Below are 71,547 nucleotides of genomic sequence, written 5' to 3' on the forward strand. Positions count from 1 at the left end.
TAATCGGTGATTGAGGAACATCGCTCAGATCACATTCAAAAATGCTGAGAATGGAGATTTCTTCGTCTATATCAGGTTAATTTGTTCTGGTACCATTTATGCGCGCGGCTAATCTGAGATTTCTTCGTCAGAGAAGGCTTATGCTCGATTTATATCTGAAATTAGGCTTTCTTCGCTAATATCAGGAGTAGTAGATACACTTAGTAGTCCTACACTTATAGTAGGATTTAAATATGCATTATAGCATTTGTGAACTTTCTGCCATTCGTAGGAAGGCATATTCAAGCTATAGTTTTGCTGACTTACCCAGAAACTTGTACGTGCATGTATGAGATGTTAATAAAAACTTATTGGACAACATATGATTGTTTACTGTCTGCTTGCATACAATGTTTAATACGATGCCTTAAAATTCTCCACTATATATTGAAGGAACTCAGCTTTTTGGAAATATTAATAATCAATAATATCTTGTTATTATTAATTATAAATATTTGGGTCAGTTAATTGGATTAACTTGATGTGGCTGAATTAATATTACAATCAATTAATCAGTTCTTCCAACGAACTCTTTTGATTATTAATTTATTCTAAGAAAAGGGTATCTTCCATGGCCACAGAAGAATAATTTTTTCTTCGCCTGTACAGTACTTTGAGCCAGTAGCAAAAACGGTGATCGTAAAGTGACTTGTATTGCAAACAAAACAGAACCAAATACATATTATGTACAAGTTTTATTAACTAAATATAGATATTTATATGAATATAAATAAACTAAACAACATACACACATGAATACATAAATAGGTTAGTGATAGGATGAAATTGGAAACCGGAAGAGGGTCTATGAGAAGAACCATAAGAATTTCATTTTCACATTTTATTGAATTGAATACTTGCATTTGTAATGGGAACAATTCTTGAAGTTGTTGAAAATTGAAGTCGTTGATGGTTCCGGCAGTGTCAAGTGGAAGTTGGTTGAGCGTTCTCTTTCTCCAGGAACGCATCGCTGGTTTGGTCAAGGCCTGGGACTCTGTTGAGGCCACGCCGAGCACCCAGGAGAAGTGAGGAAGTCGGAAGGATGGGTGATTGGAGTCGTTGTTGGTTGGAGTCTTTGTTCCAAAACTCTTGAGATTGTCCTTGGTTCTTTGTGAGAGAGTCATCTCTCTCCTGCCTGAGCCCTTATCTGGTTGGAATCGAGGCCTGCTGGGCCCTGGGGCCCCCGTGGAGGGGGAGGGGGTTCCCCAGAATCACCAGAACAGTGTTGCGGCTGGATGAAAGAACTAAGAGAGGGAGGTCACATGTGGACTGTCTCTAATAAGGCCTGGAGAAGATCCTCCCCTAAGGGTTGAACTCGACCAATCAGAAAGGTGACATGTCTGAGAGGGAAAGTGGCTCTTACTTGATTTACGGATCTTTGTCCCTAGCATGATTATACCTTCATTAATGTTCAGATAGCTATAACACATCCACACTGCATTCTAGAAGAAGGTGATGTACATCAAAGTGTGAGTCATTAAATGAGGATTAATTAGGTAGGAGGCATGATACAGGTGAGGTTACATTGATCGTTAGTTGGTTGTATACCAGGATACATACCATAATATATACCTAATAGTACACGAGACAGTTGACCATTTACACTGCTTCTTTCACATTTTTATGCATGTTCATTTATAGATCAGTTAGTCTATGATTAATGCAGCAAAGTCTGTTTTAAAGAGGGTTTCTGTTTCATAGTCTCTCTCTTGAGTATGTGGCCACATTCCTCGGAGGTCGTAAAATCTCCTTATCATGCCCTGTAACATGACACTGTTTCTGCCATTGTGTTTGTTGATTTGGGCTGTGTGAGGAGTTTCATAAACCTTTGTATATAATGAATAATTAGTATGTGTCTGATTGGTCCATACCCTACACCAGGGATATAAATTCCCCGCCGGCATAGCACTCAGGTTCATTGGAGTACACAAGCCTCTCCACCACGGCAAGGTTCAGTCCACAGAGAGGAAGGGCCACTATAAGAAAAAGGAAGTGGCCAGTAAAAAATCAGGAAGGAAAACATCTTTGAAGATGGCTGCCCTCCTTTCATATGTTCATTGCCACTGTTTCCAAAAATTGGTGTAAGGTTTCAAGAGTAATGTTGAATTTTTCGGTGGCCAACGCCTTTTTTCCAAAAAGTGACCCTTAGACAGTATCTGTGCCAAATTTCATGCTTCTATACCAATTTGAACGATTCTCTTGGAATATGCCATTAATCTGCTGCACTATACCTGTATCCCACCTCAAAAACAAGATAAAACATGAACACAATGAGGACATTGGACCAAAATAAAAGTATACGTTAATGGTTATACCTTATCTGTATCCCATCTCAATAACAATATATAACATGAACACAATGAGGACATTGGACCAAATATTTTCTTATGTAAGTAGTTAAAGACATGTGGACATGAAATAAAAGGAAATTGAAATCCATATTTTTTCCTAAAGCAAGTCTTTTTAAAAGACTGTTTGCATATTATGTTATATTATAATATCAAAAGTTTACTAAACTGTAAAAAATGATGTGATCAAAAAGTATATGCTATTAAACCCGGATTTAAACCCGGAACATTAGTTTATGGTTAAGTTCAGTTACGGTTCGTACCTCTTCAGGTTGGGATTTGCACAGCAGATGGTGTGAGAGAAGTAAACAAGCAGAGCTGTGTTAAAACACAACATGAGGGAGCCAGAAACCCCACAACATAGGCCGCTTCGGATCAAACGTTGTCCAGAGACGCCAACCAACAGCTAAGAAAAAGATAATATAAGGTAAAACTTTATTTATCCCCAAGGGGACATTTAGTCGTTATATAAAAATAATATTAACTAGAAAAAGTTCGTCGAGACAAACTTTAAGTTGGCTTGTGAAAGTTTTGACCAGAAAGTTTGAAGAAGTTTAAAGTAGTTTGAAGTCTAAATTAGTTTAAAGTTTGAATAAGTTTAAATTAGTTTGAATTTTAAAAGTAGTTTGAAGTTTAAATTAGCTTAAAGTTAAAATTATTTTGAATTTTATAGTAGTTTGAAGTTTAAATTAGTTTAAAGTTTAAATTATTTTGAATTTTATAGTAGTTTGAAGTTTAAATTAGTTTAAAGTAGTTAAAAATTTAAAGTATAGTTTGAAGTAATTTAAAGTTGCTAGGGTGTTTCTAGTGGGTTGTTCATGTGTTCTGGGTGGTTGCTAAGCAGTTGCTAATGTAATTTGGGTGGTTGCTAGGGTGTTCTGGGTAGTTGCTAGGCAGTTGCTAGGGTGTTCTGGTTGGTTGCTATGGTGTTGCTAGGGTGTTCTGGTTGGTTGTTATGGTGTTGCTAGGGTGTTCTAGGGTATTTTGGGTGGTTGCTATGGTGTTGCTAGGGTGTTTTGGTTTATTTTTGGGTGGTTGCAAGGGTGTTCTGGGGGGTTGCTAGGGTGGTCTGGGTGGTTGCTATGGTGTTGCTAGGGTGGTCAAGGCTATATTGGGTGGTTGCCAGGGTGTTATGGGTGGTTGCTATGGTGTTGCTAGGGTGTTCTAGGCTATATTTTTGTGGTTGCTATGGTGTTGCTAGGGTGTTTTAATGTATTTTGGTTGGTTGCCAGGGTGTTCTGGGTGGTTGCTAGGAAGTTGCTAGGGTGTTATGGGTGGTTGCTATGGTGTTGCTAGGGTGTTCTGGTTGGTTGCTATGGTGTTGCTAGGTATTTTGGGTTGTTAATATGGTGTTGCTAGGGTGTTTCAATGTATTTTGGGTGGTTGCTATGGTGTTCAGGGTGGTTGCTAGGTGGTTGCTAGGTTATTCTGGGTGGTTGCTATGGTGTTGCTAGGGTGTTTTAAGGTATTTTTATGGTTGATATGGTATTCAGGGTGGTTGGTATGGTGTTGCTAGGGTGTTTCAATGTATTTTGGGTGGTTGTTAGGGTGTTATGGGTGGTTGCTATGGTGTTGCTAGAGTGTTTTAAGGTATTTTGGGTGGTTGCTAGGTAGATTCTAGGGTGTTCTGTGTGGTTGCTATGGTGTTTTAAGGTATTTTGGGTGGTTACTAGGGTGTTCTGGGTGGTTGCTAGGCAGTTGCTAGGGTGTTCTGGGTGGTTGCTAGGGTGTTCTAGGATATTTTTGGTGGTTGCTATGGTGTTGCTAGGGTGTTTTAAGGTATTTTGGATGGTTGCTAGGGTGTTCTGGGTGGTTGCTAGGGTGTTCTGTGTGGTTGCTATGGTGTTGTAGGGTATTTTGGGTGGTTGCTATGGTGTTGCTAGGGTGTTCTAAGGTATGTTTGGTGGTTGCTATGGTGTTGCTAGGGTGTTCTAAGGTATTTTGGATGGTTGCTAGGGTGTTCTGGGTGGTTGCTATGGTGTTGCTAGGGTGTTCAAGGGTATTTTGGGTGGTTGATATGGTGTTGCTAGGGTGTTCCGAGGTATTTTGGTGGTTGCTATGGTGTTGCTAGGGTGTTTTAAGGTATTTTGGGTGGTTGCTAGGGTGTTCTGGGTGGTTGCTAGGCAGTTGCTAGGGTCTTCTGGGTGGTTGCTATGGTGTTGCTAGGGTATTCTAGGTATTTTGGGTGGTTGCTATGGTGTTGCTAGGGTGTTTTAAAGGTATTTTGTGTGGTTGCTAAGGTGTTCTACGGGGTTGTTAGGCAGTTGCTAGGGTGTTCTGGGTGGTTGCTATGGTGTTGCTAGGCTGTTCTATAGTATTTTGGGCGGTTGCTATAGTGTTGCTAGGGCGTTGTAAGGTATTTTGGGTGGTTGCTAGGGTCTTCTGGGTGGTTGCTAGGCAGTTGCTAGGGTCTTCTGGGTGGTTGATATGGTGTTGCTAGGGTATTCTAGGTGTTCTATGGGGTTGTTAGGCAGTTGCTAGGGTGTTATGGGTGGTTGCTATGTTGTTGCTAGGTTGTTCTGGATGGTTGCTAGGTGGTTTCTAAGGTATTTTGGTTGGTTACTAGGGGTTTCTGGGTGGTTGTTAGGTGGTTGCTAGGGTGTTCTGGGTGGTTGCTATGGTGTTGCTAGGGTTTTCTGAGGTATTTTGTGTGGTTGCTGGGGTGTTTTAATGTATTTTGGGTAGTTGCAAGGGTGTTCTGGGTGGCCGCTATGGTGTTGCTAGGGTGTTCTAGGGTATTTTGGGTGGTTGCTAGGGTATTCCGGGTGGTTGTTAGGTGGTGGCTAGGGTGTTCTGGGTGGTTGCTATGGTGCTCTATGGTATTTTAGGTGGTTGCTAGGGTGTTCTGTGTGGTTGCTATGGTGTTGCTAGGGTGTTCTAGGGTATTTTGGGTGGTTGCTAGAGTGTTCTGGGTGGTTGCTATGGTGTTGCTAGGGTGTTCTAGGGTATTTTAGGTGGTTGCTATGGTGTTGCTAGGGTGTTTTAAGGTATTTTGGGTGGTTGCTATGGAGTTCTGGGTGGTTGCTATGGTGTTGCTAGGGTGTTTAAGGTATTTTGGCAGGTTGTTAGGGTGTTATGGGTGGTTGCTATGGTGTTGCTTTGGTGTTTTAAGGGATTTTGGGTGGTTGCTAGGGTGTTCTGGGTGGTTGCTATGGTGTTGCTAGGGTGTTCTAGGGTATATTGGGTGGTTGCTATGGTGTTGCTAGTGTGTTTTAAGGTATTTTGGGTGGTTGCTATGGTGTTCTGGGTGGTTGCTATCGTGTTGCTAGGATATTCTAGGCTATTTAGGGTGGTTGCTATGGTGTTGTTAGGGTGTTGTAAGGTATTTTGGGTGGCTGCTAGGGTCTTCTGGGTGGTTGCTATGGTGAACTATTTATGAATTTAAAAGTTCATAAGTGTATGAATTTATGAAAATGTATAAGTGTAAATTCATGAGTTTATAAGTTTATGAGTTTATAAGTATATGAATTCATGAGTTCATAAGTGTATGAATTCATGAGTTTATAAGTGTACGAGTTTATGAGTTTAGACTTTATACGTTTAAATGAGTAAGAGTTCAGAGTTTATTAATTTATGAGTTTGAGTTCATAAGAGTTTGAATCCACGAGTTTATAAGTGTATGAGTTTATAAGTGTATGAGTTTATGAGTTTAGAGTTTATAAGTTTAAATTAGTCTAAGAGTTCAAGTTTAGAGTTTATTAATTTATTATGAGTTTAAGAGTTTAAGTGTAGATAGATAAGTGACATAGATATATAAGTTTATTAGCTTAAATGAGTCTCAATGGCTAATATAGTATATAGAATGGCAGTTTGATTCAGTCTAGGGCTTCAAGGAGTTCAGATTTGAATTTTTGACAGTTGGGGAGTTTGAAAATCTGAATATTACGCAATGTTAAGTCAATGGGAGTTTTTTCCGAGTTTGATCCTCATTTTTAGGAAAAACCTAAGTCCGATCAGTTAGAAAAGATATAGCAACGCGAGTCAGAACAGTTTGAGTGTCTGTGCCGAGTTTGGAGTATGTGGTGTTAAAGCTCTAGGAGGAGAAAGAGTTGGAAATTTTAGTCTCTGAAAAAGAATAATAACTTGAAAAAGTTCGTCGAGACAAACTTTAAGTTGGGTTAGCCTAACCCTAACCCTAACCCTAACCCTAACCCTAACCCTTGGACCAGAAAGTTTAAAGAAGTTTGAAGTTCACATTAGTTTAATATGTAAATTAGTTTAAAATGTAAATTAGTTTGAAGTTTAAAGTAGTTTGAAGTTTAAATTATTTTATAGTTTAAATTAGTTTAAAGCTCAAATAAGTTTTAATTAGTTTAAAGTTAAAAGTAGTTAGATTAGTTAAAGTTAAATTAGTTTAAAGTTGAAAGTAGTTTGAAGTTTGAAGTAGTTTGAAGTTTAAATTAGTTTATAGTTTAAATTAGTTTAAAGTTTAAATTTAGTTTGAATTTTAAAGTAGTTTGAAGTTTATATTAGTTGCTAGGGTATTTTGGGTGGTTGCTATGGTGTTGCTAGGGTTAGGGTATTTTGGGTGGTTGTTAGGGTGTTATGGGTGGTTTCTATGGTGTTGCTAGGGTGTTTTAATGTATTTTGGCAGGTTGTTAGGGAGTTAAGGGTGGTTGCTATGGTGTTGCTTTGGTGTTTTAAGGGATTTTGGGTGGTTGCTAAGGTGTTCTGGGTGGTTGCTATGGTGTTGCTAGGGTGTTCAAGGCTTTTATGGGTGGTTGCTATGGTGTTGCTAGGGTGTTCAAGGCTTTTATGGGTGGTTGCTATGGTGTTGCTAGGATGTTTTAAGGTATTTTGGGTGGTTGCTGGGGTGTTCTGGGTGGTTGCTATGGTGTTGCTAGGGTGTTCTAGGGTATTTTGGGTGGTTGCTATGATGTTGCTAGGGTGATTTAAGGTATTTTGGGTGGTTGCTAGGGTGTTCTGGGTGGTTGCTCGGCAGTTGCTAGGGTGTTCTGGTGGTTGCTATGGTGTTGCTAGGGTGTTCTAGGGTATTTTGGATGGTTGCTATGGTGTTGCTAGGGTGTTTTAAGGTATTTTGGGTGGTTGCTAGGGTGTTCTGGGTGGTTGCTAGGCAGTTCCCAGCCAACATGTATATGTGGGCCCCACATGGTTTATTCTTGGGCTACTTGGGTACCAAGTGGGGATTGTCCCAAAATGGGCATCTTATCTGGGGCCCACTTGGGTCAGCTAAGAAGGTCCCACATGGGCAAAAACAGGTGGGCTCCCTATATGGGTCCTAGTTGGGTCACTAATGGGAAATGAGTGCATGGGCTCAAAATGGGCAACACAAGTGGGGCCCATTTGGGTTCATCAAATGGGTTAGACATTGGCAAACACAATCAGTCCCATATAGGCTACCTACATGGGCCCAAGCTAGTACCCAGATAGGTAATCTCTATATGGGTTATGAATGGGGAAAACATACGTGGCCCTCTTGACCAAACCATATGGGTCAGACATTGGCAAACACTATCAGTCCCATATAGGCTGCCTACATGGGCCCAAGGTAGAACACACATATGTAATCTCTATATGGGTTATGAATGTGAATAATATATGGGGCACACTTGTCACGGTGAGATGTGGAGATAAACCCAAACGCAGACAGTATAAAATAAGACACGGTTTAATGACAAAAACAGGAAAACAAAACCCACGAGGGGGCAAAACAGATGGAACACAGAATACCAGACTGACTAGACTAAACTGGGAAACAAATGAACAAGAAAACAAACAAGACTTCAAGAGATGCTAACAATGACTAGATGTACACAGGGTACTCACGATCAACGTATAACAATGAACCGACACAAGACAGCAAACACAAGGGGATTAAATTGGAAGACTAATCAAACATAACAGGTGACACGGGTGAAACACTAATGACAGAATCAGGATAACAAGGGGGCGGGGTAACGAGACGAGACAACACAAGCACATGACCAAAACACAAGGCCATGTGCTTGCACACAGAACATGGGTCTGTCATGATCCTGCCAAAATACTAGAACTCACAGACCTGATGGCAGAATCATGACAGTACCCCCTCCTTAAAGAGCGGCTACCAGACGCTCCCCAAGGAGACATTAAACGCGGGACAAGACTGACAGAGACATAGACCAGACCCAACAAAACATGACAAATAGTAACAGGGGCATACAAGCGTGAACAATGACCGGGTTGGGGTGAAACATCAGAAAAAATAAACAAGGAAGGGGAGGCGGAGGGACAACAGAGTCTTTGAGCGAGAATCCAGGGTGGGTGGGTGGGACGGTGATCTTGGAACTATAGGGTGTGGGCTTAGGACGGGGGACCCGAACGGACTTGGGTGGAGTGGTGTGAGTAGACGGAGAAACAGTCCTAGGTTGAACCATGACGGGGGAAACAAACGGGAGTCCGGGGGCAGTAGAGACGGGGAACATGGTTGGTGATGGGACAGGACTGGGTGCCGCGCTCACGGCGACCGACTCTGGAACAGCGCTTGCCGTAGCGGGCTCTGGAACAGCGCTTGCCGTAGCGGGCTCTGGAACAGCGCTTGCCGTAGCGGGCTCTGGAACAGCGCTTGCCGTAGCGGGCTCTGGAACAGCGCTTGCCGTAGCGGGCTCTGGAACAGCGCTTGCCGTAGCGGGCTCTGGAACAGCGCTTGCCGTAGCGGGCTCTGGAACAGCGCTTGCCGTAGCGGGCTCTGGAACAGCGCTTGCCGTAGCGGGCTCTGGAACAGCGCTTGCCGTAGCGGGCTCTGGAACGGGCACTGGGTTCAGCTCCGAAACACCGAACACCGGCCTCTCTAAGATCCGAGCCAGACGCTCCAGATAGTCCCAGCTCAGGAAGGCAGACAGGGCGTGAACAGTCTCTAGCTGGACAGACGGGGCGTGAACAGTCTCTAGCTGGACAGACGGGACGTGAACTGGCTCTGGCTGGGCAGACGCAGGTCTTCTCCTCTTCTTCCTCCTGATTCGCGGAGCCGATGATGCCTCGGGAGTTGAACTGGGACGAGTCTGTTCTCCAAGCCTCACGAAGCCTAACCTCAGATCCTCCGGGATCACCGGCAGACAGGCAGGAGGTGACGACACCATGGGACCCTGTGACTCCCGACGAACCAAGCATTCCACCATGTCCTGGAACGGGCGGTGGGCCAGCCTCTCCCGTTCCGCCAGAGGTGGAGGAACTTTGAGACCCGCGATGAGGTAACGGTTAACCAGGCTCTCCGGTAAAAAATTTCTCTTTGCCTCCACGGCCTGAGCATATCCTCTCAGGGACCTCTCTCCCTGGGGAGGGAAAGGAAGCTTGCCCAACTTGCTGTCATTGATAGCTGACTGCCACCATAGTTCCTGGTCAGCTGATTGTTGTTTTAGTGGGGATGACATACTGTCCGCTGGGTTCAGAATGGGTCGGTTCATTCTGTCACGGTGAGATGTGGAGATAAACCCAAACACAGACAGTATAAAATAAGACACGGTTTAATGACAAAAACAGGAAAACAAAACCCACGAGGGGGCAAAACAGATGGAACACAGAATACCAGACTGACTAGACTAAACTGGGAAACAAATGAACAAGAAAACAAACAAGACTTCAAGAGATGCTAACAAAGACTAGATGTACACAGGGTACTCACGATCAACGTATAACAATGAACCGACACAAGACAGCAAACACAAGGGGATTAAATAGGAAGACTAATCAAACATAACAGGTGACACGGGTGAAACACTAATGACAGAATCAGGATAACAAGGGGGCGGGGTAACGAGACGAGACAACACAAGCACATGACCAAAACACAAGGCCATGTGCTTGCACACAGAACATGGGTCTGTCATGATCCTGCCAAAATACTAGAACTCACAGACCTGATGGCAGAATCATGACAACACTTTGATAAACCGTATGGGTCAGACATGGGCAAACACATTCCGTCCTATAGGCTGCCTACATGAGCCCAAGGTGGTAGCCACATAGGTAATCTATATATAGGTTCTGAATGGGGAAATACATATGGGGCCCGCTTGGCCAAACCATATGGGTCAAACATGGGCAAACACATTCAGTTCCATATAGGCTGCCTACGTGGGCCCAAGGTAGTACCCACATAGGTAATCTATATATGGGTTATGAATGGGGGAAACATATTGTGCCCACTTTGATAAACCATATGGGTCAGACATGGGCAAACACAATCACTCCCATATAGGCTGCATACATGGGCCCAAGGTAGTACCCACAGGTAATGTCCATATGGATTATGACTTGGAAAAACATATGGGGCCCACTTTGATAAACAATATGGGTCAGACATGGGCAAACACAATCAGTCCCATATAGGCTGCCTACATGAGCCCAAGGTGGTACCCACATAGGTAATCTCTATATGGGTTATAGCTTGGAAAAAAATATGGGGCCCACTTTGATAAACTATATGGGTCAAACAAGGGCAAACACAATTAGTCCCATATAGGCTACCTACATGGGCCCAAGATAGCAACCACACATGTAATCTCTATATGGCTTATGAATGGGAATAACGTATGGGTCCCACTTTGATAAACCGTATGGCTCAGACATGGGCAAACACAATCAGTCCTATATAGGCTGTCTACTAGGGCTGGTCCGAATACCATTTTTTGAGCTTCGAAGCTTCGGTAGTAATGAACATCGAATATTCGAAGCTTCGGCGAGAGGGGGCTGAACATATTCTTTTCACTAATAAAGGCAGGAATCTCTGTGTTGGTCTGTCTTTTTGCATTTTGATTATTTCGAGAACCGTTCATCCAACCGACTTCACAAGGGAGTGCAGTGTTGCATTTGGTGCAATATAGATGGACACGCGAGACGCGACACATTCAGAATTAATAAACTTTTAGTCAGCTACAGAACAGCGCGAGCGGGAAGCAGCGCACCTCACGCGGGCAGGGTTTATATGCTCCGAGAACGGACACTCCACTATGATATAAAACGCACACACACAGGTCTGTTAAATTAAGCAATACTTTTTAGGTAGTCTAATATTTTTCTGACTAACAAATTACTGACACAGTAAAGGGTAGATTTAAATAAAGAAAAACGAAATTTAAATAAAGAAAAAAATAAATTTAAATAAGGAAAAACGAAATTTAAATAAAGAAAAAAATAAATTTAAATAAAGAAAAACGAAACCTAAATAAAGAAAAACGAAACTTAAATAAAGAAAAACGAAATTTAAATAAAGAAAAATGAAACTTAAATAAAGAAAAAACGAAATTTAAATAAAGAAAAATGAAACTTAAATAAAGAAAAAACAAAATTTAAATAAAGAAAAACGAAATTAAGTTAAATTAAAAACGAGATTAATTTAGATTGATAATAACGGGTAAAAGGCTAATACATATTGTTTCTATTATTCTATTTTCCACAATGTCAAAGCAACGCAGCTTAACCCAAAACACAAGCTCAGGCATGCACTTCGGTCCATACAAACTCCGCTGTTCTGCGCTCTAGCCAGAGAACACTCCCGTTGCAGTTAGGCGTCGGTTCTATTTCTAGCATGCACGCATTTTCCGCGTGGCTCGAGCCGCGCCTGAGACGCGTGTTTCACACAGGCAGTGTGCAAACTCCAACCTGTTAACATGGGAGCTGAAATAAAAACGTACATGCCACACAGCTGAGACGCTCACGCCATGCAGCCAGTGTGTCGCCGGCCTTATTCAAGCGCGAGTGAGAACCGTTTCGCGGGGGATCCCAGGTGTGCAAAAAAAAAAAAAAAAAACGAATATTCGAATGTCAAATTTTCAAATCGAATACCAACCCACCGAACGAATATTCGAATATTCGAATATTCTGGTCCAGCCCTACTGTCTACATGAGCCCAAGGTGGTAGCCACATAGGTAATCTATATATGGGATCTGAATGGGGAAATACATATGGGGCCCGATTGGCCAAACCATATGGGTCATACATGGGCAAACACAATCAGTCCCATATAGGCTGTCTACATGGGCCCAAGGTAGTACCCACATAGGTAATCTCTACATGGGTTATAAATGGGGAAAACATATGGGGCCCACTTTGATAAACAATATGGTTCAGACATGGGCAAACACAATCAGTCCCATAATAGGCTGCCTTCAAGCTAGTACCCACATAGGTAATCTTTATATGGGTTATGAATGGGAAAAATATATGGGGCCCGCTTGAACAAACCATATGGGTCAGACATGGGCAAACACAATCAGTCCCATATAGGCTGTCTACATGGGCCCAAGGTATTAACCACATAGGTAATCTCTATATGGGTTATGAGTGGGAAAACATATGGGGCCCACTTTGATAAACCATATGGGTCAGACATGGGCAAACACAATCAGTCCCATATAGGCTGTCTACATTGGCCCAAGGTAGTACCCACATAGGTAATCTCTATATGGGTTATAAAAGGGAAAAACAAATGGGCCCCACTTTGATAAACCATATGGGTCAGACAAGGACAAACACAATCAGTCCCATATAGGCTGCCTACATTGGCCCAAGGTAGTACCCACATAGGTAATCTCTATATGGGTCCTGAATGGGGAAACACATACAAGTATAATTGTGAATATAATAATGAATTATGTAATAAATATAAATTGTGCATCTGTAAATTACATCATAAACTATACACTTGTAAATAACATATCTGTACAATCATTAAAACAAGTAGTGAGGAAATTTCACAAATGGACTTATTACACAGGTGGAAACCTGGTACTATGCTTGAATTCACTGAGCTCCTGAAAGCAACCTATTGTTTCACAAATGTTTGTAGAAGCGTCTGCATGCCGAGGTGCTTGATTTTATACAACTGTGGCCATGGAAGTGATTGAAACACCAGAATTCACTGTTTTGGACGGGTGTCCCAATACTTTTGGCAATATAGTGTATGTGGGTACAGTATAGGCCATGGCTCTTCAAATCCAGTCCTGGAGTGTTGGTGTTCAGCAGACATTAGTTCCAACCCTAGTCATTGACATTAAATATTCAGTGTCAACTTTTAGTGGTCTGATTTTGTCAGTTACTGCAAAATGCTTATCTCCATATAGTTATTTTAAAATCTATACAAATGGTTCAAAATATCCAGAAAATGGTCACTGTACAATATGAAGAACGGGTTACAGAAGCTAATTATCTATCAAAATAATGGAAATATAATGGCTTAGAGATGGGTAGAAGAAATCAAACCCCACAACAGCCATATGCCCTTATTCAATGGAGATACTCCAGAGTTTTCTGGTCAGTCGGTTAGTGACAATGTAATTCTAGAGATTTTGAATATTGGAGTTAGGGTTAGGGTTAGGGTTTGATTATTAAAAGGGACACATCAGTTCAGATGATGAAATAGCACAAGTAATCATATTTGCAGCATATAGCCTACAGGAATACAGAATAAAGTTTTGTGTTCAGTTTTCTTTTGAGGTCAACAGTACAGACTTTTCTTTTCAGTCGTAGTTGGCACATGACTGACCCTCAAAGTTAAAATATGGTTGAAATAATGTCAGTTGGGTTTTTTTAACGTTGACACGGTGTAACGTTTAATATAACGTTTAATGCTTAATATTTTTTTCAATGTCATGTCTTCAAGAAATAAATAACCTTTGAATTATTATTATTTCTAATTATTATTTTGTTATTATTTTAGCATTGTATGATATTTTGCTCAAAACACCACTTCAAAAATCTAAATTTATGTGAAAATATAATCATATTATTAACAATAATAATAATAATGGATATAATTTCAATCTCAAGAGAGAAGTGCAGCAGAAACTTTTTTGCTCTGTGTGATTTTGTTTGGATATACAATTTTGTGTGTGCCTAAAGTGCAGGATTGCATTTTTATTCACACACTGTCATCAAAACACTATTTGACCAACTAATCAAATAACATAGTCTGCATACAAAACTAAACACACATTTCTTAAAAAATAAAAAATAAAAATAGAAAGAAAAGAAAAAAAGTAAACTTTTCCATTACCACGCTGAAACAATTGATATTGGTTGTTTCACCTTCTTTGGTCATGATTGGTTAATCTGACTGTCATCTACGTAACTGGCCAATGACAACTGTGCGCGCCTTTTTACTGGTTATTTTGAAAATACGTTTGAGTTGATGACGACGTGTGTGAGCTACTGCTCGGCAAGATTACCCAGTCTTTCCTTAATCCTTATGCTGTAAAATTCTTATTTTGAACTAATTTGCATTGTGAAATGTAAACGGAGGAGAACAGAAGCTGAAATGTGAACACAGAGGAAGGTCGGACTCGGACTGGATGTGTGAGGTCCTGCAAACATATTGGCATATCAGGTAAGATAAACATTTTTCACTATAATTTTAGACAAACATAGATCAATTCCTATTTAAACGATTAGGTATTACAATAAGTGGATGAGAGTGTTAATATAGTTCAAGGTAGAATATATAATACAGATAAACAAATTTTGTGTTAATGGAGTTCATTAATTTCCCAGAAATGTTCTGTGTAGCAGCTACACACTAGAGTTTTATAACGGACATAACTTACTACAACATGCAGCTGTGTGTGTGTGTACCATTGACAGTAACGTTAAAGGTGTGCTTCATCAAAGCACACCTTTGATTATAGTAAGATGCTAATCGCGATTAGCCTATTAGCACATATTTAGTGTTGTAGCATCTGATGTCAATGTTGTCAGCTAGTTTAAAATTCAAACACATGAAAACCCTGGTGAAGAAAAATACTAAAATATATTTGAAACATTTATTTTATGCTAAGTTTACTACAAAGACATTTACATATTTATGTACTTAATATAAATACCCTGCAATTGTACTTTGGTATCCTAAATTAAATACTTAAAGTCAATAAGAACAACAAATGTACTTAATGCACTCTAGTTATCTGGAAGTAGTGCTGAGATTAAGTGTATTTGATTACTAAAGTGAAACTATTGCAAGTATACTTTAGGTACACTTTATTAATAGTGATAGGCCTATTTAAAAAAATATTTGTCTTAATATAAAAAAAATGTGCATTGTGTACTAAAGAAATGCTCCAAATAAAGTTTAATTATAAATTCAATATAAGTCTTAGGTGATGTGTCAATAAACATGTTAATGTATTTGAAGTATAATAAGTATAAAATCAATGTGTTTTAAATATATTTTTGCATAGGTTTGTTATTTACTTTATTTTTTACTAGGGAAGAAGCATCCGAATGAGTAAAGTGACTGATAAAACAGTCATTTGCACTCTGAAACACTGGAATCTACAGAAGAGTTAAGAAATATTATTGGTCTAAATCTCTTATGTTTTTGTAGATACCAGTTTCTGAGTATATATATATATATAATCAAGCACTGGAAGAAGATTTTTTGGCGAAAACAGGCACCCAACAGAGAGACAAATCCACCATTATTATCAACTTCAGTAAGATGTTAGTCGTGATTTCCATTACACGAGAGTAGATGTTAAAACTTCATGCTGATTTGTACTCGGCTTTCGCCAAGATAAGCACCAACTAAGACGTAGCTTTACAGTAACCTATGCTTCTCCATCCATTTATGCTTCTTTCCATCTGGTGACGTGAATCTCCTTCTGTCTGGTGTTAATAGTGTATTAGCACACACAACGGCTGCAACCACAGTGAGGTCCCCCCATAACAACCCTCTGGATTGAGCGGAGTAGGGAACATCTCTAGGGTCTTCAAGTGGGCACCTTCCGTCCTCAGTGTTTCGTCGACTAGCCCACGACACCTCAAGAGGGCTCGACAGTGACTCTGGCGTCCCAGAGTCACCGCCCTCCGTCCCCCACTCAACTCAGCCCAGCTTACTGACCTCTACTTCCCTCTTGCTGCTGAGACCTAACCACAATCTCTCCGCAACCCAACCATACGCGCCAACCCGTTTGACTAAGGCTGTCGAGCCCCACTGGTGCGTTAATATGCAGTTTCAGTGGCAACGGTTCCGTATGCCATACCACCTACCGCAAAACACAATATCTGCCCAACCACCCGTCATTCACGCAATATACACAGGAACGTAATGACTGTAAATACTATACAACCTCTACAAATAAACCAACAGTGCTGCTGAGACCTAACCACAATCTCACAATCTCTCCGCAACCCAACCATACGCGCCAACCCGTTTGACTAAGGCTGTCGAGCCCCTCTGGTGCGTTAATATGCAGTTTCAGTGGCAACGGTTCCGTATGGCATACCACCTACCGCAAATCACAATATCTGCCCAACCACCCGTCATTCACGCAATATACAGAGGAACGTAATGACTGTAAATACTATACAACCTCTACAAATAAACCAACAGTGCTGCTGAGACCTAACCACAATCTCTCCGCAACCCAACCATACGCGCCAACCCGTTTGACTAAGGCTGTCGAGCCCCACTGGTGCGTTAATATGCAGTTTCAGTGGCAACGGTTCCGTATGGCATACCACCTACCGCAAAACACAATATCTGCCCAACATCCCGTCATTCACGCACTATACACAGGAACGTAATGACTGTAAATACTATACAACCTATACAAATAAACCAACACCCTTCAAGTTTTCAAGAATTCTACGAAACCGTAACATGGCGGCCTGTACTCAGCCAGCTAGAATCTTTCCGTCTCAACAACAGCCAGTTGCTGCTCCTTTCTGCTGCTTCAGATAAGTTCTTTACTGTGCGACGCAACTCTTGACCACTGAATCCGACGTCTCTGAGGAACCGGGTTGTAGAGTGTGCCACAAAACCTCGACAACCCACTTCCACTGGATAAACCTGGACTCTCCATCCTCGCTGTTCTGCTTCAGTGGCCAGATGAGCATACCGCAATTTCTTCCTCTCATATGCCTCATCTACCGCATCCTCCCATGGCACTGTTAACTCTATCAGTTGAACAATGCGTGCTGATCCAGACCACAAAACAATATCTGGTCGTAGGTTAGTGGTGGCAATCTCAGGTGGAAAAATAAGCCGTTGATCAAGATCAGCCAGCATCTTCCAGTCCCTAGCAGCTTCCAGTTGTCCTGGGCGAGAATTGGTGTTAGCACCTTTTCTTGGTGGTTGCTCGCCTGGGCGGAGGAATATTGTCTTCTGCGTGTAATGTTTTGCTAGAACAGGCGGCAACTTATTGGTCATACTACGCTTGCCTTCCAATGCTAAAGCCAAACATCGCAATACTTGGTCATGGCGCCAAGTAAACCGACCTTGGCTAAGAGCCACCTTACATCCTGTCAAAATGTGCCTTAATGTGGCAGGTGATGAACACAAAGGACAAGAGGGATCCTCTCCTACCCAGAGGTTTAGGTTCTGCGGTGATGGCAGAACATCATATGTTGACCTAATAAGGAAACTGATCCTACTCTCTTCCATTGACCAAAGGTCTTGCCAGCCCATTTTTCGTTGTTCCACACTCTCCCATCTCATCCACTCTCCCTGCTTGGCCTGGGAAATGGCCTTTATACATCTCATCCTCTCCTCCTGCTTTCGCACCTCGTTGACTACCAGCTTCCTCCTTTGAGCTGGGCCTGCCTTGTGCCATTTAGGAGGAGCTAAACTGAGCCCAAAACCCCCTCTTCCATGCTGTACCTGTCCCACGATATCCCCAATTTGAAGGTCAGCCTTTGCCTCTACTACAGATTTCTTTGCTGACCACTTTCTACCAGTTTTTACCACAGGGGCTGCCTCCCTTACACATTTGTCGCGTGACTCTGCTAGTCATTTCCAGTCTGACCTTGGCACACTTAAACTCCTCGGTTAAAGCAGAGACTGGCAGCTGCAATACTCCTTTACTATAAAGTCCCACTCTGCTGAGGCAGCGTGGAACTCCCAACCATTTCCTGATGTATGAACTTATTAACGCTTCCAGCTTATCCACTGTTGTCAAAGAAACCTCGTACACAGTCAGTGGCCACAGCAAACTTGGCAGTAGACCAAACTGAAAGCACCAGAGTTTTAGTTTGCCTGGTAGAGCACAGCTGTTTATGCTCTTCAACCCTTCCACTGCTTGTCGTCTAACTTCTCCCACTCGAACTGTGTCCTTTAGATCCCCATCGTACCATCTCCCTAGACTCTTCACTGGCTTCTGAGAAACTGTTGGTATTGCCTCACAATTAATGAAGAATATTTTATCTACTACCTTGCCTTAACTATTGAGATGCTCCTTGATTTAGAGGGCTTAAATTGCATTCGTGCCCATTCAATATTATCTGTTAACTTCCCCAATAACCGATTAGTGCAGGCTACCGTTGTAGTCATGGTTGTCATGTCATCCATGTATGCTCTGATTGGTGGTAGTCGCATCCCAGAAGCCAAGCGCTCTCCTCCTACTACCCATTTTGATGCCCTAATGATTACTTCCATTGCCATGGTAAAAGCCAGTGGAGAAATGGTGCATCCTGCCATTATTCCAACCTCTAAGCATTGCCATGTAGTGCTGAATTCTGGAGTTGAGAAACTAAATTGCAAATCTCCTAAATAGGCTTTCACTAAATTTGTTATCGACATCGGTACCCTGAAAAAATCAAATGATGCCCAAAGAAGCTCATGTGGCACTGAACCATATGCATTAGCCAAATCCAGGAATGTCACGTGGAGCTCCTTCCTCTCCTTTTTAGCTGATTGTATTCGTTGCCAGATAACACTGATATGTTCTAAGCATCCTGAGAATCCTGGAATGCCCGCTTTTTGAACTGAAGTGTCAATGAAGCCATTTTTTAATAGGTAGGTTGACAATCTCTGAGCAATAATGCTGAAGAAAATTTTGCCTTCGACGTTTAATAGTGAAATAGGGCAAAACTGACTGATGCTTGTAGCATCTTTTTCTTTGGGTATAAAGACTCCCCCTGCTCGGCGCCATGATCTAGGTACAACCTGCTTTTCCCAAGCCACTTTTATCAATTTCCACAGATCCTTCGAACTCCTGAAGCACTCTTGTACACTCTGTACGGAACTCCATTAGATGTTAGCCCTGGAGATGATGAAGCCCTTGCCTTTCTCAAAACCTGCTCTATCTCTTTCCACTTAGGTGCACAGACCTCCATTTGGTATTCTGGTGGATTGACAGGTGGGTTGTCTGACGGAATTGACATAGGCTCATGCCTTTTTGCATCTGTATGCGTTTCCTCCAAATATCTCTCTAGCTCAACCCTAGATGCTTTAAAGTGCCATTCTTCTCACTGGTGAATAACTTCTTTATGAATTTGAATGGATCTTTATAGAAATTTGCCCTCGCACGTTCCTTCTTTTTGTAGCGTTTCCGTAGGCGCTCAGCTCTGCGTAATGTTGCAAGCTTATCTTTTTATGGCCCTTTGTAAGAGATTGAGTCCCTCCTTCTGACTTTGTTCCGCTCTTTTCCATTGCTTCCTCAGCTGTCTCCTTTCTCTAACTAACCCTTCAATTTTCTGCTGCCGTCTAGACAATCCAGGAGTAGTTTGTACTTTTTCCTTCCTTTTTTCCACACCAAACCTCTCACTTCCATATGCGTAAATGATGTCCCCAAATTTATCCAGCTTCTTTTCAACTGTACCAGTTAATCTTTCCAATGCAAAGCATAGATCTGTGTTTACCGTGTCCCATGCAGTTTTCTCACTAGCTCTTGGCCATCTAACTCCAGGCCTATGCCCGTTGAGGTTCTTTTCTCTCTTATGCTGGTTAGTCTGACCGGGTTCACAAGAATCAATGTGTTCATCACTAACTGTGCAAACCCTCATCTCCTCTATGACAGGGGTGCTGATATCCTGCGAACTGTGGTTTGCTTCCTGTCGCTGGATTTCATTCGACTGACTTGACTGACTCCGTAAGAAGTACTGATCAATGCGAGGCCCTTGTCCCTTCTCCCTCAAGCATTTCATTTTCCCTTGATGAATCTTCAAACCCCTGACCGTTGTCGCCTTGCTCCAGCCACAGACACAGGCTTGGAGTTCAATGGCTTTGCTAACTGCTGAACCTGAACTAGTCTTTTGTGAAGTACTCTCCATACTCATATCCGTTTCCATTCCAAAGTCGTTAACCATGTTGTCCACCATTGAGTCATCTTCCGCCCCTGCTCTCGCAGACTCTAGGGGTATTTTCCTCTTTAATTTTTCAGAAGCCTTGGGCGGGTGTCTCCAGCATCCTGTAAACACAGAGCTGGATACTGCCGACAAGGGTAGCTAACCCTTACCAGCCCCATTGGGGTCTCTTTCCTCCTGTCAGCTGTCTCTCCAGGCTGTCACAAGGTCTTTCCCTTGTGGCCAGCAGCACTATTCACCGCAGTCACTGGACGTATCCAGATCTTCATGATTTCCATTACACGAGAGTAGATGTTAAAACTTCATGCTGATTTGTACTCGGCTTTCGCCAAGATAAGCACCAACTAAGACGTAGCTTTACAGTAACCTATGCTTCTCCATCCATTTACGCTTCTTTCCATCTGGTGACGTGAATCTCCTTCTGTCTGGTGTTAATAGTGTATTAGCACACACAACGGCTGCAACCACAGTGCGGTCCCCCCATAACAACCCTCTGGATTGAGCGGAGTAGGGAACATCTCTAGGGTCTTCAAGTGGGCACCTTCCGTCCTCAGTGTTTCGTCGACTAGCCCACGACACCTCAAGAGGGCTCGACAGTGACTCTGGCGTCCCAGAGTCACCCCCCTCCGTCCCCCACTCAACTCAGCCCAGCTTACTGACCTCTACTTCCCTCTTGCTGCTGAGACCTAACCACAATCTCACAATCTCTCCGCAACCCAACCATACGCGCCAACCCGTTTGACTAAGGCTGTCGAGCCCCACTGGTGCGTTAATATGCAGTTTCAGTGGCAACGGTTCCGTATGCCATACCACCTACCGCAAAACACAATATCTGCCCAACCACCCGTCATTCACGCAATATACACAGGAACGTAATGACTGTAAATACTATACAACCTCTACAAATAAACCAACAGTGCTGCTGAGACCTAGCCACAATCTCACAATCTCTCCGCAACCCAACCATACGCGCCAACCCGTTTGACTAAGGCTGTCGAGCCCCACTGGTGCGTTAATATGCAGTTTCAGTGGCAACGGTTCCGTATGGCATACCACCTACCGCAAAACACAATATCTGCCCAACATCCCGTCATTCACGCACTATACACAGGAACGTAATGACTGGAAATACTATACAACCTATACAAATAAACCAACACCCTTCAAGTTTTCAAGAATTAATTTTAATTCAAGTCAATTTTAACCATTGCTTCTAAACCTCACATTGGGATTAATATATTATTTAGTTAAAAGTATCATTCTCATCATCAAAAGTAATTTCCTCTACCAGTGACAAATCTGAGTAACTTTTTATCCTTTTGTCTTTCTTCCTATAAAGTGACAAAGAAAGGAGAACATGTCACCATCATCAGTCCTTTATTTAGTTCACTGAAGAACATCAAGGGAAAGACCCTCAGACGTGTCAATACAGGATAAATGTGGCTACAGGTAAAATTATTAATTGTAATTGTTTGTTTGATTTTGGTGTACCAATTAGCTTTTTTAAAGCTACAATTGTGTGAAATGACGTGACGTAGCCAAGTATGTGGTCCCCATACTCGGAATTTGTGCTCTTCATTTCACCCATTCAAGCGCACACACACACAAACACACAAACACACAAACACACACACACACACACACACACACACACACACACACACACACACACACACACACACACACACACACACACACACACACACAACAGTGAGTATTGAACACACACTCTGTGAACACACACCGGGAGCAGTGGGCAGCTGTTTTTTCTGCTGCACCTAGGGAGCTATTGGGGACCATTTGTTCATGTTGTCTGAATTTTTTATAATGGCAAATGTTTGTAAAATTTAAATACGCTTTGTTTAATATTGTTTAAAGTAACGGTACAAATTAAATCATTATTTTTAAGGACTTATCAGCCCACTCCACCCCATCCCAGATTGACCAAGGATCCAGATGATTTCTGGCAATGCGGTGGAGGATTGTTCTTTATCTGCTACACTGCACTGTCACTTCTGGTATGGATCCATTGACCTTTTGTTATGTGTGAGGTGTTTTGAATTTACTTAATTTAATAAAATTTGTATATGACTTTCTTCTTTCAGACGAATACAATCAGAGTTATATTAATAAACACCCTGACGCTTCCGAGCTTTATAATGGCAGTGGATTGCAACCATCAGATTGAAGCTCAAAAAAGTGCATCCATCCATCATAAACAAACTCCATGCGGCTCCGGGTGAGTTTGTGTAAGAAAAATATCCAGATTTAAAACTTTATAAAGTAAAATAACTAGCTTCCGGCCAAACGGCCATTCGCAGTCTACTTGCATATATAGCGCAACTTGTAGAAGAAGAAGAAGAAGAAGTTTTATTTATATAGCGCCTTTCCAAAGCTCAAGGTCGCTTTACATGGTACCTTTATAATACATTTAACACTGACGCACAACTTTACAATCACAAAGGGCACATATAATCACATTTAGGCGAAGTACATGTTAAACAGATATGTTTTTAACTGTGTCTTGAAAGCAGTCACTGATGAGATATTTCGAAGTGAAAGGGGCAGTGAATTCCATAATGTTGGCGCATTAACACTGAATGACCTTCCACCTACTGTAGATAATCGAAAACGAGGGATGGACAGTAAAGCAAGTTCAGTTGATCTGAGAGAGCGTGCAGGACGGTAGGTGAAAAGTAGATCAGACAAATATGGGGGTGCAAGACCGTTTAATGCCTTATATGTTAAAAGCAATACCTTAAAGTGGATACGTGATGAAACAGGTAACCAGTGAAGGTCATGAAGCACCGGAGTAATGTGAGCAGAACGCCTGGTGGAGGTGAGAACTCTTGCTGCTGAGTTTTGGACGTACTGCAATCTTGCAATAAGTTTTTTGGGAAGGCCAAGAAATAAAGCATTGCAATAATCCAGACGTGATGTGATTGATGCATGAATTAAGAGTTCGGCGTCAGCTAAAGTGAGAGATGGTCTTAGACGAGCAATATTTCGAAGATGAAAGAAAGAGTTTTTAACAATGGAAGAAATATGAGAGCCAAAAGACAGAGATGAGTCAAATAAGACACCGAGGTTGCGAGTCAGTGATGAAGGCTTTATATGGAAACCATCTATATAGAAGGACTGGTCCATCCTTTTGACTGAAACTGGAGAACCAATCACTAATATCTCAGTTTTATTATCATTTAATTTGAGGAAGTTAAGGGACATCCAATGCTTTATGTCCCTGATGCATGCAGTGAGTGAGTCAGGCAGGGATGGTCTATCGTAGCTGGTGGTGAGGTAAATTTGGATGTCATCTGCATAGCAATGGAATTGTAGTCCATGCCTGCGTATGATGCTACCAACTGGGTGTATGTAGATGATAAACAAGAGTGGACCAAGAACCGAACCTTGAGGAACGCCCCGTGTAAGTAAATTGGTGGCAGAATTATGACCTTGTATGGTGATATAATACATTCTGTCAGTGATATAGGAAATAAGCCAGGAAAGAGCGGAACCAGTGATACCAATATCAGAAAGCCGAGAAATAAGCAATTCATGGCAGACTGTGTCAAAAGCGGCGCTTAGATCAAGGAGCATCAAGATGTTTATTAACCCTGAATCCATCGATGAGAGAATGTCGTTAACCACACGCAGAAGAGCAGTTTCAGTGCTGGGAGATGGGCGAAAACCCGACTGAAAAGGTTAAAAAAGACCATTCATATCCAAATAAGAGCGTAATTGAGAAGCAACAACCTTTTCAAGGATTTTGCTTAAGAATGTTAGGTTTGATATCGGTCTGTAATTGTCCATGTTTAGGTGATCAAGGCTAGGTTTTTTAAGAATGGGAGTCACTGCAGCAGTTTTTAATTCCGCTGGGACAATGGCACGGGCTAAACTACAGTTTATCATGTGAGTTATGAATGGTGCGACCTCGAGGACGCACTTCTTAAGTAGAACAGTAGGTGTAGGATCGAGCCGGCAGGATGTAGAATTTGACTTCACAATTAGGTCACTTATGGCAACAGGAGTAGTCAGAGTAAAAGTAGAGAGAGGGTTTGACAAGTGGGCTGGTCCAGTTATCATTAAGTTTGAGTCGCTTGTATGCTTGTTTTTGGTGATGGAAGAAGTGATAGACATCAATTTGTCTGAAAAGAATTTAGAGAAGCTATTTACAAGCTCCACAGAGCCTGACATAACATGTTGTGGTGGATTTGTTAGTTTGTTAACCATAGCAAAGAGTGATTTGGGTCTGCACGAGGAATTTCTAATAGTGGAGGAGAAATAAGTGGATCTTGCATTGTTAAGGACGGTCCGGTAGTTGAGCAGGTGTTCTTTAAAAGCTAAAGAGTGCACAATGAGTCCAGTTTTCCTGTATAGTCTTTCTAGACGGCGACCCTCAGTTTTCATCATCCGAAGTTCAGGAGTGAACCAGGGTGAGGCACAAGTAGATGGAACCAGTCTAGTTTTAACAGGGGCATGCATATCAAGTATTTGAGACAGAGCATTATTGTAAGTACAGCAGATTTCTGATGGATGGTTAGACAGTAGACATTCTGATAAAGTAGAAGCCCTTATAGAAGCAGAAAAAGAAGTTGAATTAACAGAGTTAATTTTACGCTAGGTCAGCATTTTCTTCTGAGGAGACATAGATATTGGAAAACTACAACTGAAATTTATAAGTTTGTGGTCTGAAAGTGCAAAATCAGAGCCGTTAACAAGAATATTATTCAAGCCAGATGTACATATGAGATCCAGTATGTGGCCTCTGGAGTGAGTGGCATAAGTTACATTTTGAATCAAGTTGAAACAGTCCAATACTGACATCAACTCTTTGCATTGTGCAGTGTTTTCATGTATGTTAAAATCACCACGCAAAATAACAGATGAATGACAAGCACAGACAAGAGTAAGTATCTCACTAATATCAGAAAAAAAGTCAGAGGGACTTTTTGGTGGTCGGTAAATTAAGATTACCGCCAGTGACGTTTGGCCCGTCATTTTCAGCGCTAAATATTCAAATGTTGTAACATCGTGTAACTCAATCTTGGATATTTTAATAGTCTCACGGCAAACTACAACCAGCCCTCCACCTCTGCGATGAAGACGTGGTTGAGAAAAAAAGATGTATCCAGGCGGCGTTAAGAGGTTTAAGCTCAAATAGTCATTTGGCACCTGCCAGGTTTCCGTTAAAAATAGCATGTCCAGGTCAGTGTCAATGATTATGTCGTTCAATAGTGATGCTTTATCAGTTAGAGAGCGGGTGTTTAGCAGCGCACATCACAGGTCAGGTGATGCACGTCTGCAGATTCCGAGGTCAGGATCAGGACGCAGCGATCTTAAATTTCCAAAGTTGATATGTCTATGTCTTTTATCCAGTTGTGTTGTATCCAGAACACGGGTGATGGTAGAGACAACCGGAATATTATTGGGGGGCGAGTAATAATAATTCCGGAGTTTTTTCCGCGACCGGTGAATGTAGCGAGGTCGGCGTAAAACCTCGAGCTGTTCACAGCGTTTATAAGTATCAGGAGCCAGGCGGGAAACTCCTTTTAATGATCTGAGATGAGCAACGGAATATTGCAAAGCCATCTTGGGGAAAAAACTGTGATTTGTCTCATCGACAGACAGGAAGATCCAGATAAGACCACCAAAAAACAAAAACAGAAACTGCCAGTGTAAATGTGACAACATGACGAGTGATGACCCGTTCGACCTAACACAACAGTTTATCGGTTTCACTGCGTTAGCCAGAACCACGTCGGAATCAACAATCCTCAGAAGGGACGGCTACCCAACCATACTAAGGATTTACATCGCAAAAGACAAATGACAAAGAGAGTGGAGACTCACAGTATCAGGTGTCGAGAGGGATGACAGGATATTGACGGAGAGGACTCGCAGCCGATCTGTGTGAGGGATCACAGGGACACCCAGGTCAGTTATCCAGTTATCCAAAAGTTTTGAGAATAGTCCAGCGAATTCACAAAAATTTAGAGGGTATGAGAGTAGTCCAGCGAATAATCCAGGAGGGTTGAAACAGAGAAAAACATATCCCAGAAAAGACACGAACGTAACAGCAGCAGACAGACAGGTACCAGCGTGAAGCGGCAGCACAACCGCGCTAAGCGTTCTCACAACCGGAAATGACTTCGAGGAGGCTCCATGATAACCTCACGATAACCATGATAACCATCAATGTAGTTCACACTTGTGACGTCAGAAGTAGCGTAGTGCATCATGCTGTAGCATAAATATCAACAGCATGTTGCATTAATGTTTCTCTATCTCTACATATCAGAAATATACAGAGCCACATATTATCAGAAATTAGAGCTGCAGTTGTTGAAACATTTTGATCTTGATCAAATACCCACGCAATATTTTCCTAAATGACAACAATTTGTCTTAAACCTTTGTCAAGTAAGATCACAGTGAACATTTATATCTGCGTTGGTGCTGTCAGTAGCCACTTTACATGGATCTTTTTTGTTTTGATCAGAATGAAATCATTCTGATTGATGAATCTGAACATAGTTTTTACATGAATGCTAAGTCATCGGATTGATGTGCATTTAAAAGTCACAAGCTTAAAATCTATTTTAATCTTTTGCCGTGCACACACTGCACGAATATGCAGTTTCCTGCTGTTGTCACAAACTAACCATCCTCCGTTGTTTTAAAAAGCAGACTTAAATTTACTTATTTAGGTCCTGGAAATTTAAGAATCATCCACACATGTGATCACCTCAATTATTTTTCAAAGACACAAAGAATTATATTTTTATATTTTTACGTTTAAAAGCAATCATAAATCATTAGCAATCAAAATAATTAAAATACTTTAGTATGTATCATTTTGTCTCGCCATTCATTCTATCATGGACTGAGAATCTGATTGTGAGAAACTACCTAATATTAAAATGACAAAAGTCTTGAGACAATGTATTATTATTATTTTTGTTTATACATTTTTTTAATGGTTAACTTGGATCATTGAATGAATTGATGCTTTCAAACACATCGCATATTCATACTTTATAAACTGGTTTTATTAATACAAAATGAAATCAGAATAATCTGAATAAAAAAACAGTAAATCTCTATTGATTTCCCAAATGCCCTTCCAGTGACATTCCAATACCATAACCATTCCAATTGAAGTTTTTTGCTGTTTTTGTTTTTTATCCTGAGTAAAAGTTGTTATTCTTTCATAAGGTGTTGTGACGTGTAGGTAACATGATTTCTCTAAAATCATAATCTCTAAAAACCCTCTTGTTTTGCAGAGGCTCTTAAGAAGACTGCACAGATCAACTGGCAAGAAACACAAATGACTGTCAGCAGTGTAAGCTGTACTGATAAATGTATAGTTGCTGCTTCTTCTAACTGTCCCCTTTTATTTCCTGTTCAAAGATTTCAGTAAAGACTGGGTCAAATACAGGTTCAAAATATGTATTTTAACAATTAGGTATATAACTTTAAAGAGATACTCTTTAATTTGACATAAATTTAAATATTTATTTCTTTAAATATTTTCTCTGGAATTTCAGAATATAGCATAATATGATGGGTAATTTCAATAAAATTGAAATTTAAAAAGCTTTAAATCTCATTGTGTGCTCTAATGCTTTAAAACTTGTTTGTTTGGTGTTGCTACTCATTTAGATGGAACCCAGATGATCCCTAGTTGGGCCAAATGCATGAGATTCCTAGTTGGGCCCCACCTAAAGCCCTGTGAAATCCTGCATAAAACCTAAATGAGTAAGTTGCTGGGGCCAACATGGAACCCGTGGACAAACCCACTTACAGCCCGTATTTCAGCCCATGTAGTAAACTTGTAGTACCCACAAAAAAACTAAAGCTGGGACCAAGATGGGTCTTGTGCATGTAGCCCAGTTGGGGCCCACCTGTTTATAAGTGTCATCCTATATGAAATCCATGTGGGCAGTTGGCATGGGGCCATTATGGTACCCGTGGACAATCCCAAACAGAGCCCATTTTTCAGCCCATTTTAAACCTACATGGGCCCCACATACAAATATTAGCAGCTGGGACCGTAATGGGTCTTGTGCATGTTGCCCACTTGGGTCCCGCCTAGTACCAAGTCCAATCCTATATGAAATTCATCTGGGCAATTAACACGGGGCCATTATATAACCTGCGGACAATCCCATACAGAGCCCATTTTTCAGCCCATTTCAAACCCACATGGGCCCCACATACAAATGTCAACTGGGTTAAAGCTGGGACCGAGATGGGTCTTGTGCATGTTGCCCACTTGGGTCCCACCTAGTACCAAGTCCAATCCTATATGAAATTCATCTGGGCAATTAACATGGGGCCATTATGTAACCCGCGGACAATCCCATACAGAGCCCATTTTTCAGCCCATTTCAAACCCACATGGGCCCCACATACAAATGTCAACTGGGTTAAAGTTGAGACCGAGATGGGTCTTGTGCATGTTGCCCACTTGGGTCCCACCTAGTACCAAGTCCAATCATACATGAAATTCATCTGGGCAATTAACATGGGGCCATTATGTAACTATGTTGCTAGGGTGATACAACTATGTTGCTAGGGTGTTCTGGGTGGTTGCTATGGTGTTTCTAGGTTGTTTTAAGGTAGTTTGGGTGGTTGCTAGGGTGTTCTGGGTGGTTGCTAGGCAGTTGCTATGGTTTTCTGGGTGGTTGCTATGGTGTTGCTAGGGTGTTCTGTGCTATTTTGTGTGGTTGCTATGGTGTTTTGGGTTGTTGCCAGGGTGTTCTGGGTGGTTGCTAGGCAGTTGCTATGGTGTTCTGGGTAGTTGCAATGGTGTTGCTAGGGTGTTCTAGGCTATTTTGGGTGGTTGCTAGGGTGTTACACCGCCGTCGGTGTATGAATGATTGAGAGAATGGGTGAATGAGAGGCAAAAATGTAAAGCGCTTAGGTGGCCATTGAGTCTGTGAAAGCGCTATATAAATGCAGTCCATTTACTGTTTACCATTTATGGGTGGTTGCTATGCAGTTGCTAGGGTGTTCTGGGTGGTTGCTATGGTGTTGCTAGGGTTTTCTAGGGTATTTTGGGTGATGAAAAGATATAGCAACTCGAGTCAGAACAGTCTGAAGGTCTGACCCGAGTTTGGAGTTTGTAGAGTTAAAACTCTAGGAGGAGTTAGAGTCAGAAAATTTTGGTTAAGAAAAAGAAGAAGAAGAATAATAACTAGAAAAAAAAGTTTGATGAGACAAACTTTAAGTTGACTTGAGAAAGCCGGACCAGAGAGTTTGAATAAGTTTAAAGTAGTTTGAAGTTTGATAGATGGATTAGTTAGAAAGAAAGAATAGTTAGAAAGAAAGAAAACGATTGGTTAGAAAGATAGATAAATAATAGATAGATAGAAAGATTAGTTTCAATGAAAGAAAGATTAGTCAGAAAGAAAGAAAGATTAGTTAGAAAGAAAGAAAGATAGATTAGAAAGAAAGATTAGTTAGAAAGATAGATAGAAAGAAAGATTAGTTAGAAAGAAAGATTAGTTAGAAAGATAGTGTCACAACCACTAGTCCTGCTGGTCTCCCCAATAACCCACGGCGGTCTATCTCCCCCGAATACTGACTGGTTCCCGAACTACAGTTCCCACCATGCTTCACTCTGGCACTGATTTCATCCCCACCTGCGGACACTGATCATTTCACACAGCTGCATCTCATCCCCAGCTCTATATAACCCACGCTCACAGCTAGCTCAGTGCGAAGTCTTGTTTCACCCCTGTGTACATTTCTGAGCGTTTTCCTGACTGTTATTCTGCCCGTGTTTACCACCTTGCTGTATCTCGTCTCTGATCGACTGCTGCCTGCCTTCTGACCCCCTGCCTGTTTCCCTGGATCTCATCTTGACTGCTGCCTGCCTACTGACCCCCTGCCTGGTTCCTGGATCTCGTCTTGTCTGCTGCCTGCCCTGATCTCTTGCCTGGTTCTCTTTTTGCTATTGTCTGCTCTGCTCCACTGTCTCTCGCTGGTTCTGACCATTGCCTGTCGACCTTGTCTATTCTGAATAAACTGTCTGCAAATGGATCTGATTGTGTCTGATGATTCACAACAGATAGATAGAAAGAAAGATTAGTTAGAAAGACATAAAGATCGATTTGAAAGAAAGATCAGTAAGAAAGAAAGTATGAAAGATAGATAGAGTAGTTAAGAAAGAAAGATAGATTAGTTAGAAAAAATAAGTTAGAAAGAAAGAGGATAGATTAGTTAAAAAGAAAGGAAGATAGATTAGTTAGATAGAAAGAAAGGATTAGTTAGAAAGAAAAAAATGATTATTTAGAAGTATGGATTTGTTAGAAAGAAAGATAGATAGATAGATTAGTTAGAAAGAAAGAAAGAAAGAAAGACAGATTAGTTAGAAAGAGATTAGTTAGAAAGAAAAAAGATAGATTAGTTAGAAAGTTAGATAGATTAGTTAGAAAGAAAGATAGATACATAGATTAGTTAGAAAGATAGATAGATAGATATATTAGTTAGAAAGATAGATAGATAGATAGATTAGTTAGAAAGAAAGATAGATAGATTAGTTAGAAAGAACGATAGATTAGTTAAAGAAAGATAGATTAGTTAGAAAGAAAAAAGATGGATTAGTTAGAAAGATAGATAGATTAGTTAAAAAGAAAAAAATATAGATTAGTTAGAAATAAAAAAGATAGATTAGTTAGAAAGAAAGAAAGATTAATTAGAAAGAAAGATAGATTAGTTAGAAAGAAAGATAGATAGTTTTGTTAGAATGAAAAAAGACAGATTAGTTAGAAAGAAAAAAGATAGATTGGTTAGAAAGAAAGAAAGAAAGATAGATTTGTTAGAATGAAAGAAAGATAGATTAGTGAGAAAGAAAGAAAGAAAGAAAGACAGATTAGTTAGAAAAAAGAGATTAGTTAGAAAGAAAGAGATTAGTTAGAAAGAAAAAAGATAGATTAGTTAGAAAGAAAGATAGATAGATTAGTTAGAAAGAAATAACGATAGATTAGTTAGAAAGAAAGATAGATAGATAGATTAGTTAGAAAGAAAGAACGATAGATTAGTTAGAAAGAAAGAATGATAGATTAGTTAGAAAGAAAGAACGATAGATTAGTTAGAAATAAAGATAGATAGATTAGTTAGAAAGAAAGATAGATAGATAGATTAGTTAGAAAGAAAGATAGATAGATTATTTAGAATGAAAGAAAGATAGATTAGTGAGAAAGAAAGAAAGAAAGAAAGACAGATTAGTTAGAAAAAAGAGATTAGTTAGAAAGAAAGAAAGAGATTAGTTAGAAAGAAAAAAGATAGATTAGTTAGAAAGAAAGATAGATAGATTAGTTAGAAAGAAAGAAAGATAGATTATTTAGAAAGAAAGATAGATAGATAGATTAGTTAGAAAGAAAGAACGATAGATTATTTAGAATGAAAGAATGATAGATTAGTTAGAAAGAAAGAACGATAGATTAGTTAGAAAGAAAGAACGATAGATTAGTTAGAAATAAAGATAGATAGATTAGTTAGAAAGAAAGATAGATAGATAGATTAGTTAGAAAGAAAGATTGATAGATTAGTTAGAAAGATAGATAGATAGATATATTAGTTAGAAAGAAAGATAGATAGATTAGTTAGAAAGAAAGATAGATAGATTAGTTAGAAAGAACGATAGATTAGTTAAAGAAAGTTAGATTAGTTAGAAATAAAAAAGATAGATTAGTTAGAAAGAAAGAAAGAAAGATTAATTAGAAAGAAAGATAGATTAGTTAGAAAGAAAGATAGATAGTTTTGTTAGAATGAAAGAAAGACAGATTAGTTAGAAAGAAAAAAGATAGATTGGTTAGAAAGAAAGAAAGATTAGTTAGAAAGAAAGAAAGATAGATTTGTTAGAATGAAAGAAAGATAGATTAGCGAGAAAGAAAGAAAGAAAGACAGATTAGTTAGAAAAAAGAGATTAGTTAGAAAGAAAGAGATTAGTTAGAAAGAAAAAAGATGGATTAGTTAGAAAGAAAGATAGATAGATTAGTTAGAAAGAAAGAACGATAGATTAGTTAGAAAGAAAGATAGATAGATAGATTAGTTAGAAAGAAAGAACGATAGATTAGTTAGAAAGAAAGAATGATAGATTAGTTAGAAAGAAAGAACGATAGATTAGTTAGAAAGAAAGAACGATAGATTAGTTAGAAATAAAGATAGATAGATTAGTTAGAAAGAAAGATAGATAGATAGATTAGTTAGAAAGAAAGATTGATAGATTAGTTAGAAAGAAAGATAGATAGATTATTTAGAAAGAAAGATAGATATATTAGAAAGAAAGAAAGATTAGTTAGAAAGAAAGATAGATTTGTCAGAATGAAAGAAAGATAGATTAGTGAGAAAGAAAGAAAGAAAGAAAGACAGATTAGTTAGAAAAAAGAGATTAGTTAGAAAGAAAGAAAGAAAGAAAGAGATGAGTTAGAAAGAAAAAAGATAGATTAGTTAGAAAGAAAGATAGATAGATTAGTTAGAAAGAAAGAAAGATAGATTAGTTAGAAAGAAAGATAGATAGATAGATTAGTTAGAAAGAAACAACGATAGATTAGTTAGAAAGAAAGAATGATAGATTAGTTAGAAAGAAAGAACGATAGATTAGTTAGAAAGAAAGAACGATAGATTAGTTAGAAATAAAGATAGATAGATTAGTTAGAAAGAAAGATAGATAGATAGATAGATAGATAGATTAGTTAGAAAGAAAGATTGATAGATTAGTTAGAAAGAAAGATAGATAGATTATTTAGAAAGAAAGATAGATATATTAGAAAGAAAGAAAGATTAGTTAGAAAGAAAGATAGATAGATTAGAAAGAAAGAAAGATTCGTTAGAAAGAAAGAAAGATTAGTTAGAAAGAAAGAAAGAAAGAAGGATTAGTTAGAAAGAAAGATGGATTTGTTAGAAAGAAAGAAAGAAAGATGGATTAGTTAGAAAGAAAGATGAGTTAGTTAGAAAGAAAGAAAGATGGATTAGTTAGAAAGAAAGAAAAGTTAGAAAGAAAAAAAATATTAGTTAGAAAGAAAGATAGATTAGTTAGAAAGAACGAAAGATAGATTAGTTAGAAAGAAAGAAAGATGGATTAGTTAGAAATAAAGAAAGATGATTAGTTAGAAAGAAAGAAAGATTAGTTAGAAAGAAAGAACGATAGATTAGTTAGAAAGAAAGATGAGTTAGTTAGAAAGAAAGAAAGATGGATTAGTTAGAAAGAAAGAAAGAAAAGTTAGAAAGAAAAAAAGATTAGTTAGAAAGAAAAAAAGATTAGTTAGAAAGAAAGATAGATTAGTTAGAAAGAACGAAAGATAGATTAGTTAGAAATAAAGAAAGATGGATTAGTTAGAAATTAAGAAAGATGATTAGTTAGAAAGAAAGAAAGATTAGTTAGAAAGAAAGAACGATAGATTAGTTAGAAAGAAAGAAAGATAGATTGATTAGTTAGAAAGAAAGATAGATTAGTTAGAAAGAACGTCCTGGTTGCGTATGCAACCCACCGTTCCCTGAAGGAGGGAACGGAGGACGTAGTCGACGTCGACTGAATTGGGATCTCGCTAGAGAGCCTGTCTTCTTCGAGTACTATTGAACGAGCCAATGTAATTGGCGTGCGTGATTCGCATCACACACTCCGCCCCCGCGGCGCGGGTATAAATACGGAAGTGGATGCACGCACTAGTTGCTTTTTCGCTGAGGAGCCGAGAGTAACCCGGGGTCAGCGGTGGTCCAGCGGTAGTGGCAAGGGGACTACGTCCTCCGTTCCCTCCTTCAGGGAACGGTGGGTTGCATACGCAACCAGGACGTTCCCTTTCAGTCGATAACGTCGGACGTAGTCGACGTCGACTGAATTGGGATCACCCTTTGAACACGCCACTAACGCTGCCACCTTCCAGTGCCTAAACCAAAGCCTCCTGATGCCCCCGCAAATTTAAGGCGGGGAAGGACAGGGCTTAGGCCAGGGAAGTAACTGCTGTTCCTACAGGACCACTGGGAAAGCGTTCCCCGTACATTGGAAGGAAGGGACGCTGCGGAAGCCACGTCCAACCCAGAGGGAGGTAACGTGGAAAATACACCTCTGAACTGGGCGGAAACCGGGCAGTCTAACCTATGGAATGACACTGGGGTGGCTCCAGCCTAAGACGGGGGGAGACACACCCGGGGTGACGGGGGGTGAAACTGGCTTCATGAGAAGGGAGCCCACGGGAAGCAGCGGTTCAACTAGGTGTCGTCCAGCCCCCAACTCTAGAATCTGTTTTAGCAAAGCATATCGTCAACGCCCAGGCGGAGCACTTTACACTCATCATAGAGGAGCTCAACACCTAAGTTGTCCACTTAGGTGTTGAGCTCCTCTATGATGAGTGTAAAGTGATGAGTGAAACTGGCTTCATGAGAAGGGAGCCCACGGGAAGCAGCGGTTCAACTAGGTGTCGTCCAGCCCCCAACTCTAGAATCTGTTTTAGCAAAGCATATCGTCAACGCCCAGGCGGAGCACTTTACACTCATCATAGAGGAGCTCAACACCTAAGTGGACATGTTGCATCTCGGATCTTTACCGAAATGAAGGCAAGCACTAAGTGCAACTTTGCATGGAAACAGCCTTCCCTCTCTGCTGAATTCTAACAGATATTTGTAGAGCTACTCTGAGGTCTATGACTTGCATTCTGTACACGTCCAAGCGAACGGACAGAGAAGCCAGGGCTGGATCTGCCTCCTCCAGGGCAGCGCTTGCAGGCTCACCACCTGCTCCTATTACGGGAGAGGTAGGTCCCTTGGGCACAATCCGAGCCGGGGTATCAGCTTGTGAGAGTTAGCCGGCCCAGACTCCAGGCACAATACGTTGACCGAAAGCGAGCAAGTCCCTACCCTCTAGTAGAGACCACGCGAGCAGGAGAACTGATATAACAGATTTTTTAACTCACTGCCTGCAGTGGCTCAGGGGCGGTCTCTGCAGTGCAGTCGCACCAGGGACAAGGCCCAAGAGGATAAAGAGGGACACAAGGATTTACAAGACCTTGCTCCTCAGGAACCTGACGATCAGAACGTGCTTCTGCATACTTCTGCAACACGATGAGCGTCGTTTAAACACGAGGCAACATCATTTTGAGGGTGAAGGAAAACAGCCTACTGCAACCCATTTTGCAGGAAAGAGAGCGCTGAAGTGATCGAAAGCTTTCAGGATCTCCTCTGGAGAGAAGACGCACTCAACGACTAGGTTCCACTTCTAAAGGCGTAAGCACGCTACCCAATTCTAGGGGGTGCTCGCAGAAGTGATGGTATCTATCACATGTTCTTGTGATAGCCACCTGAACCTCCGCGTTCAGATATAAGACCGCCCGGAATCTCCGGGGGCAGAACACGTGTGCCATCGTGCCCCGTCCCCGAAAGAGTTTTCAGGGGAAGTCAGGAAGGCTGTTGATGGGAACCAGGTCTAGTTGGGCCAATAAGGGGCAACTATGAAGACCTGTTCCTCTCCTGACTTGGCACGTAGGTGCAAGCGACGGGCGCAAAAGACAGGAGCATTGCTCAACACAACATGTGAAGATCACTGGGCTTCAGGAGCATTTTCTGCTCAGCACTTGAGTGTGACAAGTTCACTGAGCTTCAGGAGCATTCCTGCTCAACACCTGAGTGTGATAAACTCACTGAGCTTCAGGAGCATTTCTGCTCAACACTTGAGTGCGAAGAACTTCACTGAGCACCAGGAGCATTTCTGCTCAGCACTGCGTGTGACGAATTCACTGAGCTACATGTGATGAACTCACTGAGCTACAGGAGCATTGCTGCTCAACACCTAAGTGCGATGAACTTCACTGAGTTTCAGGAGCAATTCTGCTCAACATGAAGAGTGATGATTTCACTGACTTGAGCAGGCGCAAGGCGACCATGAGTCGCAGTCACTTTTAGAAGGCTCACTGGGGTTAAACGCATTTCTGCGGGCCCCTGGGGCAGCTGAGACCCAGTGTTTGTCCAAGGGTAGTCCGCTCGGTTTACACAAACACTGGCGGAAAAATGAAACCGGGGGGGGGGCAACTGAGCGGCCCTGGAATGGTCATGACCCAGCCGGACCCAGGGGATGGAGTCTCCACTTGCCCTGGCTATTACTGTCGTGAGGCTCGATGGCGGCACGATTGAGTAAGCGGGAGGAGTGGAACAAGGCGCCCTCAGAAGCGTCTGACTCCAAGGAGGAGGTGACGGGTGAGTTGTGACATGCAGGGGAAGCTTGCGCAACGGTCGCAATGTCTAACAACTCGAGGCACGAATGCCCGTGTAGTCGGGGGTCGCCCAGGCCCCCGTTAAAACACGCCCTTTGTACATGGCCCCTCTGTTGAAGAGGGTTTGGCAGCCGACCGGGATGAACTATAGTCACACAGGGTGAGCTGCTCTGCCACTGTCACCTCGGGACTCGATCATGAAGCTAGCGCTGAAGCTGTCACATATGGAGGAAGCCAATAGCTGCAACTACCATATACCCCAGGAGCCTCTGAAAGTTCTTCCAGTGGGACCCTTTCTCACTTCAAACACCAGCTGAACACATTCTCATTGGAGAAACGTGTTAGACCGAGTCCATCTCCAAAACTGAAAAAAGAGATACTAAGCCCGTGGGCGAGATTACTCTCTTCCAGTTGACCTGAAGACCCAACGGGCTCTGGAGCACTCGAAGGGAAGGACACTGTACTGATACTCCACCCTTACACGCAACCCACAGGATGGCCTGCGGTGCGGAAGGTAGAGATCTGTTTTTAAGCACATGTCTTTCAGGTCGGAGCTGCAGACCAATCTTGGGCCAAGATGGTCACGACCCACCACCTAGTAGCACGAAGAACGAGTTTACAACTGGCCTTCGTACCGGCTGGAGGAGCGGCTATATCAAATCCTTCGCCAGCAGGATAAGATAAGCACGCACAAGTCAGGAGCACTGCTCAACGCTCGGTGTGATGAATATCACTGAATTTTCAGGAGCACGTCTGCTCAACACCTAATGTGATGACTATCACTGACTTAAGCAGGGTAGCCGAGCCTGAGGTGGGGCAGCTAAGTAGAGAGAGTGGTGTTAGTGTGCTGTGCAACACTTACCTGTCCCCACAAGCGGCAGGGGGCGCGTGAGAAGGCGGATGACCGGGTCCTCGAACGCACCAAGCTGCCTGCAGGCGACCAAGGGGGAGCTGAGGGGTGTAAGGCTATGCAGGGTCACACCCGCCAGACTGGCCCTTTTGAGACCCAGGAACAGATGAAATTGCTCTCTCTTTGAAGTGTGGGTACCGCTTGCTCCGCTTTTTTTTTTTTTTTTTTTAGGGAGCCAGCGGCGGAACAGACACACACACAAACAAAGGCTCCACCCGGCCCTCACCCGAGGGGAGGGAGTGATCGTGCCACTCCAAGAGCATCTCATCCATTCCTGGGCGGCCCGCTCCGGAATGCTTTCGCTGTCGCTTCCCACCTGGCTTGGCAGCGCATGGAGCAGGCTGGGCGTCCCTACTGCGGCCGGCTCCCTGCTGAGGCCTGGGTGGAGGCTGCTGCGGAGGGCCAGCAGGAGCGGCGGCCGGGGAACGCCCACGGCGACGAGCAGGCGGAGGAGCTGCCACCGGCGCAGGGTGGAGGCAGCAGCTGGCCACCGGGGCAGGATGTGCCGGATGACCTCCGTCTGCGCTTGAGCGGCAGAGAACTGTTGGATGCAGTTCTCCACTGCGTCGCCGACCAGCCCAACCTGGGAAATTGGGGAGACCAGGAACCGAACCTTGTCCGCATCCGCCATACCAACCAGGCTGAGCCAACGAAGGCGCTACTGGACCACCAAGGTGGACATCGCCAGACCGATCACGCACGCTACGACACCCGTACCCCGGAGGGTGAGGTCGGATGCAGTGCGGTGCTCACCTATGAGCGCACGGTCTGGATTACCCTCGTGCATGCCATGGGTGCCCTAGCCTGCAGCAACGCCATGGCACGCAAGAGGAAGCGGCTTGCCCACAGGCTTTGTAAGCTCTGCCCGTCGGAACGGACAAAACCTCACAGGCCTTAGGGGGGAGACGAGGATCCTCCCAAAAGGCAGCGGCCGCCGGACACAGGTGCACCTGTGTCGACAGACCACTCCAATGGAGGGACACCTCGCAACCCTTCACCGTTCCTCCATCAAGGGTAATGAGGGGGAAAAGCTATTCAGGCAGTTTCTGGCAGAGAAAGATGCTGTTCACCACCTGATAAGCTCTCCATGCATTTCGGGAAAGAAAGGCACTGGGGCGGCGAGCTGAGAACCAGCGCGGCCCGCCCCAAGATACCAAACTCCAGATTCCAACCGAGACTGAACGGGACACGGTGGAGGTTCCACTCGAGCCCGGCAGCCTCGGCGGCCCGTTTCAGCATAGCTGATAATTCTGGATCCGGCTCGGGCAACATTGAACTCCCGGAGGGAGACAATGCAGCCGAGTCATCATCTCTAGAAGTCAGCTCACCCTCCGATGCTGCAATCGGCGTCCTGTCCTCCAGGGGAGCCCCGAGTTAAACCGCTGGCCCACCCATTACAGATGGACCAGCAGACAACACAGGAGGCTCCAGTGGTTGCAGTGGAAGGGAGGAGTGAGGAGCCCACAGGGAATGGTTACCGGGCGGGACATCCAACACTATCCTCCGGTCACCCATCCCACACAGCACCCGAGGGTGGGGCATGGTAATGGGGACTCGCTCTCCGCGAACGAAGGCGAGTCTCGCCCTCAACACTGCGACAGTCATGTTCCCACAGTGAAAACACGAGCTGTCCACAAAAGCTGTCTAAGCGTGCTGTAAGCCCAAACACGTGACACAACAGTTGTGACCATCAGAGAGACAGGGAACGACCGCACCCAGAAACGCACGGGCGGAATGACATCTTGAAAAAGACGCAAACGCACCCGTGTTGCTCTTTCAGAAAATAGGACCGTCACCAGTGCCGGAGCACACAGGGGAATGACCGCGGCAACACTGAACAGAGAACTGAAACAGTGAAGCACTCACTTTTCCGCCCTCTAACCAGCCATCAACACACACAAACATTTAGAAATTTGTTGCTGTTAAAACAGCAGTTCAGAGCTCAAAGCTCGCGATCACCGCTGCACTCGCGCTGTAGAACACCAGCACTGGGAGAGTCTTCCTGAAGAACACCGACACACTCGCTCGTTGTAGACAACAGCACTCTCAGAGACATCAAACGATCGGCTCCGAAGCGAAAGGCAACTAGTGCGTGCATCCACTTCCGTATTTATACCCGCGCCGCGGGGGCGGAGTGTGTGATGCGAATCACGCACGCCAATTACATTGGCTCGTTCAATAGTACTCGAAGAAGACAGGCTCTCTAGCGAGATCCCAATTCAGTCGACGTCGACTACGTCCGACGTTATCGACTGAAAGGGAACGAAAGATAGATTAGTTAGAAAGAAAGAAAGATGGATTAGTTAGAAATAAAGAAAGATGATTAGTTAGAAAGAAAGAAAGATTAGTTAGAAAGAAAGAACGATAGATTAGTTAGAAAGAAAGAAAGATAGATTGATTAGTTAGAAAGAAAGATAGATTAGTTAGAAAAGAAAGATAGATAGATTAGTTAGAAAGAAAGAAAGATTAGTTAGAAAGAAAGAAAGATTAGTTAGAAAGAAAGATGGATTTGTTAGAAAAAAAGAAAGATTAGTTAGAAAGAAAGATAGATAGATTAGTTAGAAAGAAAGAAAGATGGATTAGTTAGAAAGAAAGATAGATAGATTAGTTAGAAACAAACAAAGATGGATTAGTTAGAAAGAAAGAAAGATAGATAGATTAGTTAGAAAGAAAGATAGATTAGTTAGAAAGAAAGAAAGATAGATTAGTTAGAAAGAAAGAAAGATATATTAGTTAGAAAGAAAGATAGATTAGTTCGAAAAAAGAAAGATTAGTAAGAAACAAAGAAAGATAGATAGATTAGTTAGAAAGAAAGAAAGATTAGTTAGAAAGAAATAAAGATTAGTTAGAAAGAAAGAAAGATTAGTTAGGAAGAAAGAAAGAAAGATTAGTTAGAAAGAAAGAAAGATAGATAGATAGATAGATAGATAGATAGATAGATATATTAGTTAGAAAGAAAGAAATATAGATTAGTTAGAAAGATAGATTAGTTAGAAAGAAAGAAAGATAGATTAGTTAGAAAGATAGATTAGTTAGTAAGAAAGACAGATTAGTTAGAAAGAAAGAAAGATAGATTAGTTAGAAAGATAGATTAGTTAGAAAGAAAGAAAGATAGATTAGTTAGAAAGAAAGAAAGATAATTAGTTAGAAAGAAAGATAGATTAGTTAGAAAGAAAGAAAGATAGATTAGTTAGAAAGAAAGAAAGATAGATTAGTTAGAAAGAAAGATAGATTAGTTAGAAAGAAAGAAAGATAGATTAGTTAGAAAGATAGATTAGTTAGAAAGAAAGACAGATTAGTTAGAAAGAAAGAAAGAAAGATTGATTAGTTAGAAAGATAGATTAGTTAGAAAGAAAGAAAGATAGATTAGTTAGAAAGAAAGAAAGATAATTAGTTAGAAAGAAAGATAGATTAGTTAGAAAGAAAGAAAGATGGATTAGTTAGAAAGAAAGAAAGATAGATTAGTTAGAAAGAAAGATAGATTAATTAGAAAGAAAGAAAGATTAGTTGGAAACAAAGAAAGATAGATAGATTAGTTAGAAAGAAAGAAAGAAAGAAAAATTAGTTAGAAAGAAAGAAAGATAGATAGATTAGTTAGAAAGAACGATAGATTAGTTAGAAAGAAAGAAAGATAGATTAGTTAGAAACAAAGAAAGATTAGTTAGAAACAAAGAAAGATAGATAGATTAGTTAGAAAGAAAGAAAGATTAGTTAGAAAGAAAGATGGATTTGTTAGAAAGAAAGATGGATTAGTTAGAAACAAAGAAAGATAGATTAGTTAGAAAGAAAGAAAGATTAGTTAGTAAGAAATAAAGATAGATAGATTAGTTAGAAAGAAAGAAAGATAGATTAGTTAGAAAGAAAGAAAGAAAGATAGATTAGTTAGAAAGAAGGAAAGATTAGTTAGAAAGAAAGAAAGATAGATAGATTAGTTAGAAAGAAATAAATAAATAAAAATTAGTTAGAAAGAAAGAAAGATAGATAGATTAGTTAGAAAGAAAGATAGATTAGTTAGAAAGAAAGATAGATTAGTTAGAAAGAAAGAAAGATAGATTAGTTAGAAAGAAAGAAATATAGATTAGTTTAAAAGAAAGATAGATTAGTTAGAAAGAAAGAAAGATTAGTTAGAAACAAATAAAGATAGATAGATTAGTTAGAAAGAAAAATGGATTTGTTAGAAAGAAAGATGGATTAGTTAGAAAGAAAGATGGATTAGTTAGAAAGAAAGAAAGATAGATTAGTTAGAAAGAAAGAAAGAAAAATTAGTTAGAAAGAAAGAAAGATAGATAGATTAGTTAGAAAGAAAGATAGATTAGTTATAAAGAAAGAAAGATAGATTCGTTATAAAGAAAGAAAGATAGATTAGTTAGAAAGAAAGAAAGATTAGTTAGAAACAAAGAAAGATAGATAGATTAGTTAGATAGAAAGAAAGATTAGTTAGAAAGAAAGATGGATTTGTTAGAAAGAAAGATGGATTAGTTAGAAAGAAAGATGGATTAGTTAGAAAGAAAGAAAGATACATTAGTTAGAAAGAAAGAACGATAGATTAGTTAGAAAGAAAGAAAGATTAGTTAGAAACAAAGAAAGATAGATAGATTAGTTAGAAAGAAAGAATGATTAGTTAGAAAGAAAGAATGATTAGTTAGAAAGAAAGATGGATTAGTTAGAAAGAAAGATGGATTAGTAAGAAAGAAAGAAAGATTAGTTAGAAAGAAAGAAAGATGGATTAGTTAGAAAGAAAGAAAGATTAGTTAGAAACAAAGAAAGATAGATAGATTAGTTAGAAAGAAAGAAAGATTAGTTAGAAAGAAAGAAAGATGGATTAGTTAGAAAGAAAGATGGATTAGTTAGAAAGAAAGAAAGATTATTTAGAAAGAAAGAAAGATTAGTTAGAAAGAAAGAAAGATGGATTAGTTAGAAAGAAAGAAAGATTAGTTAGAAAGAAAGAAAGATTAGTTAGAAACAAAGAAATATAGATAGATTAGTTAGAAAGAAAGAAAGATTAGTTAGAAAGAAAGAAAGATGGATTAGTTAGAAAGAAAGATTGATTTGTTAGAAAAAAAGAAAGATTAGTTAGAAAGAAAGAAAGAAAGATTAGTTAGAAAGAAAGAAAGATAGATATATTAGTTAGAAAGAAAGAAAAATTAGTTAGAAAGAAAGAAATATAGATTAATTAGAAGAAAGAAAGATAGATTAGTTAGAAAGAAAGATAGGTTAGTTAGACAGAAAGAAAGATAGATAGATTAGTTAGAAAGAAAGATGAATTTGTTAGAAAGAAAGATGGATTAGTTAGAAAGAAAGAAAGATAGATTAGTTAGAAAGAAAGAAAGATAAGTTAGAAACAAAGAAAGATAGATAGATTAGTTAGAAAGAAAGAAAGATTAGTTAGAAAGAAAGATGGATTAGTTAGAAAGAAAGATGGATTAGTTAGAAAGAAAGAAAGATAGATTAGTTAGAAAGAAAGATGGATTAGTTAGAAAGAAAGAAAGAAAGAAAGAAAGAAAGAAAGAAAGAAAGAAAGATGGATTAGTTAGAAAGAAAGAAAGATTAGTTAGAAAGAAAGAAAGATTATTTAGAAAGAAAGATTAGTTAGAAAGAAAGAAAGAGAAAGAAAGATAGCTTAGTCAGAAAGAAAGAAAGAGAAAGAAAGATAGCTTAGTTAGAAAGAAAGTTTAGTTAGAAAGAAAGGAAGATAGATAAGTTAGAAAGAAAGAAAGAGAAAGAAAGATAGATTAGTTAGACAGAAAGATAGATAGATTACTTAGAAAGAAAGATTAGTTAGAAAGAAAGGAAGAGATTAGTAAGAAAGATAGATTAGTTAGAAAGAAAGAAAGATTAGTTAGAAAGGAAGATAGATTAGTTAGAAAGAAAGAAAGATAGATTGTTAAGAAAGAAAGAAAGATTAGTTAGAAAGAAAGAAAGATAGATTAGTTAGAAAGAAAGATAGATTAGTCAGAAAGAAAGATGGATTAGTTAGAAAGAAAGATGGATTAGTTAAAGAAAGAAAGATAGATTAGTTAGAAAGAAAAAAGATAGATTAGTTAGAAAGAAAGATAGGTTAGTTCGAAAGAAAGAAAGATTAGTTAGAAACAAAGGAAGATAGATAGATTAGTTAGAAAGAAAGAAAGAAAGAAAGAAAGAAAGAAAGAAAGAAAGAAAGAAAGAAAGAAAGAAAGAAAGATTAGTTAGAAAGAAAGAAAGAGTAGTTAGAAAGAAAGATGGATTTGTTTGAAAAAAGAAAGATTAGTTAGAAAGAAAGAACGATTTATTAGTTAGAAAGAAAGATGGATTAGTTAGAAAGAAAGAAAGATGGATTAGTTAGAAAGAAAGAAAGATTAGTTAGAAGGAAAGAAAGAAATATTAGTTAGAATTAAAGATTAGTTAGAAAGAGAGAAAGAGAAAGAAATATAGATTAGTTAGAAAGAAAGAAAAAGAAAGATAGATTAGTTAGAAAGAAAAAAAAGAAAGATAGATTAGTTAGAAAGAAAGATAGCTTAAGTAGAAAGAAAGAAAGATTAGTTAGAAAGAAAGAAAGATAGATTAGTTAGAAAGAAAGATAGATTAGTTAGAAAGAAAGAAAGATTAGTTAGAAAGAAAGAAAGATAGATTAGTTAGAAAGAAAGAAAGATTAGTTAGAAGGAAAGAAAGAGAAAGAAAGAAAGATTAGTTAGAATTAAAGATTAGTTAGAAAGAAAGAAAGAGAAAGAAATATAGATTAGTTAGAAAGAAAGAAAAAGAAAGATAGATTAGTTAGAAAGAAAAAAAAGAAAGATAGATTAGTTAGAAAGAAAGATAGCTTAAGTAGAAAGAAAGAAAGATTAGTTAGAAAGAAAGAAAGATAGATTAGTTAGAAAGAAAGATAGATTAGTTAGAAAGAAAGATGGATTAGTTAGAAAGAAAGATGGATTAGTTAAAGAAAGAAAGATAGATTAGTTAGAAAGAAAAAAGATAGATTAGTTAGAAAGAAAGATAGGTTAGTTCGAAAGAAAGAAAGATTAGTTAGAAACAAAGGAAGATAGATAGATTAGTTAGAAAGAAAGAAAGAAAGAAAGAAAGAAAGAAAGAAAGAAAGAAAGAAAGAAAGAAAGAAAGATTAGTTAGAAAGAAAGAAAGAGTAGTTAGAAAGAAAGATGGATTTGTTTGAAAAAAGAAAGATTAGTTAGAAAGAAAGAACGATTTATTAGTTAGAAAAGAAAGATGGATTAGTTAGAAAGAAAGAAAGAAAGAAAGATGGATTAGTTAGAATTAAAGATTAGTTAGAAAGAAAGAAAGAGAAAGAAATATAGATTAGTTAGAAAGAAAGAAAAAGAAAGATAGATTAGTTAGAAAGAAAAAAAAGAAAGATAGATTAGTTAGAAAGAAAGATAGCTTAAGTAGAAAGAAAGAAAGATTAGTTAGAAAGAAAGAAAGATAGATTAGTTAGAAAGAAAGATAGATTAGTTAGAAGGAAAGAAAGATAGCTTGGTTAGAAAGAAAATAAGAAAGAAAGATTAGTCAGAAATAAAGATAGATTAGTTTAAAAGAAAGATAGATTAGTTAGAAAGAAAGAAAGATTAGTTAGAAACAAAGAAAGATAGATAGATTAGTTAGAAAGAAAGAAAGATTAGTTAGAAAGAAAGATGGATTAGTTAGAAAGAAAGATGGATTAGTTAGAAAGAAAGAAAGATAGATTAGTTAGAAAGAAAGAAAGAAAAATTAGTTAGAAAGAAAGAAAGATAGATAGATTAGTTAGAAAGAAAGATAGATTAGTTAGAAAGAAAGAAAGATAGATTAGTTAGAAAGAAAGAAAGAAAAATTAGTTAGAAAGAAAGAAAGATAGATAGATTAGTTAGAAAGAAAGATAGATTAGTTAGAAAGAAAGAAAGATAGATTCGTTATAAAGAAAGAAAGATAGATTAGTTAGAAAGAAAGAAAGATAGATTAGTTAGAAAGAAAGAAAGATTAGTTAGAAAGAAAGAAAGATAGATAGATTAGTTAGAAAGAAAGAAAGATTAGTTAGAAAGATAGATGGATTTGTTAGAAAGAAAGATGGATTAGTTAGAAAGAAAGATGGATTAGTTAGAAAGAAAGAAAGATACATTAGTTAGAAAGAAAGAAAGACAGATTAGTTAAAAAGAAAGAAAGATTAGTTAGAAACAAAGAAAGATAGATAGATTAGTTAGAAAGAAAGAATGATTAGTTAGAAAGAAAGAATGATTAGTTTGAAAGAAAGATGGATTAGTTAGAAATAAAGATGGATTAGTTAGAAAGAAAGAAAGATTAGTTAGAAAGAAAGAAATATTAGTTAGAAACAAAGAAAGATAGATAGATTAGTTAGAAAGAAAGAAAGATTAGTTAGAAAGAAAGATAGATTAGTTAGAAAGAAAGAAAGATAGATTAGTTAGAAAGAAAGAAAGATTAGTTAGAAACAAAGAAAGATAGATAGATTAGTTAGAAAGAAAGAAAGATTAGTTAGAAAGAAAGAAAGATGGATTAGTTAGAAAGAAAGATTAGTTAGAAAGAAAGAAAGAGAAAGAAAGATAGCTTAGTCAGAAAGAAAGAAAGAGAAAGAAAGATAGCTTAGTTAGAAAGAAAGTTTAGTTAGAAAGAAAGGAAGATAGCTAAGTTAGAAAGAAAGAAAGAGAAAGAAAGATAGATTAGTTAGAGAGAAAGATAGATAGATTACTTAGAAAGAAAGATTAGTTAGAAAGAAAGGAAGAGATTAGTAAGAAAGATAGATTAGTTAGAAAGAAAGAAAGATTAGTTAGAAAGAAAGATAGATTAGTTAGAAAGAAAGAAAGATTAGTTAGAAAGAAAGAAAGATAGATTGTTGAGAAAGAAAGAAAGATTAGTTAGAAAGAAAGAAAGATAGATTAGTTAGAAAGAAAGATAGATTAGTTAGAAAGAAAGATGGATTAGTTAGAAAGAAAGATGGATTAGTTAGAAAGAAAGATAGATTAGTTAGAAAGAAAGAAAGATAGATTAGTTAGAAAGAAAGAAAGATTAGTTAGAAACAAAGGAAGATAGATAGATTAGTTAGAAAGAAAGAAAGAAAGAAAGAAAGAAAGATTAGTTAGAAAGAAAGAAAGATTAGTTAGAAAGAAAGATGGATTTGTTAGAAAAAAGAAAGATTAGTTAGAAAGAAAGAACGATTTATTAGTTAGAAAGAAAGATGGATTAGTTAGAAAGAAAGAAAGAAAGAAAGATGGATTAGTTAGAAAGAAAGAAAGATTAGTTAGAAGGAAAGAAAGAGAAAGAAAGAAAGATTAGTTAGAAAGAAAGATTAGTTAGAAAGAAAGAAAGAGAAAGAAATATAGATGGATTAGTTAGAAAGAAAGAAAGATTAGTTAGAAAGAAAGAAAGATGGATTAGTTAGAAAGAAAGAAAGATTAGTTAGAAAGAAAGAAAGATAGATAGATTAGTTAGAAAGAAAGAAACATTAGTTAGAAAGAAAGAAAGATTAGTTAGAAACAAAGAAAGATAGATAGATTAGTTAGAAAGAAAGAAAGATTAGTTAGAAAGAAAGAAAGATGGATTAGTTAGAAAAAAAGATGGATTAGTTAGAAAGAAAGAAAGATTAGTTAGAAAGAAAGACAGATTAGTTAGAAAGAAAGAAAGATGGATTAGTTAGAAAGAAAGAAAGATTAGTTAGAAAGAAAGAAAGATTAGTTAGAAACAAAGAAAGATAGATAGATTAGTTAGAAACAAAGAAAGATTAGTTAGAAAGATTAGTTAGAAAGAAAGATTGATTTGTTAGAAAAAAAGAAAGATTAGTTAGAAAGAAAGAAAGAAAGATTAGTTAGAAAGAAAGAAAGATAGATATATTAGGTAGAAAGAAAGATAAATTAGTTAGAAAGAAAGAAATATTGATTAGTTAGAAGAAACAAAGATAGATTAATTAGAAAGAAAGATATGTTAGTTAGACAGAAAGAAAGATAGATAGATTAGTTAGAAAGAAAGATGAATTTGTTAGAAAGAAAGATGGATTAGTTAGAAAGAAAGAAAGATAGATTAGTTAGAAAGAAAGAAAGATAGATTAGTTAGAAAGAAAGATAGATTAGTTAGAAAGAAAGAAAGATTAGTTAGAAACAAAGAATGATAGATAGATTAGTTAGAAAGAAAGAAAGATTAGTTAGAAAGAAAGAAAGATGGATTAGTTAGAAAGAAAGATGGATTAGTTAGAAAGAAAGAAAGATAGATTAGTTAGAAAGAAAGATGGATTAGTTAGAAAGAAAGAAAGAAAGAAAGAAAGATGGATTAGTTAGAAAGAAAGAAAGATTAGTTAGAAAGAAAGAAAGATTATTTAGAAAGAAAGATTAGTTAGAAAGAAAGAAAGAGAAAGAAAGATAGCTTAGTCAGAAAGAAAGAAAGAGAAAGAAAGATAGCTTAGTTAGAAAGAAAGTTTAGTTAGAAAGAAAGGAAGATAGATAAGTTAGAAAGAAAGAAAGATAGATTAGTTAGACAGAAAGATAGATAGATTACTTAGAAAGAAAGATTAGTTAGAAAGAAAGGAAGAGATTAGTAAGAAAGATAGATTAGTTAGAAAGAAAGAAAGATTAGTTAGAAAGGAAGATAGATTAGTAAGAAAGAAAGAAAGATAGATTGTTTAGAAAGAAAGAAAGATTAGTTAGAAAGAAAGAAAGATAGATTAGTTAGAAAGAAAGATAGATTAGTTAGAAAGATGGATTAGTTAGAAAGAAAGATGGATTAGTTAGAAAGAAAGATAGATTAGTTAGAAAGAAAGAAAGATAGATTAGTTAGAAAGAAAAAAAGATAGATTAGTTAGAAAGAAAGATAGGTTAGTTCGAAAGAAAGAAAGATTAGTTAGAAACAAAGGAGATAGATAGATTAGTTAGAAAGAAAGAAAGAAAGAAAGAAAGAAAGAAAGAAAGATTAGTTAGAAAGAAAGAAAGATTAGTTAGAAAGAAAGATGGATTTGTTAGAAAAAAGAAAGATTACTTAGAAAAAAAGAACGATTTATTAGTTAGAAAGAAAGATGGATTAGTCAGAAAGAAAGAAAGAAAGATGGATTTGTTAGAAAAAAGAAAGATTAGTTAGAAAGAAAGAACGATTTATTAGTTAGAAAGAAAGATGGATTAGTCAGAAAGAAAGAAAGATAGATTAGTTAGAAAGAAAGAAAGATAGATTAGTTAGAAAGAAAGAAAGATTAGTTAGAAACAAAGAAAGATAGATAGATTAGTTAGAAAGAAAGAAAGATTAGTTAGAAAGAAAGAAAGATGGATTAGTTAGAAAGAAAGATTAGTTAGAAAGAAAGAAAGAGAAAGAAAGATAGCTTAGTCAGAAAGAAAGAAAGAGAAAGAAAGATAGCTTAGTTAGAAAGAAAGTTTAGTTAGAAAGAAAGGAAGATAGCTAAGTTAGAAAGAAAGAAAGAAAGAAAGAAAGAGAAAGAAAGATAGATTAGTTAGAGAGAAAGATAGATAGATTACTTAGAAAGAAAGATTAGTTAGAAAGAAAGGAAGAGATTAGTAAGAAAGATAGATTAGTTAGAAAGAAAGAAAGATTAGTTAGAAAGAAAGATAGATTAGTTAGAAAGAAAGAAAGATAGATTGTTGAGAAAGAAAGAAAGATTAGTTAGAAAGAAAGAAAGATAGATTGTTGAGAAAGAAAGAAAGATTAGTTAGAAAGAAAGAAAGATAGATTAGTTAGAAAGAAAGATAGATTAGTTAGAAAGAAAGATGGATTAGTTAGAAAGAAAGATGGATTAGTTAGAAAGAAAGATAGATTAGTTAGAAAGAAAGAAAGATAGATTAGTTAGAAAGAAAGAAAGATTAGTTAGAAACAAAGGAAGATAGATAGATTAGTTAGAAATAAAGAAAGAAAGAAAGAAAGAAAGAAAGAAAGAAAGAAAGAAAGAAAGAAAGATTAGTTAGAAAGAAAGAAAGATTAGTTAGAAAGAAAGATGGATTTGTTAGAAAAAAGAAAGATTAGTTAGAAAGAAAGAACGATTTATTAGTTAGAAAGAAAGATGGATTAGTTAGAAAGAAAGAAAGAAAGAAAGAAAGATGGATTAGTTAGAAAGAAAGAAAGATTAGTTAGAAGGAAAGAAAGAGAAAGAAAGAAAGATTAGTTAGAAAGAAAGATTAGTTAGAAAGAAAGAAAGAGAAAGAAATATAGATGGATTAGTTAGAAAGAAAGAAAGATTAGTTAGAAAGAAAGAAAGATGGATTAGTTAGAAAGAAAGAAAGATTAGTTAGAAAGAAAGAAAGATAGATAGATTAGTTAGAAAGAAAGAAAGATTAGTTAGAAAGAAAGAAAGATTAGTTAGAAACAAAGAAAGATAGATAGATTAGTTAGAAAGAAAGAAAGATTAGTTAGAAAGAAAGAAAGATGGATTAGTTAGAAAAAAAGATGGATTAGTTAGAAAGAAAGAAAGATTAGTTAGAAAGAAAGACAGATTAGTTAGAAAGAAAGAAAGAAAGATGGATTAGTTAGAAAGAAAGAAAGATTAGTTAGAAAGAAAGAAAGATTAGTTAGAAACAAAGAAAGATAGATAGATTAGTTAGAAACAAAGAAAGATTAGTTAGAAAGATTAGTTAGAAAGAAAGATTGATTTGTTAGAAAAAAAGAAAGATTAGTTAGAAAGAAAGAAAGAAAGATTAGTTAGAAAGAAAGAAAGATAGATATATTAGGTAGAAAGAAAGATAAATTAGTTAGAAAGAAAGAAATATTGATTAGTTAGAAGAAACAAAGATAGATTAATTAGAAAGAAAGATATGTTAGTTAGACAGAAAGAAAGATAGATAGATTAGTTAGAAAGAAAGATGAATTTGTTAGAAAGAAAGATGGATTAGTTAGAAAGAAAGAAAGATAGATTAGTTAGAAAGAAAGAAAGATAGATTAGTTAGAAAGAAAGATAGATTAGTTAGAAAGAAAGAAAGATTAGTTAGAAACAAAGAATGATAGATAGATTAGTTAGAAAGAAAGAAAGATTAGTTAGAAAGAAAGAAAGATGGATTAGTTAGAAAGAAAGATGGATTAGTTAGAAAGAAAGAAAGATAGATTAGTTAGAAAGAAAGATGGATTAGTTAGAAAGAAAGAAAGAAAGAAAGAAAGAAAGAAAGATGGATTAGTTAGAAAGAAAGAAAGATTAGTTAGAAAGAAAGAAAGATTATTTAGAAAGAAAGATTAGTTAGAAAGAAAGAAAGAGAAAGAAAGATAGCTTAGTCAGAAAGAAAGAAAGAGAAAGAAAGATAGCTTAGTTAGAAAGAAAGTTTAGTTAGAAAGAAAGGAAGATAGATAAGTTAGAAAGAAAGAAAGATAGATTAGTTAGACAGAAAGATAGATAGATTACTTAGAAAGAAAGATTAGTTAGAAAGAAAGGAAGAGATTAGTAAGAAAGATAGATTAGTTAGAAAGAAAGAAAGATTAGTTAGAAAGGAAGATAGATTAGTAAGAAAGAAAGAAAGATAGATTGTTTAGAAAGAAAGAAAGATTAGTTAGAAAGAAAGAAAGATAGATTAGTTAGAAAGAAAGATAGATTAGTTAGAAAGATGGATTAGTTAGAAAGAAAGATGGATTAGTTAAAAAGAAAGATAGATTAGTTAGAAAGAAAGAAAGATAGATTAGTTAGAAAGAAAAAAAGATAGATTAGTTAGAAAGAAAGATAGGTTAGTTCGAAAGAAAGAAAGATTAGTTAGAAACAAAGGAAGATAGATAGATTAGTTAGAAAGAAAGAAAGAAAGAAAGAAAGAAAGATTAGTTAGAAAGAAAGAAAGATTAGTTAGAAAGAAAGATGGATTTGTTAGAAAAAAGAAAGATTAGTTAGAAAAAAAGAACGATTTATTAGTTAGAAAGAAAGATGGATTAGTCAGAAAGAAAGAAAGAAGATGGATTTGTTAGAAAAAAGAAAGATTAGTTAGAAAGAAAGAACGATTTATTAGTTAGAAAGAAAGATGGATTAGTCAGAAAGAAAGAAAGAAAGATTAGTTAGAAGGAAAGAAAGAAAAAGAAAGAAAGATTAGTTAGAAAGAAAGATTAGTTAGAAAGAAAGAAAGAGAAAGAAATATAGATTAGTTAGAAAGAAAGAAAAAGAAAGATAGATTAGTTAGAAAGAAAAGAAAGAAAGATAGATAGATTAGTTAGAAAGAAAGAAAGATTAGTTAGAAAGAAAGAAAGATTAGTTAGAAACAAAGAAAGATAGATAGATTAGTTAGAAAGAAAGAAAGATTAGTTAGAAAGAAAGAAAGATGGATTAGTTAGAAAGAAAGATGGATTAGTTAGAAAGAAAGAAAGATTAGTTAGAAAGAAAGAAAGATTAGTTAGAAAGAAAGAAAGATGGATTAGTTAGAAAGAACGAAAGATTAGTTAGAAAGAAAGAAAGATAGATTAGTTAGAAAGAAAGAAAGATAGATTAGTTAGAAAGAAAGAAAGATAGATTAGTTAGAAAGGAAGAAAGATTAGTTAGAAACAAAGAAAGATAGATAGATTAGTTAGAAAGAAAGAAAGATTAGTTAGAAAGAAAGAAAGATGGATTAGTTAGAAAGAAAGATTAGTTAGAAAGAAAGAAAGAGAAAGAAAGATAGCTTAGTCAGAAAGAAAGAAAGAGAAAGAAAGATAGCTTAGTTAGAAAGAAAGTTTAGTTAGAAAGAAAGGAAGATAGATAAGTTAGAAAGAAAGAAAGAGAAAGAAAGAAAGATTAGTTAGAAAGAAAGGAAGAGATTAGTAAGAAAGATAGATTAGTTAGAAAGAAAGAAAGATAGATTAGTTAGAAAGAAAGAAAGATTAGTTAGAAAGGAAGATAGATTAGTTAGAAAGAAAGAAAGATAGATTAGTTAGAAAGAAAGATAGATTAGTTAGAAAGAAAGAAAGATAGATTAGTTAGAAAGAAAGATAGATTAGTTAGAAAGAAAGATAGGTTAGTTCGAAAGAAAAAAAGATAAGTTAGAAACAAAGGAAGATAGATAGATTAGTTAGAAAGAAAGAAAGAAAGAAAGAAAGAAAGAAAGAAAGATTAGTTAGAAAGAAAGAAAGATTAGTTAGAAAGAAAGATGGATTTGTTAGAAAAAGAAAGATTAGTTAGAAAGAAAGAACGATTTATTAGTTAGAAAGAAAGATGGATTAGTTAGAAAGAAAGAAAGAAAGAAAGAAAGATGGATTAGTTAGAAAGAAAGAAAGATTAGTTAGAAGGAAAGAAATAGAAAGAAAGAAAGATTAGTTAGAAAGAAAGATTAGTTAGAAAGAAAGAAAGAGAAAGAAATATAGATTAGTTAGAAAGAAAGAAAAAGAAAGATAGATTAGTTAGAAAGAAAAAAAGAAAGATAGATTAGTTAGAAAGAAAGATAGCTTAAGTAGAAAGAAAGAAAAATTAGTTAGAAAGAAAGATAGATTAGTTAGAAAGAAAGATAGATTAGTTAGAAAGAAAGAAAGATAGATTAGTTAGAAAGAAAGAAAGAAAGATTAGTTAGAAATAAAGATAGATTAGTTTAAAAGAAAGATAGGTTAGTTAGAAAGAAAGAAAGATTAGTTAGAAACAAAGAAAGATAGATAGATTAGTTAGAAAGAAAGAAAGATTAGTTAGAAAGAAAGATGGATTAGTTAGAAAGAAAGATGGATTAGTTAGAAAGAAAGATGGATTAGTTAGAAAGAAAGAAAGATAGATTAGTTAGAAAGAAAGAAAGAAAAATTAGTTAGAAAGAAAGAAAGATAGATAGATTAGTTAGAAAGAAAGATAGATTAGTTAGAAAGAAGGAAAGATAGATTCGTTATAAAGAAAGAAAGATAGATTAGTTAGAAAGAAAGAAAGATAGATTAGTTAGAAAGAAAGAAAGATTAGTTAGAAACAAAGGAAGATAGATAGATTAGTTAGAAAGAAAGAAAGATAGATCCGTTATAAAGAAAGAAAGATAGATTAGTAAGAAAGAAAGATTAGTTAGAAAGATAGATGGATTTGTTAGAAAGAAAGATGGATTAGTTAGAAAGAAAGATGGATTAGTTAGAAAGAAAGAATGATTAGTTAGAAAAGAAAGATGGATTAGTTAGAAATAAAGATGGATTAGTTAGAAAGAAAGAAAGATTAGTTAGAGAGAAAGAAAGATGGATTAGTTAGAAAGAAAGAAAGATTAGTTAGAAAGAAAGATAGATAGATTAGTTAGAAAGAAAGAAAGATTAGTTAGAAAGAAAGAAAGATTAGTTAGAAACAAAGAAAGATAGATAGATTAGTTAGAAAGAAAGAAAGATTAGTTAGAAAGAAAGAAAGATGGATTAGTTAGAAAGAAAGATGGATTAGTTAGAAAGAAAGAAAGATTAGTTAGAAAGAAAGAAAGATGGATTAGTTAGAAAGAAAGATTGATTAGTTAGAAAGAAAGAAAGATAGATTAGTTAGAAAGAAAAAAGATAGATTAGTTAGAAAGAAAGATAGGTTAGTTAGAAAGAAAGAAAGATTAGTTAGAAACAAATGAAGATAGATAGATTAGTTAGAAAGAAAGAAAGAAAGAAAGAAAGAAAGAAAGAAAGAAAGAAAGAAAGAAAGAAAGATTAGTTAGAAAGAAAGAAAGATTAGTTAGAAAGAAAGATGGATTTGTTAGAAAAAAGAAAGATTAGTTAGAAAGAAAGAACGATTTATTAGTTAGAAAGAAAATGGATTAGTTAGAAAGAAAGAAAGAAAGAAAGAAAGATGGATTAGTTAGAAAGAAAGAAAGATTAGTTAGAAAGAAAGATTAGTTAGAAAGAAAGAAAGAGAAAGAAATATAGATTAGTTAGAAAGAAAGAAAAAGAAAGATAGATTAGTTAGAAAGAAAAAAAGAAAGATAGATTAGTTAGAAAGAAAGATAGATTAAGTAGAAAGAAAGAAAGATTAGTTAGAAAGAAAGAAAGATAGATTAGTTAGAAAGAAAGATAGATTAGTTAGAAAGAAAGAAAGATAGATTGGTTAGAAAGAAAGATTAGTTAGAAAGAAAGATAGATAAGTTAGAAAGAAAGATAGATAGATTAGTTAAAAAGAAAGAAAGATTAGTTAGAAAGAAATAAAGATTACTTAGAAAGAAAGATGGATTTGTTAGAAAAAAGAAAGATTAGTTAGAAAGAAAGATAGATAGATTAGTTAGAAAGAAAGATGGAATAGTTAGAATGAAAGAAAGAATGATGGATTAGTTAGAAAGAAAGATTAGTAAGAAAGAAAGAAAGAAAGAAAGAAAGAAAGAAAGAAAGAAAGAAAGAAAGAAAGAAAGAAAGAGAAAGAAAGATAGCGTAGTTAGAAAGAAAGATTAGTTCGAAAGAAAGGAAGATAGATAAGTTAGATAGAAAGAAAGAGAAAGAAAGATAGATTAGTCAGAAAGAAAGATAGATAGATTAGTTAGAAAGAAAGATAGATAGATTAAGTAGAAATAAAGAAAGAAAGAAAGAAAGAAAGAAAGAAAGAAAGAAAGAAAGAAAGAAAGAAAGAAAGAAAGATTAGTTAGAAAGAAAGAAAGAGATTAGTAAAAAAAAGATTTGTTAGAAAGAAAGAAAGATATATTAGTTAGAAAGAAAGAAAGATTAGTTAGAAAGAAAGAAAGATAGATAGATTAGTTAGAAAGAAAGATAGATAGATTAGTTAAAAAGAAAGAAAGATTAGTTAGAAAGAAATAAAGATTAGTTAGAAAGAAAGATGGATTTGTTAGAAAAAAGAAATATTAGTTAGTTAGAAAGATAGATAGATTAGTTAGAAGGAAAGATGGATTAGTTAGAAAGAAAGAAAGAAAGAAAGAAAGAAAGAAAGAAAGAAAGAAAGAAAGAAAGAAAGAAAGATGGATTAGTTAGAAAGAAAGATTAGTTAGAAAGAAAGAGAAAGAAAGATAGCTTAGTTAGAAATAAAGATAGATTAAGTAGAAAGAAAGAAAGAAAGAAAGAAAGAAAGAAAGAAAGAAAAATTAGTTAGAAAGAAAGATAGATAGATTAGTTAGAAAGAAAAAACATTAGTTAGAAAGAAAGAAAGATTATTAGATAGATAGATAGATAGATAGATAGATAGATAGATAGATAGATAGATAGATAGATAGATAGATAGATAGATAGATAGATAGATAGATAGATAGATAGATAGATAAGTTCATTAATACATATAGAATGGTTGTTTAATTGAATCTAGGGCTTCACGGAGTTTAGATTTGAGTTTTTGTGCTGTACACTACTGGGCCACCGTAGCCTTGGCTCAATTTGAACTGTTGCAATGAAAGTCAATGGGATTTTTATGGTTTTTAATATTAATTTTTAAGAAAACTGAAAGTCAAATCAGTCTGAAAAGATATAGCAACTCGAGTCAGAACAGTCTGAAGGTCTGACCCGAGTTTGGAGTTTGTAGAGTTAAAACTCTAGGAGGAGTTAGAGTCAGAAAATTTTGGTCAAGAAAAAGAAGAATAACTAGAATGTACATTTCCAGAAGAAAATGTGAAGTGGTGCTTGCAGTGGCAAAACTCGCCACTCGGTTGCTAGGGTGTGGTACATGATTGCATACTAGGCAACAAACATGTCTGTACTATGTTCTGGTGCTGAGATATGGCTTATTCATGTTGTTCAGGTGGTTGCTAGGGCATTGCTAAGGTGTTCTGAGTGGTTGCTAGGGTGTTTTGGGTGGTTGCTAGGGTATTCTGGGTGGTTGCTAGGGTGTTCTAGTTGGTTGCTAGGGTATTTTGGGTGGTTGCTAGGGCATTGCTAGGGTGTTCTGGGTGGTTGCTAGGTGGTTGCTAGGGTGTTCTGGGTGGTTGCTATGGTGTTGCTAGGCGGTTGCTAGGGTATTCTGGGTGGTTGCTAGGGCGTTGCTAGGCGGTTTCTAGGGTATTCTGGGTGGTTGCTAGGGCGTTGCTAGGCGGTTGCTAGGGTGTTCTGGGTGGTTGCCTGGGTGTTGCTAGGCGGTTGCTAGGGTATTCTGGATGGTTGCCAGGGTGTTGCTAGGCGGTTGCTAGGGTGTTTTGGGTGGTTGCTAGGGTGTTGCTAGGTGGTTGCTAGGGTGTTCTGAGTGGTTGCTAGGGTGTTGCTAGGCGGTTGCTAGGGTATCCTGGGTGGTTGCTAGGCGGTTGCTAGGGTGTTCTGGGTGGTTGCTAGGGCGTTGCTAGGCAGTTGCTAGGGTGTTCTGGGTGGTTGCTAGGGTGTTGCTAGGGTAATTTGGGTGGTTGCTATGGTGTTACTAGGTGGTTGGTAGTTGTCAAAGATGGTTACTGTTGAGTTTGTAGCATTTTATTGGCATGATTTAGCACTTAGCTAATCAATATTAGCATGTAGCTATTCACTGCTAGCATGTTTAGCATGTAGCAAGTCCTGTTTGCTAGCATGAGTAAAAAGAGCCAACCCCCATCTCTATACGATGTTTTGATGCAGAGATATAGGTCTTGCAAAACGGTTGCTAGGGTACTATGTTTGGTTGCTAGGGAGTGGCTTGGCAACTGCCAATCATGAAGCTCCAAAGTCAATGTGAATGTATAAACCAACCCCCATCTCTATACGATGTTTTGATGCAGAGATATAGGTCTTGCAAAATGGTTGCTAGGGTACTCTGTTTGGTTGCTAGGGAGTGGCTTGGCAGCTGCCAATCATGAAACTCCAAAGGCTGCTTGTCAGTATGAATGATATAAACCAACTCCCATGCCTCTGTGACATTCAGAATGGACGATATTCCTCTTTGGATTTTGGTTGCTAAGGTGCTCGACAATGGTTGCTAGGGCGTGGCTAGGAAGTGTTGAGGTGATTCATGATTGGCTGTTTGCTGCCCCGAGTCAAACGAGACCACCCTCATGTTTCTATGACAATTCAGTCCAGAGATATCCCTTCGATCTCTTTCAATGGAAGTCTATGGGAGTTGTTGCTAAGGTGCTCTAAATGGTTGCTAGGGCGTGGCTTGATAGCTTCACAATGATCCTGAGAGACTGATTGGTTGTCTGAGTAAAATGAGCCCGCCCCTTTGTCTCTACGACACTGTGATCCAGAGTTATGTTCAATATAAAAGCGGTTTCTATGGTGTAGGACGGCCCATTTCATGGGCCGTCCTACACCATAGTAAGTCAATGGGGAAACTTTGGGCAGCTCCTGCCCCCCAGGGGTGCAACTTTTACCCCATTGTGTGGTATGTTCTTACAGAGTCTGTCAGCCTCTTCAAATGTGGTAAATTACACGTTTCTGCGACATCCTCGTTCCGAGCTACGACTCGTCAAAGTTTGACGCAATGTTAAGTCTATGGGATTTTTCGGCCGGTTTTTCGCCCCTGGGGCGAACATCGTACCCCCGATCCCTTATAAAAGTCATAGCACACCATTCCCGAACAGGCCGCACGTTTTGACGCCTCATTCGTGGGTCTGTGACAAAAACTGCGGGAGGAGTAGCGCGTCAAAAAGTGGCCAGAAGAATAAGAAGAATAAGAATAACTAGAATGTACATTTCCAGAAGAAAATGTGAAGTGGTGCTTGCAGTGGCATAACTCGCCACTCGGTTGCTAGGGCGTTGTTAGGCGGTTGCCAGGGTATTCTGGGTGGTTGCTATGGTGTTGCTAGGCGGTTGCTAGGGTGTTCTGAGTGGTTGCTAGGGTGTTGCTAGTTGGTTGCTAGGGTATTCTGGGTGGTTGCTAGGGTGTTGCTACGCGGTTGCTAGGGTGTTCTGGGTGGTTGCTATGGTGTTGCTAGGCGGTTGCTAGGGTGTTCTGTGTGGTTGCTAGGGTGTTGCTAGGGTAGTTGCTATGGTGTTGCTAGGAGGTTGCTAGGGTATTCTGGGTGGTTGGTAGGGTGTTGCTAGGCGATTGCTATGGTGTTCTGGGTGGTTGCAATGGTGTTGCTAGGCGGTCGCTAGGGTATTCTGGGTGGTTGCTAGGCAGTTGCTAGAGTGTTCTGGGTGGTTGCTAGGGTGTTGCTAGGCGGTTGCTAGGGTATTCTGGGTGGTTGCTATGGTGTTGCTAGGTGGTTGCTAGGGTGTTCTGGTGGTTGCTAGGGTGTTCTGGGTGGTTGCTAGGGCGTTTCTAGGCAGTTGCTAGGGTGTTCTGGGTGGTTGCTAGGCGGTTGCTAGGGTGTTCTGGGTGGTTGCTAGGGGGTTGCTAGGGTTTTGCTAGGTGGTTGCTAGGGTGTTTTGGGTGGTTGCTAGGGTGTTGCTAGGCGGTTGCTAGGGTGTTCTGGGTGGTTGCTAGGGTGTTGCTAGGCGGTTGCTAGGGTGTTCTGGGTGGTTGCTAGGGTGTTGCTAGGCGGTTGCTATGGTGTTCTGAGTGGTTGCTAGGGTGTTGCTAGGTGGTTGCTAGGGTGTTTTAGTTGGTTGCTATGGTATTCTGGATGGTTGCTATTGTGTTACTAGGTGGTTGGTAGTGTTCACATTTGGTTACTATAAAGTTTTTATAATGTTCATGGCATGATTTAGCACTTAGCTAATCAATATTAGCATGTAGCTATTCACAGCTAGCATGTTTAGCATGTTGAAAGTCCTGTGTGCTAGCATGAGTCAAAAGACCTAACCCCCATCTCTATACGATGTTCTGATGCAGAGATGTAGGTCTTGCAAAATGGTTGCTAGGGTACTCTGTTTGGTTGCTAGGGAGTGGCTTGGCAGCTGCCAATTATGAAACTCCAAAGGCTGCTTGTCAGTATGAATGATATAAACCAACCCCCATCTCTACACGATGTTCTGATATAGAGATGTAGGTCTTGCAAAATGGTTGCTAGGGTACTCTGTTTGGTTGCTAGGGAGTGGCTTGGCAGCTGCCAATCATGAAACTCCAAAGGCTGCTTGTCAGTATGAATGATATAAACCAACTCCCATGCCTCTGTGACATTCAGAATGGACGATATTCCTCTTTGGATTTTGGTTGCTAAGGTGCTCGACAATGGTTGCTAGGGCGTGGCTAGGAAGTGTTGAGGTGATTCATGATTGGCTGTTTGCTGCCCCGAGTCAAACGAGACCACCCTCATGTTTCTATGACAATTCAGTCCAGAGATATCCCTTCGATCTCTTTCAATGGAAGTCTATGGGAGTTGTTGCTAAGGTGCTCTAAATGGTTGCTAGGGCGTGGCTTGATAGCTTTACAATGATCCTGAGAGACTGATTGGTTGTCTGAGTAAAATGAGCCCACCTCTATGACACTGTGATCCAGAGTTATGTTCAATACAAAAGCGGTTTCTATGGTGTAGGACGGCCCATTTCATGGGCCGTCCAACACCATAGTAAGTCAATGGGGAAACTTTGGGAAGCTCATGCCCCCCAGGGGTGCAACTTTTACCCCATTGTGTGGTATGTTCTTACAGAGCATGTCAGCCTCTTCAAATGTGGTAAATTACACGTTTCTGCGACATCCTCGTTCCGACCTACGACTCGTCAAAGTTTAACGCAATGTTAAGTCTATGGGATTTTTCGGCCGGTTTTTCGCCCCTGGGGCGAACATCGTACCCCCGATCCCTTATAAAAGTCATAGCACACCATTCCCGAACAGGCCGCACGTTTTGACGCCTCATTCGTGGGTCTGTGACAAAAACTGCGGGAGGAGTAGCGCGTCAAAAAGTGGCCAGAAGAATAATAATAAGAACTAGAATGTACATTTCCAGAAGAAAATGTGAAGTGGTGCTTGCAGTGGCAAAACTCGCCACTCGGTTGCTAGGGTGTGGTACATGATTGCATACTAGGCAACAAACATGTCTGTACTATGTTCTGGTGCTGAGATATGGCTTATTCATGTTGTTCAGGTGGTTGCTAGGGCATTGCTAAGGTGTTCTGAGTGGTTGCTAGGGTGTTTTGGGTGGTTGCTAGGGTATTCTGGGTGGTTGCTAGGGTGTTCTGGTTGGTTGCTAGGGTATTTTGGGTGGTTGCTAGGGCATTGCTAGGGTGTTCTGGGTGGTTGCTAGGTGGTTGCTAGGGTGTTCTGGGTGGTTGCTATGGTGTTGCTAGGCGGTTGCTAGGGTATTCTGGGTGGTTGCTAGGGCGTTGCTAGGCGGTTGCTAGGGTATTCTGGGTGGTTGCTAGGGCGTTGCTTGGCGGTTGCCAGGGTGTTCTGGGTGGTTGCCTGGGTGTTGCTAGGCGGTTGCTAGGGTATTCTGGATGGTTGCCAGGGTGTTGCTAGGCGGTTGCTAGGGTGTTTTGGGTGGTTGCTAGGGTGTTGCTAGGTGGTTGCTAGGGTGTTCTGAGTGGTTGCTAGGGTGTTGCTAGGCGGTTGCTAGGGTATCCTGGGTGGTTGCTAGGCGGTTGCTAGGGTGTTTTGGGTGGTTGCTAGGGTGTTGCTAGGCGGTTGCTAGGGTGTTCTGGGTGGTTGCTAGGGTGTTGCTAGGCGGTTGCTAGGGTGTTCTGGGTGGTTGCTAGGGTGTTGCTAGGCGGTTGCTAGGGTGTTCTGAGTGGTTGCTAGGGTGTTGCTAGGTGGTTGCTAGGGTGTTTTAGTTGGTTGCTATGGTATTCTGGATGGTTGCTATTGTGTTACTAGGTGGTTGGTAGTGTTCACATTTGGTTACTATAAAGTTTTTATAATGTTCATGGCATGATTTAGCACTTAGCTAATCAATATTAGCATGTAGCTATTCACAGCTAGCATGTTTAGCATGTTGAAAGTCCTGTGTGCTAGCATGAGTCAAAAGACCTAACCCCCATCTCTATACGATGTTCTGATGCAGAGATGTAGGTCTTGCAAAATGGTTGCTAGGGTACTCTGTGTGGTTGCTAGGGAGTGGCTTGGCAGCTGCCAATTATGAAACTCCAAAGGCTGCTTGTCAGTATGAATGATATAAACCAACCCCCATCTCTACACGATGTTCTGATATAGAGATGTAGGTCTTGCAAAATGGTTGCTAGGGTACTCTGTTTGGTTGCTAGGGAGTGGCTTGGCAGCTGCCAATCATGAAACTCCAAAGGCTGCTTGTCAGTATGAATGATATAAACCAACTCCCATGCCTCTGTGACATTCAGAATGGACGATATTCCTCTTTGGATTTTGGTTGCTAAGGTGCTCGACAATGGTTGCTAGGGCGTGGCTAGGAAGTGTTGAGGTGATTCATGATTGGCTGTTTGCTGCCCCGAGTCAAACGAGACCACCCTCATGTTTCTATGACAATTCAGTCCAGAGATATCCCTTCGATCTCTTTCAATGGAAGTCTATGGGAGTTGTTGCTAAGGTGCTCTAAATGGTTGCTAGGGCGTGGCTTGATAGCTTTACAATGATCCTGAGAGACTGATTGGTTGTCTGAGTAAAATGAGCCCACCTCTATGACACTGTGATCCAGAGTTATGTTCAATACAAAAGCGGTTTCTATGGTGTAGGACGGCCCATTTCATGGGCCGTCCAACACCATAGTAAGTCAATGGGGAAACTTTGGGAAGCTCATGCCCCCCAGGGGTGCAACTTTTACCCCATTGTGTGGTATGTTCTTACAGAGCATGTCAGCCTCTTCAAATGTGGTAAATTACACGTTTCTGCGACATCCTCGTTCCGACCTACGACTCGTCAAAGTTTAACGCAATGTTAAGTCTATGGGATTTTTCGGCCGGTTTTTCGCCCCTGGGGCGAACATCGTACCCCCGATCCCTTATAAAAGTCATAGCACACCATTCCCGAACAGGCCGCACGTTTTGACGCCTCATTCGTGGGTCTGTGACAAAAACTGCGGGAGGAGTAGCGCGTCAAAAAGTGGCCAGAAGAATAATAATAAGAACTAGAATGTACATTTCCAGAAGAAAATGTGAAGTGGTGCTTGCAGTGGCAAAACTCGCCACTCGGTTGCTAGGGTGTGGTACATGATTGCATACTAGGCAACAAACATGTCTGTACTATGTTCTGGTGCTGAGATATGGCTTATTCATGTTGTTCAGGTGGTTGCTAGGGCATTGCTAAGGTGTTCTGAGTGGTTGCTAGGGTGTTTTGGGTGGTTGCTAGGGTATTCTGGGTGGTTGCTAGGGTGTTCTGGTTGGTTGCTAGGGTATTTTGGGTGGTTGCTAGGGCATTGCTAGGGTGTTCTGGGTTGTTGCTAGGTGGTTGCTAGGGTGTTCTGGGTGGTTGCCTGGGTGTTGCTAGGCGGTTGCTAGGGTATTCTGGATGGTTGCCAGGGTGTTGCTAGGCGGTTGCTAGGGTGTTTTGGGTGGTTGCTAGGGTGTTGCTAGGTGGTTGCTAGGGTGTTCTGAGTGGTTGCTAGGGTGTTGCTAGGCGGTTGCTAGGGTATCCTGGGTGGTTGCTAGGCGGTTGCTAGGGTGTTCTGGGTGGTTGCTAGGGCGTTGCTAGGCAGTTGCTAGGGGGTTCTGGGTGGTTGCTAGGGTTTTCTGGGTGGTTGCTAGGCGGTTGCTGGAGTGTTCTGGGTGGTTGCTAGGGTGTTGCTAGGTGGTTGCTAGGGTATTCTGGGTGGTTGCTATGGTGTTGCTAGGTGGTTGCTAGGGTGTTCTGGTGGTTGCTAGGGTGTTCTGGGTGGTTGTTAGGGCATTGCTAGGCAGTTGCTAGGGTGTTCTGGGTGGTTGCTAGGGTGTTGCTAGGGTAATCTGGGTGGTTGCTATGGTGTTACTAGGTGGTTGGTAGTTGTCAAAGATGGTTACTGTTGAGTTTGTAGCCTTTTATTGGCATGATTTAGCACTTAGCTAATCAATATTAGCATGTAGCTATTCACTGCTAGCATGTGTAGCATGTAGCAAGTCCTGTTTGCTAGCATGAGTAAAAAGAGCCAACCCCCATCTCTATACGATGTTTTGATGCAGAGATATAGGTCTTGCAAAACGGTTGCTAGGGTACTATGTTTGGTTGCTAGGGAGTGGCTTGGCAGCTGCCAATCATGAAGCTCCAAAGTCAATGTGAATGTAAACCAACCCCCATCTCTATACGATGTTTTGATGCAGAGATATAGGTCTTGCAAAATGGTTGCTAGGGTACTCTGTTTGGTTGCTAGGGAGTGGCTTGGCAGCTGCCAATGATGAAACTCCAAAGGCTGCTTGTCAGTATGAATGATATAAACCAACTCCCATGCCTCTGTGACATTCAGAATGGACGATATTCCTCTTTGGATTTTGGTTGCTAAGGTGCTCGACAATGGTTGCTAGGGCGTGGCTAGGAAGTGTTGAGGTGATTCATGATTGGCTGTTTGCTGCCCCGAGTCAAACGAGACCACCCTCATGTTTCTATGACAATTCAGTCCAGAGATATCCCTTCGATCTCTTTCAATGGAAGTCTATGGGAGTTGTTGCTAAGGTGCTCTAAATGGTTGCTAGGGCGTGGCTTGATAGCTTCACAATGATCCTGAGAGACTGATTGGTTGTCTGAGTAAAATGAGCCCGCCCCTTTGTCTCTACGACACTGTGATCCAGAGTTATGTTCAATATAAAAGCGGTTTCTATGGTGTAGGACGGCCCATTTCATGGGCCGTCCTACACCATAGTAAGTCAATGGGGAAACTTTGGGCAGCTCCTGCCCCCCAGGTGTGCAACTTTTACCCCATTGTGTGGTATGTTCTTACAGAGTCTGTCAGCCTCTTCAAATGTGGTAAATTACACGTTTCTGCGACATCCTCGTTCCGAGCTACGACTCGTCAAAGTTTGACGCAATGTTAAGTCTATGGGATTTTTCGGCCGGTTTTTCGCCCCTGGGGCGAACATCGTACCCCCGATCCCTTATAAAAGTCATAGCACACCATTCCCGAACAGGCCGCACGTTTTGACGCCTCATTCGTGGGTCTGTGACAAAAACTGCGGGAGGAGTAGCGCGTCAAAAAGTGGCCAGAAGAATAAGAATAAGAAGAATAATAAGAACTAGAATGTACATTTCCAGAAGAAAATGTGAAGTGGTGCTTGCAGTGGCAAAACTCGCCACTCGGTTGCTAGGGTGTGGTACATGATTGCATACTAGGCAACAAACATGTCTGTACTATGTTCTGGTGCTGAGATATGGCTTATTCATGTTGTTCAGGTGGTTGCTAGGGCATTGCTAAGGTGTTCTGAGTGGTTGCTAGGGTGTTTTGGGTGGTTGCTAGGGTATTCTGGGTGGTTGCTAGGGTGTTCTGGTTGGTTGCTAGGGTATTTTGGGTGGTTGCTAGGGCATTGCTAGGGTGTTCTGGGTGGTTGCTAGGTGGTTGCTAGGGTGTTCTGGGTGGTTGCTATGGTGTTGCTAGGCGGTTGCTAGGGTATTCTGGGTGGTTGCTAGGGCGTTGCTAGGCGGTTGCTAGGGTATTCTGGGTGGTTGCTAGGGCGTTGCTTGGCGGTTGCTAGGGTGTTCTGGGTGGTTGCCTGGGTGTTGCTAGGCGGTTGCTAGGGTATTCTGGATGGTTGCCAGGGTGTTGCTAGGCGGTTGCTAGGGTGTTTTGGGTGGTTGCTAGGGTGTTGCTAGGTGGTTGCTAGGGTGTTCTGAGTGGTTGCTAGGGTGTTGCTAGGCGGTTGCTAGGGTATCCTGGGTGGTTGCTAGGCGGTTGCTAGGGTGTTCTGGGTGGTTGCTAGGGCGTTGCTAGGCAGTTGCTAGGGTGTTCTGGGTGGTTGCTAGGGTGTTGCTAGGGTAATTTGGGTGGTTGCTAAGGTGTTACTAGGTGGTTGGTAGTTGTCAAAGATGGTTACTGTTGAGTTTGTAGCATTTTATTGGCATGATTTAGCACTTAGCTAATCAATATTAGCATGTAGCTATTCACTGCTAGCATGTTTAGCATGTAGCAAGTCCTGTTTGCTAGCATGAGTAAAAAGAGCCAACCCCCATCTCTATACGATGTTTTGATGCAGAGATATAGGTCTTGCAAAACGATTGCTAGGGTACTAGGTTTGGTTGCTAGGGAGTGGCTTGGCAGCTGCCAATCATGAAGCTCCAAAGTCAATGTGAATGTATAAACCAACCCCCATCTCTATACGATGTTTTGATGCAGAGATATAGGTCTTGCAAAATGGTTGCTAGGGTACTCTGTTTGGTTGCTAGGGAGTGGCTTGGCAGCTGCCAATCATGAAACTCCAAAGGCTGCTTGTCAGTATGAATGATATAAACCAACTCCCATGCCTCTGTGACATTCAGAATGGAAGATATCCCTCTTTGGATTTTGGTTGCTAAGGTGCTCGACAATGGTTGCTAGGGCGTGGCTAGGAAGTGTTGAGGTGATTCATGATTGGCTGTTTGCTGCCCCCAGTCAAACAAGACCACCCTCATGTTTCTATGACAATTCAGTCCAGAGATATCCCTTCGATCTCTTTCAATGGAAGTCTATGGGAGTTGTTGCTAAGGTGCTCTAAATGGTTGCTAGGGCGTGGCTTGATAGCTTCACAATGATCCTGAGAGACTGATTGGTTGTCTGAGTAAAATGAGCCCGCCCCTTTGTCTCTACGACACTGTGATCCAGAGTTATGTTCAATATAAAAGCGGTTTCTATGGTGTAGGACGGCCCATTTCATGGGCCGTCCTACACCATAGTAAGTCAATGGGGAAACTTTGGGCAGCTCCTGCCCCCCAGGGGTGCAACTTTTACCCCATTGTGTGGTATGTTCTTAGAGAGCCTGTCAGCCTCTTCAAATGTGGTAAATTACACGTTTCTGCGACATCCTCGTTCCGAGCTACGACTCGTCAAAGTTTGACGCAATGTTAAGTCTGTGGGATTTTTCGGCCGGTTTTTCGCCCCTGGGGCGAACATCGTACCCCCGATCCCTTATAAAAGTCTTAGCACACCATTCCCGAACAGGCCGCACGTTTTGACGCCTCATTCGTGGGTCTGTGACAAAAACTGCGGGAGGAGTAGCGCGTCAAAAAGTGGCCAGAAGAATAAGAATAAGAAGAATAAGAATAACTAGAATGTACATTTCCAGAAGAAAATGTGAAGTGGTGCTTGCAGTGGCAAAACTCGCCACTCGGTTGCTAGGGTGTGGTACATGATTGCATACTAGGCAACAAACATGTCTGTACTATGTTCTGGTGCTGAGATATGGCTTATTCATGTTGTTCAGGTGGTTGCTAGGGCATTGCTAAGGTTTTCTGAGTGGTTGCTAGGGTGTTTGTGGTGGTTGCTAGGGTATTCTGGGTGGTTGCTAGGGAGTTCTGGTTGGTTGCTAGGGTATTTTGGGTGGTTGCTAGGGCATTGCTAGGGTGTTCTGGGTGGTTGCTAGGTGGTTGCTAGGGTGTTCTGGGTGGTTGCTATGGTGTTGCTAGGCGGTTGCTAGGGTATTCTGGGTGGTTGCTAGGGCGTTGCTAGGCGGTTGCTAGGGTATTCTGGGTGGTTGCTAGGGCGTTGCTAGGCGGTTGCTAGGGTGTTCTGGGTGGTTGCCTGGGTGTTGCTAGGCGGTTGCTAGGGTATTCTGGATGGTTGCCAGGGTGTTGCTAGGCGGTTGCTAGGGTGTTTTGGGTGGTTGCTAGGGTGTTGCTAGGTGGTTGCTAGGGTGTTCTGAGTGGTTGCTAGGGTGTTGCTATGCGGTTGCTAGGGTATCCTGGGTGGTTGCTAGGCGGTTGCTAGGGTGTTCTGGGTGGTTGCTAGGGCGTTGCTAGGCAGTTGCTAGGGTGTTCTGGGTGGTTGCTAGGGTGTTGCTAGGGTAATTTGGGAGGTTGCTATGGTGTTACTAGGTGGTTGGTAGTTGTCAAAGATGGTTACTGTTGAGTTTGTAGCATTTTATTGGCATGATTTAGCACTTAGCTAATCAATATTAGCATGTAGCTATTCACTGCTAGCATGTTTAGCATGTAGCAAGTCCTGTTTGCTAGCATGAGTAAAAAGAGCCAACCCCCATCTCTATACGATGTTTTGATGCAGAGATATAGGTCTTGCAAAACGGTTGCTAGGGTACTATGTTTGGTTGCTAGGGAGTGGCTTGGCAGCTGCCAATCATGAAGCTCCAAAGTCAATGTGAATGTATAAACCAACCCCCATCTCTATACGATGTTTTGATGCAGAGATATAGGTCTTGCGAAATGGTTGCTAGGGTACTCTGTTTGGTTGCTAGGGAGTGGCTTGGCAGCTGCCAATCATGAAACTCCAAAGGCTGCTTGTCAGTATGAATGATATAAACCAACTCCCATGCCTCTGTGACATTCAGAATGGAAGATATCCCTCTTTGGATTTTGGTTGCTAAGGTGCTCGACAATGGTTGCTAGGGCGTGGCTAGGAAGTGTTGAGGTGATTCATGATTGGCTGTTTGCTGCCCCGAGTCAAACGAGACCACCCTCATGTTTCTATGACAATTCAGTCCAGAGATATCCCTTCGATCTCTTTCAATGGAAGTCTATGGGAGTTGTTGCTAAGGTGCTCTAAATGGTTGCTAGGGCGTGGCTTGATAGCTTCACAATGATCCTGAGAGACTGATTGGTTGTCTGAGTAAAATGAGCCCGCCCCTTTGTCTCTACGACACTGTGATCCAGAGTTATGTTCAATATAAAAGCGGTTTCTATGGTGTAGGATGGCCCATTTCATGGGCCGTCCTACACCATAGTAAGTCAATGGGGAAACTTTGGGCAGCTCCTGCCCCCCAGGGGTGCAACTTTTACCCCATTGTGTGGTATGTTCTTACAGAGCCTGTCAGCCTCTTCAAATGTGGTAAATTACACGTTTCTGCGACATCCTCGTTCCGAGCTACGACTCGTCAAAGTTTGACGCAATGTTAAGTCTATGGGATTTTTCGGGCGGTTTTTCGCCCCTGGGGCAAACATCGTACCCCCAATCGCTTATAAAAGTCATAGCACACCATTCCCGAACAGGCCGCACGTTTTGACACCTCATTCATGGGTCTGTGACAAAAACTGCGGGAGGAGTAGCGCGTCAAAAAGTGGCCAGAAGAATAAGAATAAGAACTAGAATGTACATTTCCAGAAGAAAATGTGAAGTGGTGCTTGCAGTGGCAAAACTCGCCACTCGGTTGCTAGGGCGTTGCTAGGCGGTTGCCAGGGTATTCTGGGTGGTTGCTATGGTGTTGCTAGGCGGTTGCTAGGGTGTTCTGGGTGGTTGCTAGGGTGTTGCTAGGCAGTTGCTAGGGTGTTGCTAGGGTAGTTGCTATGGTGTTGCTAGGAGGTTGCTAGGGTATTCTGGGTGGTTGCTAGGGTGTTGCTAGGCGGTTGCTATGGTGTTCTGGGTGGTTGCAATGGTGTTGCTAGGCGGTTGCTAGGGTATTCTGGGTGGTTGCTAGGCGGTTGCTAGAGTGTTCTGGCTGGTTGCTAGGGTGTTGCTAGGCGGTTGCTAGGGTATTCTGGGTGGTTGCTATGGTGTTGCTAGGCGGTTGCTAGGGTGATGCTAGGTGGTTGCTAGGGTGTTCTTGGTGGTTGCTAGGCGGTTGCTAGGGTATTCTGGGTGGTTGTTAGGGCGTTGCTGGGGGTTTATTGGTGGTTGCTATGGTGTTGCTAGGGTATTCTGAGTGGTTGCTAAGGTATTCTGGGTGGTTGCTAGGGTGTTGCTAGGGTGTTATGGGTGGTTGCTATGGTGTTGCTAGGCGGTTGCTAGGGTGTTCTGGTTGGTTGTTAGGCGGTTGCTAGGGTATTCAGGGTGGTTGCTATGGTGTTGCTATGCGGTTGCTAGGGTATTCTGGGTGGTTGCTAAGGCGTTTTGGGTGGTTGCTAGGGTGTTCTGGGTGGTTGCTAGGGGGTTGCTAGGGTGTTCTGGTTGGTTTCTAGGGTGTTGCTAGGCGGTTGCTAGGGTGTTCTGGGTGGTTGCTAGGCGGTTGCTAGGGTGTTCTGGGTGGTTGCTATGGTGTTGCTATGCGGTTGCTAGGGTATTCTGGGTGGTTGCTAAGGTGTTTTGGGTGGTTGCTAGGCGGTTGCTAGGGTGTTCTGGGTGGTTGCTAGGGTGTTGCTAGGCGGTTGCTAGGGTGTTCTGAGTGGTTGCTAGGGTGTTGCTAGGTGGTTGCTAGGGTATTCTGGGTGGTTGCTAGGGTGTTGCTAGGCGGTTGCTAGGGTGTTCTGGGTGGTTGCTAGGGTGTTGCTAGACGGTTGCTAGGGTGTTCTGAGTGGTTGCTAGGGTGTTGCTAGGTGGTTGCTAGGGTATTCTGGGTGGTTGCTAGGGTGTTGCTAGGCGGTTGCTAGGGTATTCTGGGTGGTTGCTAGGGTGTTGCTAGGCGGTTGCTAGGGTATTCTGGGTGGTTGCTATGGTGTTGCTAGGCGGTTGCTAGGGTGTTTTGGGTGGTTGCTAGGGTGTTTTAGGTGGTTGCTATGGTATTCTGGATGGTTGCTATGGTGTTACTAGGTGGTTGGTAGTGTTCACATTTGGTTACTATAGAGTTTTTATAATGTTAATGGCATGATTTAGCACTTAGCTAATCAATATTAGCATGTAGCTATTCACAGCTAGCATGTTTAGCATGTTGAAAGTCCTGTGTGCTAGCATGAGTCAAAAGACCCAAACCCCATCTCTATACGATGTTCTGATGCAGAGATGTAGGTCTTGCAAAATGGTTGCTAGGGTACTCTGTTTGGTTGCTAGGGAGTGGCTTGGCAGCTGCCAATGATTGCTAGAGTACTCTGTTTGGTTGCTAGGGAGTGGCTTGGCAGCTGCCAATGATGAAACTCCAAAGGCTGCTTGTCAGTATGAATGATATAAACCAACTCCCATGCCTCTGTGACATTCAGAATGGACGATATTCCTCTTTGGATTTTGGTTGCTAAGGTGCTCGACAATGGTTGCTAGGGCGTGGCTAGGAAGTGTTGAGGTGATTCATGATTGGCTGTTTGCTGCCCCGAGTCAAACGAGACCACCCTCATGTTTCTATGACAATTCAGTCCAGAGATATCCCTTCGATCTCTTTCAATGGAAGTCTATGGGAGTTGTTGCTAAGGTGCTCTAAATGGTTGCTAGGGCGTGGCTTGATAGCTTCACAATGATCCTGAGAGACTGATTGGTTCTCTGAGTAAAATGAGCCCGCCCCTTTGTCTCTACGACACTGTGATTCAGAGTTATGTTCAATATAAAAGCGGTTTCTATGGTGTAGGATGGCCCATTTCATGGGCCGTCCTACACCATAGTAAGTCAATGGGGAAACTTTGGGCAGCTCCTGCCCCCCAGGGGTGCAACTTTTACCCCATTGTGTGGTATGTTCTTACAGAGTCTGTCAGCCTCTTCAAATGTGGTAAATGACACGTTTCTGCGACATCCTCGTTCCGAGCTACGACTCGTCAAAGTTTGACGCAATGTTAAGTCTATGGGATTTTTCGGCCGGTTTTTCGCCCCTGGGGCGAACATCGTACCCCCGATCGCTTATAAAAGTCATAGCACACCATTCCCGAACAGGCCGCACGTTTTGACGCCTCATTCGTGGGTCTGTGACAAAAACTGCGGGAGGAGTAGCGCGTCAAAAAGTGGCCAGAAGAATAAGAATAAGAAGAATAAGAATAACTAGAAACAGAGCATTTCCTGCGGAACATGCGTGTGAATGCTTAAAATGCTTAACTGAAATGCAAAGAAAGAAAGAAAGAAAGAAAGAAAGAAAGAAAGAAAGAAAGAAAGAAAGAAAGAAAGAAAGAAAGAAAGAAAGAAAGAAAGAGAAAGAAGGATTAGTTAGAAAGAAAGAAAGAAAGAAAGAAAGATGGATTAGTTAGAAAGAAAGAAAGATGGATTAGTTACAAAGAAAGAAAGATTAGGTAGAAAGAAAGAAAGATTAGGTAGAAAGAAAGAAAGAAAGAAAGAAAGAAAGAAAGAAAGAAAGAAAGAAAGAAAGAAAGAAAGAAAGAAAGAAAGAAAGAAAGAAAGAAAGAAAGAAAGAAAGATGGATTAGTTAGAAAGAAAGAAAGATGGATTAGTTACAAAGAAAGAAATATTAGGTAGAAAGAAAGAAAGAAAGAAAAAAAAGAAAGAAAAAGAAAGAAGGATTAGTTAGAAAGAAAGAAAGATGGATTAGTTAGAAAGAAAGAGATTAGGTAGAAAGAAAGAAAGAAAGAAAGATTAGGAAGAAAGAAAGAAAGAAAGAAAGAAAGAAAGAAAGAAAGAAAGAAAGAAGGATTAGTTAGAAAGATAGAAAGATGGATTAGTTAGAAAGAAAGAAAGATTAGGTAGAAAGAAAGAAAGAAAGAAAGAAAGAAAGAAAGAAAGAAAGAAAGAAAGAAAGAAAGAAAGAAAGAAAGAAAGAAAGAAAGAAAGAAAGAAAAAGAAAGAAGGATTAGTTAGAAAGAAAGAAAGATTAGGTAGAAAGAAAGAAATAAGGATTAGGTAGAAAGAAAGAAAGAAAGAAAGAAAGAAAGAAAGAAAGATAGATTAGTTACAAAGA

At 39.6% G+C, this 71,547-nt stretch overlaps 2 long non-coding RNA genes across 2 annotated transcripts; one reads left to right on the forward strand and one right to left on the reverse strand.

Annotated features, from left to right (window-relative positions):
- Positions 1-11,437: 11,437 nt before the first annotated feature.
- Positions 11,438-11,880, reverse strand: LOC143735628 (uncharacterized). Its single transcript, XR_013203263.1, has 2 exons — positions 11,610-11,880; positions 11,438-11,546 (listed from the first exon to the last, which is right to left on the reverse strand). It is a non-coding gene; the product is annotated as an uncharacterized LOC143735628 (long non-coding RNA).
- A 3,816-nt stretch (positions 11,881-15,696) lies between these two features.
- LOC143735629 (uncharacterized) lies at positions 15,697-27,892 on the forward strand. Its single transcript, XR_013203264.1, has 4 exons — positions 15,697-15,819; positions 21,743-21,852; positions 22,313-22,421; positions 27,687-27,892. It is a non-coding gene; the product is annotated as an uncharacterized LOC143735629 (long non-coding RNA).
- The last annotated feature ends 43,655 nt before the right edge of the window (positions 27,893-71,547 follow it).

This window comes from Siphateles boraxobius, unplaced genomic scaffold (genome assembly GCF_051911475.1).
Source record: "Siphateles boraxobius isolate OS27281-9 unplaced genomic scaffold, OSU_SipBor_1 13, whole genome shotgun sequence".
NCBI classification, from domain to species: domain Eukaryota; kingdom Metazoa; phylum Chordata; class Actinopteri; order Cypriniformes; family Leuciscidae; genus Siphateles; species Siphateles boraxobius.